This window comes from Lactuca serriola, chromosome 2, assembly GCF_051521515.1.
Source record: "Lactuca serriola cultivar US96UC23 chromosome 2, Lser_US96UC23_V15, whole genome shotgun sequence".
NCBI classification, from domain to species: Eukaryota; Viridiplantae; Streptophyta; class Magnoliopsida; order Asterales; family Asteraceae; genus Lactuca; species Lactuca serriola.
In genome coordinates this window covers 179,974,737-180,046,825 of record NC_136409.1, presented here as the reverse complement: position 1 = coordinate 180,046,825, position 72,089 = coordinate 179,974,737, and the positions used below count along the sequence as shown (strand labels likewise).

The 72,089-nt window shown below is 35.6% G+C and overlaps 4 protein-coding genes and 1 long non-coding RNA gene across 5 annotated transcripts; 2 read left to right on the top strand and 3 right to left on the bottom strand.

The window, feature by feature from the left end:
• The first annotated feature begins 26,132 nt into the window (after window positions 1-26,132).
• On the top strand, window positions 26,133-34,921 carry LOC145089828 (protein FAR1-RELATED SEQUENCE 5-like). Its single transcript, XM_079028221.1, has 3 exons — window positions 26,133-26,531; window positions 34,299-34,384; window positions 34,567-34,921. The coding sequence occupies exons 1-3, from the start codon at window positions 26,133-26,135 to the stop codon at window positions 34,919-34,921; spliced, it is 840 nt and encodes a 279-aa protein (XP_078884347.1).
• Window positions 34,922-42,390: 7,469 nt separating this feature from the next.
• On the top strand, window positions 42,391-43,129 carry LOC145087555 (uncharacterized). The gene is made up of 2 exons (XR_013700839.1): window positions 42,391-42,800; window positions 42,877-43,129. It is a non-coding gene; the product is annotated as an uncharacterized LOC145087555 (long non-coding RNA).
• A 24-nt stretch (window positions 43,130-43,153) lies between these two features.
• Window positions 43,154-52,468, bottom strand: LOC145087554 (CDPK-related kinase 5-like). Its single transcript, XM_079025518.1, has 11 exons — window positions 51,689-52,468; window positions 46,395-46,525; window positions 46,247-46,288; window positions 45,933-46,041; window positions 45,712-45,790; window positions 44,382-44,678; window positions 44,163-44,275; window positions 43,972-44,079; window positions 43,811-43,873; window positions 43,505-43,672; window positions 43,154-43,415 (listed from the first exon to the last, which is right to left on the bottom strand). Exons 1-11 carry the CDS (start codon window positions 52,163-52,165, stop codon window positions 43,275-43,277), a joined length of 1,728 nt encoding a protein of 575 aa, XP_078881644.1. The 5' UTR covers window positions 52,166-52,468; the 3' UTR covers window positions 43,154-43,274.
• Window positions 52,469-59,330: 6,862 nt separating this feature from the next.
• On the bottom strand, window positions 59,331-61,776 carry LOC145087553 (NAD(P)-binding Rossmann-fold superfamily protein). The gene is made up of 5 exons (XM_079025517.1): window positions 61,543-61,776; window positions 61,201-61,469; window positions 61,008-61,101; window positions 60,798-60,909; window positions 59,331-59,757 (listed from the first exon to the last, which is right to left on the bottom strand). Exons 1-5 carry the CDS (start codon window positions 61,679-61,681, stop codon window positions 59,586-59,588), a joined length of 786 nt encoding a protein of 261 aa, XP_078881643.1. The 5' UTR covers window positions 61,682-61,776; the 3' UTR covers window positions 59,331-59,585.
• Window positions 61,777-62,877: 1,101 nt separating this feature from the next.
• Window positions 62,878-63,468, bottom strand: LOC145089826 (uncharacterized). The gene has a single exon (XM_079028220.1). It carries the CDS (start codon window positions 63,466-63,468, stop codon window positions 62,878-62,880), a length of 591 nt encoding a protein of 196 aa, XP_078884346.1.
• Between the last annotated feature and the right edge of the window lie 8,621 nt (window positions 63,469-72,089).

The following is a 72,089-nucleotide window of genomic DNA, read 5'->3' as shown; positions in this document are numbered from 1 at the left end:
GACTGGGAACCTGGTAGTGCGTGTGTTTGGTCTCACAGCAGTGATAAGTATTCTGATAGTGTTTGCGTTATATTTTCAGCATGGTGACGTTGCGAGAGATACCAGTGGGCAGTTCAGGTGCCGGAAAGGGATCTGGCTCCGACTCTGGAGTCGGACAGATTGATGATTGGATGAGAAAGTTTATTTCAGCAGAAATTATGCGCAACATCATTGATCAGACTCCTGTGATTTTCGATTCGTTTAAGGAGGCTATTGTGGAGCTTTTGAATAGCCGCCTCGGGGCCTTCCGGGCCGAGATTGTAGCAGAGCAGGTGGGGGCTCATCCGGAGCCCGAAGCTTGTGGGTCTCTGGGATCCTTCTGTAAGGAGGATCCTACCACTAGCTATTGTAGATTGGGGTCAAAAGGGAATGGTGCATCATGTTTTCAGGAGGGTCAGTTACAAGATTGGATCGCTGCAGAGGTTTCGCGGGCTCTCCAGGAAGAGTTACCAAACACCATTGGGCGTATCACCGATAAAGTGGTCGTCGGGATTGAAAGGCGGACCTCAGCTATCCAGGCAATGGGTGAAATGGTCACTATGACCCGCGAACGGGAGATTGGGTCAGATAGTCAGCTAAAGAAGAGGAAGCAGTCTTCCGGTCTAGTTCGGCGGGATGGGCAGATGGACACTGTCATAGTTGGTGTCAGGGGCCCGCAGGGTCGAGATGCTGGCACAAGGAAGAAGGGAGCACGGGCTGGCGTGCGCAACAAGTCTAAGTGCGGCAGATGCGAATGGAAGGGTCATAGACGCCAAGAATGCACAATAGGAGTAGAGTTATGCCATCGTTGTCATCAGCCTGGTCATGTCAGGGCAAATTGCCCCGCTCAGCGAGAGGAGCAGCCTCAGTATCATCGGAGGCCTCGGAAGGAAGGAGGATTTGGGAGTTCTTCAGAGCAGGATGTGGGTATGAATCTTCCTCTTTCTGTCAGCTTATGTTATGATTATATTGTTATGGTTCTGCATCAATTTTGGTATAAGTATTGTATTATGGTGTGGCTTGCTTGTGATTATGTTATATGCCATCTGCATACCTTGGACATTTGTATGGTAATTAGGGGATGTGCTCTATAGAAGGAGGTTACAAAGGATGCAGTAACTGTAGCATGCTTGGAAGGGATTTGGTACGTCTCACTAGTTCGAAGTGGCATGGTGTTAGAGATGGAATGGTTAGATCCCTAGCCATGACAAGCTTGGGTTCCTTAGCAGATTGATTATGGAATGGCAGCAAAGGTCGGGATCTCTCTTGAGTTTTGAGCAGCAAGGGGTAAGCAGGATCGAAGTGGAGGAGAATCCTCCGAGTGTGCCCAGAATGAGTACGTGACCTCCGAGAAGGAAAAGAAGTAGTTCAACGTTTGATGGATTGAGGATTCAGGGTTGGGAGTTTGAGAAACTCCCCATCAGTTAGTGTGTGTGATGGTAATGGTTAGTGCGTGGTTGGGAATTCAGGTTGTGGATCGTCCGAAGGGCTCGGGGGAGTCGGAATGAGGATCTTGAGAGCTAATGGCACATGGGTGCCTTCGTGTTAGCAGTCAGTGGTAGGAAGTGATGTAAGACTATGGGGCAGCCGTAGCATTCACTAGCAGTCTGTGGTGGAAGTGTTGTAAGACTACGGGGCAGTCGTAGCATTCACTAGCAGTCAACAATGGATGGTGATGTAAGACTATGGGTAAGCTGTAGCATTCCTTAGTAGCTTCTTTAGCAGAGTTGGGGCGTGACCCTTATCTCCTAGTGATCAGATAGGGATCAGGAATGGGTAGTGGTTGAGAATGATAGGGAGTTGCCTGTATAGCCCTAGAGAGGTGAGACCTTGGGAGAGGCCGCTCCAGGATATGGTTGGGTGAGGCCCGTGAGTTTTAGCAGCGCAGGTGGGACCTGGTAGGGACCTTAGTGTCAAGATAGGGGATCGGGGATCCCAAGTTTGTAGTGCCTGAATAGCAGAATAGATTGAGCAGTTATAGGTGGTTGAAGTTTCTTCGGAAGTCGCTGAGAGCGACTAGTGATGGTGTTAGGACTAGCTACCGGTGGGAGCCGGTAATCCAGATATTGATAGGTTGGTAGGGGCCAGAGTGGTCTCAGTTCATCCGGAAGGTAGATGAGGAATGGCAGAAATATCCAGTCAGTAGTAGTGCGGGTAAGCGGCTTATGATGGAATTCAGTTAGCTGAGTCGAGGGGTGCTCGACACCAAGTTCTGTCAAGAGAGGAGTGTCAGTGGTTACTGGCGGTGATGACCCATACTGTAATTAGCGGGAATAATGGATTGGTGAAGATAGGATCTTCACAGTGACAGAGGAGATAGTTGTTTTTGGAGCATCGCCTTGGGAAGGCAAGGGAATCGCGTGGGGAAGGAAGGGGAGAACCCCTATAGGTTCAGTTGCAGTACTCGGAGAGTACCAGAAGGATTGTCGGTTGAGTAAGTTGTGTTTCCAGAATGTTCAGGGTTAGGGTTGACCCGAGATGATTATCCGCAAGGATTGATGTTAGTCAGAATGATCGGGCGGAAGACTAGCGAAGGTAGCCAGCTGGTGTTGGAATAATTGGTGGGGTATTAGTGGCAGATCGCAGGCGGTGGGCCATAGCAAACTTCAAGGACGAAGTTTAGTTTAAGTGGGGGAGAGTTGTAACACCCAAAGTTTTGAAGGCCAAGAAAGGAAAGAAAACCTTAATGTTAAGGGGCGACTCGGCGAGTCCAAGGAGGAACTCGGCGAGTCAGAGCGGGATCCGGGTCGAGGAGTAAGTGACCGACTCGGCGAGTTGGCCAAGGTGACTCGGCGAGTCTGGTCTGTGCGAGGAAAACCCTAATTTCGGGAGTTGTATCCTATATAAAGGGTGTTATGTCCCTCCCTCAGCCCCCATATCATCCCAGAGAACCTGTAAACCCTATATTTCGTGTGAGCTTCCATCATTTGAGAGAAATAGCTTTGGAGGAAGGAAACTTTGGAAAGGAACTTGAAGATCAAGAAGGTTGCTTCAAAGGAGAGGTGTGTGCTCGAGATCTACTTCAGTTTGTGTTCATCTTGGAGGTATTAAGCTGCCATTTTCCTTTCTTTACATCTAGATCTATTTTGTCATGAGATTTGGGGGTTTTATGGTTGATTGAGACCCAAATCGGGTTAGGGGCTTAGATATGTTGTTGCCACTTCAAATCTATTGTTGGGATTGTCCAATATGTCATAAAGCATCAGGAGATGAGTAGTTGGTGAAGCCCTTTTGTATTAAACCAAACCCTAGTATGTTTTGAGCCTAGATCTCTTTAGTTATACGTAAAGTTTGCAACTTTACGTAGGGATTGAGCTTTGGAAGTATGGATCTATGGTTTGGAGTCCCTGCATGACTCAAAAGTCCTCTGCATGTTCGGAGATCTGAATGGACTCGGCGAGTCCTTTGAGTGGACTCGGCGAGTAGCATGAAGATGAGTAGGAACTCGACGAGTGGGATGAACAGCTCGTCGAGTCGGATGAAGTTGGGCATGAACTCGGCGAGTTGGATGAAGATTGCCTGGTACTCGGCGAGTCTGTTCTTGGACTCAGCGAGTCAGGTCGCGAAACCCCAAACCCTTCGAGTTGAGACTCGAATCAGTGAGTCGGTTGGAGACTCAGCGAGTTGGATAGGTCAGGACTCGGAAATCGTTGGATTCGGCGAGTCATGTCGCGAATGGAAGGACCCTGAGTATATGAACTCGGCGAGTCAGTAAGTGGACTCGGCGAGTAGGGTTGACCTGGAAAGGTTGACTTTGACCAGGACTTTGACTTAGACCAGAATTGACTTGGTTAACTGTCGGGGGTCAGTTATACTAAGTGTTGCATTGATATTGATAGCTCGGGAAGCTAGTAAAGAAGGAGTTCAGAGAGTTGCCGTGTAGCAGCTAGTGGGTTCATCAGTCAGATTAGCCAGTGCAGGTTAGTTTCCCTTTGTATGAATGGGTCTACGACTACAATGCCGACCCATGTAGATATAAGTAGAAGACCTGGGGGTTAGCCCTAGGCATCGTATGCTAGTATGTTGTTGACGACGAGGTCCAATGTTAGCGGGCGGGTGCCCAAGGAATGGTTTATGTGATAGTTTATACTTGTTGTTTATGTGATACTTGTATGTGCCTGGTAGGGTGGTGAGTGTGGGGGAGGTCCCGTGCCTCACCAATAGCAGAGTGTGGATGGTGTTCCACATCTCATTAGCAGCAGATCAGGGGCAAGGCCCAAGTTAAGGAAAGAGTGAGTGCGGGCTGGGCCCGTATCTCACTATCTGTAGGAGTATGGACGGGGCTCCTTGGCTCATCAGTAGAGTTCGGTTGTTAGGACCGGAGGGTAGTCAGACACCCCAGAAATGCCTGACATTATGTGATGATATGTTTGCATGCTGGCCTGTTATGTTATATGCGATAGAGGTAGTAGGAGGGGACCAGTCCCCAAGTTCGGTTGTTAGGACGGAAGGGTAGGTCAGACACCCCAGATATGTCTGACAATATGTTATGTTACGATATATGTGCTAGTAGCAGTAAGGGGTGAAATAGTCCCCGAGGGTCGGTTGTTAGGACCGACGGGTAGTCAGCACCCCAGAATGGCTTGACACGGGTAGTCGGCACCCCAGAATGGCCGCACGGGTAGTCGGCACCCCAGAATGGCCGAACAGGGTAGTCAGGCACCCCAGAATAGCCTTGTAGTATGTATGTTGTATGTTTGCATGGTATTTGGTAGGGTGGGGAACTCACTAAGCTTCGTGCTTACGGCTTTCAGTTTTGGTTTCAGGTACTTCCGGTAGCGGGTGATGGAGCTCGGGATGATCGCATGGCACACACCATATTTTAGACAGCCTGGGATGTAGTACTTTGATAATGAACATGTGTTTTGAAAACTATTACTTTGATTATGCTTTGAATTGACGATTTTACTTTAAGTAATATTTTATTAAAAGAAATTTTTAGTCTTGAATTTTGGGACGTTACAAGGTAAACGGCTAGTGTGTGTGTGTGTGTGTGTATATATATATATATATATATATATATATATATATATATATATATATATTAATTAATTACTTAAAGTGTAGAGAGAGGTAGTATAACACCCATAAAATTCAAGCCAATTTCAAAATTTTTAAAACATTTAAATCCATTAAGTTATTACAATTTGTTTTCAAAATAGTTTAAGCATCAGAGTATCCCCAGAATCAATCTTGAAAATATGAGGAGGTGCACGATCAAGCTTTCGCCTTCCCGCGATCAGCAGAAATACCTGAAACAAAATCAACAACTGTAAGTCCGAAGCTTAGTGAGTTTCCCCCAAAATACCAACCTCATATAACCATACTCATATAATATCGATAAACACTGAACAACATGCATAATGAGCCTTCAGCCTGACTGGACCACCTCGCAGGCCTTTAGTCTATCTGGACCGCTCTTCGAGCCTTCGTGTAACGACCGAAAAATTCCAACCAATTTAAACTTTTCAAAAACAACCCGATTTCATTAGATTAATACAAAAAAGTTTTCAATACAATTAAATTAGAGTATTCCCATAATCACATCACAACATAAAGATGAGGAGCGGTACGATCACGCCTTTGCCTTGCCACGGTCTCCTGAAGAACCTGAAAAACATTAAACCACAACTGTAAGCCCGAAAGCTTAGTGAGATATCCCCAAAATACCAACCACATACACCATACACACATAACATGTCATATCATATCCAGACACAAAACAGCCAAGCACTTCGGGTCTACTGTGTGACTGGTCCGCCACATAGGCCAACAGTCCACCTGGTCCACCCTCTGAGTCTAGCCATATACATCGAGTCTACAGTGTGATTGTTCCGCCCGCTCTGGGCCTTCAATCCACCTGGTCCACTCTCCGAGTCTACAATATGACTGGTCCGCCCGCACCGGGCCTTCAGTCGGCCTGGTCCACTCTCCGAGCCTCGGCACGTCTGGTCCGCCCTCTTGGGGCCTACAGCATATCCGGACCGCTCACTGGGCCTTCGGGACAACCGGTCCGCCCTGGGTATCTTGGCCTACAGCACAAAGCAGGACCCGCCTCAACCCAACCCCAGTCCAACAACCATGTGCACATAAACATACAATCATATAACAATTCACAGTCAACAAGCCGATCTAGCAGATCACATAACATATCATCATCCTAACCAGGATACCGACCTAACCGGTCACTAGCATAGCATCATCCTACATAACAGGATACCGACCTCAACCAGGTCTCTAACATGTACCATCCTAGCTACCAGGATGCAACCATATCAAAGCAATAACATAACAACAAATACCTGGATCTCAATTCGATAAACGGCCGGCCTTGGTGCCTTAGACCCTATTGATATAGTGAGGATAACTCACCTTGCCACTGCCGAAACTCTGAACTGGAGAAGCAGATTCTCGAACCACCGACTCACCGAAAATCCCGAACTAGCCAACATAGCACAAATAATCATTAGGCTAAGCACAATACCCTTCCAAGGATTAATTGACCAATTTAGCCTTAACTCATTCCGGCCCAACACTGGATAAGCTCTCAAGCCCACTAACGGCCCAAGATCCAAAAGTCCGAAGCAAAGCCCACTATTGGCCCAATTTACTAAATTGGGCCCACCTCACCAAAAGGGCCTAGACCCATGGTCCACAACAACTAATGGGTTCATAATACTCTATCCATAATGTCCAGTCAAGGCCCAAAATCCAGCAGCCCAAATAACAGCCCAATCCCTAAGGCCCAAAATGAAAAACCCAACAGAGGGAGTACGTTGGGCGTACCCTCCTTGGTACGCGGGGCGTACACGCTGACTCGCAACTGGGGATCGGGGTACTGACCCGCTACGCGGGGCGTAACTTCGCTGCTCATTAAGTCCACATAACTTCTTAATGGCTTAAGCTCTTAAGCCCAAACTTCAGATCCTTAGGCCAAATATGCCTAAGATTCATAAATTCTCAAACTTTATCACTTGGGACGTCCATAAAGCTCTTAATCCAAGGTCTTAATCCATTAAGACCTACACATCTCACACATGGAACAACCACAGCCCTTAGGACCTTATTTTTCTCACTCAAGACCTCTCCCAAGGTCTGAAAGGACAGATAATCTCGACCAACTCAAAACATGCATCAAGATGAGGACTTTTGGGACAAGAAGGATGTCAAAACTTCACATCACTTAGATCTATGCAATATAAATGACAAGCAAGAAGCTTTATACCTCAGATAGGCTCCAAAGGATGATATCTTTCCAGATCTATAAGCTCCAGCCACTCAACTCCTTCTTTGACAACTTCCTCTTTCTTCTTCTAGCCTCTCCTTTGCCAAAATAAGCTTTCCAAGGCCAAACACACCCAACAATGGAGGTGGAACGGCCATCTAGGGTTTCTGAGGTTAAGAGAGAGCTTATGGAGGCTAGGGTATGAACCAACATGTTCCTTATATAGTGGCTGACCCTAATTTTAGGGTTTTTGAACTCTGAGAGTACGCTGGGCATACTCAACCTTGCACCCGCGTCACTTACTCAATTACGCTGGGTGTACTCGGCGTGTCCCCAAATTTCATATTTGGCCTTCTTTTTCCACTCTTCCCACAAGATGACCAAAATACCCTTCCTCTTAAATCCCGGGGACTCACAATTAAGTACTCTTAGGAACGGGGCGTTACACTTCGACATGTCTGGACTGCCTCGTAGGGCATTCAGCCTATCCGGACCACTCTTCGGGCCTTTGGTCTGACTATCATACCCTCCTGGGTCTGTAGTCTATCCGGACCGCCTTGGGTATGTTGGCCTTCAGCACAAAGCAGGACAGCCTCAACCCACCCCTAATCAAACAAACATGTGCACATACATGTCATACGCTAGCATATATAACAGTCAACCGATCTAACAGATCAAATAGCATAGCAACATCCTATAACCAGGATACCGACCTAACCGGTCACTAATATAGCCTCATCTTATGCCTAGGATACTGACCTAACCAGGTCACTAACATATGTACAGATAAGCATACGGATCTAACAGATCACATAGCATAGCAACATCCTATAACCAGGATGTCAACCTAACCAGGTCACTAACATATATACGGATAATCATACTTATCTAACAAATTACATAGCATAGCAACATCGTAAAACCTAGATGCAATCATAAAGGGTCGGCCTTGGTGTCGTAGACCCTGTTGATATAGTGAGGAGAACTCACCTGGCATTGTTGAAGTCCTGCAGATAAAACTCCAGCTGCTGGTTGACAGCTTCCCGAACGGTCAACATCAAACAATACCCAATTGATAATTGGGTTCCAAGCCCACGGTCTAACTCACACTCCAAAAGACCCAAAAGTCAAGTAATGGGTCAAAGCCCAACATATGGCCTAATTTTCCAAATTGGGCCCAAACCCCTTACATGGGCCTTACCCTAGGCCCATTAAATTATTCTAGTTCAAATGCTTACTCTTGGATGGCCCATTATTATCCCAATCATTTAGGCCCAATAGAAAGGTCCAACAATAAACCCAAGTGAAATTAGGGTTTCGCATAAAATGATGATTAGGGTTAAGTTTTCCTACTTAACCCATTAAGGACTAAATCCATTAAGTCCATTGTTGACTTAGGTTGATTGCAATTGATTATTATTTAATATATTAAATTCATTAAATAATTCCGATGCGGTCCCGATAAGTCCCGAATTAGGGTTTCATGGCATTAGGTTTTTCCAAACCCTAATTAGGGTTTCCAACCCATCTTTGCCCAATAGCTAAATCCTTAGATCCATTAGGGTTCATTAAGCCCGTTAGTCACATGATTGGGCTTTTAGGTCCATTAAGATTCATTGGGACCACTAGGGCTTCTTTGGGCCCATTAGCGTTTCAAGCACCCCAAAAGAATCAACACAATGAGGCAAAGCATACCGCCACCCGACACAGCGGCCGGTGGCAGCAGGAGGTGGCAGCCACCACCGTATGGTGGTGGTTTTTTTTCAGTTTTCTTTTCATTATCCAAATTGCAATTACATTTTACAAGGCTAAAACTCAAGTAAACACACACCCACTCAATAAGATAACACACACAAGGCGGCACATGGCGGCATCCACCACCTCACGGTGGTGGCATGGTGGTTCTCGATGGCAGTGGTTCCTTTGGCTTCCAACACGCAGCAACATCACACACACCCGTAAATACACCCACAACCACCTCTCATGGTGGCTAGTGGCGGCGGAATAAGGAAGAAACGGGCGGCGTAGCGGTGTTAATAACGACAGCCACTATGGCTAGCCGTCATGGTGGTTCTTCTCAGTTGTCAGCCAACAACCCAACACGTAATAGATCTAGAAACGGCCTCCCGCCAGGTGGCGCACGACGAGCGGCAACAATAACGACCTTGGCAGTCGGCGACGGGTAATACAACTGTGAAAGAAGGTGGAAGTCGGATAGAAGGCGGAGGCTGGGGTAGGCGTTAGAATCGCAGCGACAAAACACTGGGACAATAACTATTGCTCGTCGTCGCCTGCAACAGAACAGCAACAGCATTGACGCCGACTGTCGGGGATAGCGGCATTTGCATGGAGAAGCATCGGCGGCAGTCGACTGGACTCGCCGGATCGGAACAACAAGTGAAGGGCGTCGGCTGGAGGTTGATGAACGGCGGTAGGAACGTCCGGATATGGCGACGCCGGTGAGGGAGGTATAAAGGTGGGGGAGGTGGCAGCTGTAGATGGCTTCATTAGGGTTAGGGTATGGACGGGGTGACGGGTTATATACCCCCGATCCCCCACAAACTTATTTCCATAATGCCACAAATGGCCCTTCCTCTTGACATTTCTTCCAAAATAAAGCCAATATTTACCAAACGCACCCTGACTTATGCAACCTTTCTCAAATTAAATCCAAAACTTACACTTTCAACCCTCAACTTCAAAATTATGACAATTAGCTCCTCGAAATCACACCTCGCTATATAATTATTGATTTTAGGGCTACAACTCGATCATTAATTTATTTATCTAATAAATAAACAGGGTGTTACAGGTAGAAAGAGATAAAGAGAGAAAGAGAGAAAGAAAATAATTGGTTGTGATGCTTTCTGCTCCCCGCCACAAATAACCACGAAAACTTCAACTACTAGCCATCACTAAACACCCGGGGTGGTGTTCACATTTGTTTTTCATGGCTAGTTAGACCACGAGGAGCTTCATGACCAGTATATTGGATGGTCTTAGTAATTATCAACGGCCTTTTTTATATTTTCTTTGACCACTATTAGGCTGGTGAGTGTGGACAACATGATATCACACCCAAAAATTGCTACCTTATCATCCCAATCATATATGATTTTATAACACCAGGGGCGGCTCAACTAGTTTAGGAGCTCTAAGCGAACCAAAATTTTGGGGCCCTTTGGCAAGTAATAGTCACTATGATTCTATAGAAGCTTGTTGTTACATTTTCCTTTTTAAAGCCTATTATTTGTATTTTCTCTTGGACATGATTATCTATACTAATAAATAAAACCTATTTTCTGCCACATGTCATGTCCTCATTGATTTGGACACATGACATTTTAATAGATTTTTAGAATTTATTTATTTCCACATGTAATTTTCTGATTTGTTCACATATCATAACTTATTTCGGTTATAATATTGAGAGAAATAAATGCTTCATTGAAAAAGAATTGATATATTTATAATGTAATAAATGTCATAATTAATGAGAGCTCTAAAATTGATATTGATATTAAATTTAATGTTTAAATATTGATATTAAATTTTTATTTTTAATAAACCCGTGTATTACACGGGTCTTACACCTAGTGGATTAATAGAAATACATGCTTTGTCTTTGACGGCCTTGAGAAAGTGAGTTCTTGTTTTCTTGACAACCTTGAAGTTTTCAGTTTTTGACTTTTGATGTAGTAATCAATGGATGTGTCATCTATTGTAGCTATTAGAAACAAATAATCACCCACAATTCAGATAGAAAGGTTTGAAGTTATACAAAATATCATAGAAAATATTCCAACTTGTTGCTCTTTTAGATGATGGGTATATCTCACTTCTTGTACTTGAGCTGCTATCAAATCTTTCGGATAACAAGCCTAAAATGGTGTCCCGAGTGGAATTCAGACCAAGTATTTTACTTGAATTGATACATATTGGGTCAAAATTAGAGCTATCACAACTGAAAATGAAAAGATGAAAATAAACAATTGTCAAAATACTACAAAAACATCCAAAGAATATATATTTTACCTGAATTACATTATTTTATCAGTCATTTTTTCTAATGAAATAGTTAAATAAATCATACTACATACATCTGTTACTGGTCTACACTAGTAAATTCAAGAGGCAAAACATCAAATTCCCAAAATGAAGGGCAAGTGATTCCCAATCGTAATCAAGAACACTATCTTCCCAATCAGATCGACTTTTGGGAAAGACCTATTTGCAGGAACACATTCTAACTAACTTAAATGATGGAAATGAAAATCTTGTGGAATAAAATCATCTATCGTAAGTGAAAACATGAATAAGGTTATGTAGTTAATACCTGGTAGACAAATATAATGAAACGCTTTGGTTAAACCTTGAAGTTTTTGATTTTGACTTTTGATTTTTAAATAATCAACAGTGAAGAATAAGAGGAAGAAGAACAGAATCGAATATCGATTAATCATGAAGCGATCAATATTCAATGAAGATTAGTTTCTGTCAAGAATCGAGATCGAGAATCCGATAATGAAAGGGAAGAAGAGTAGTCGTTCACTTTGCTGATGATTTATGTGGCGTGCATGACTGGAGAATGAAGAAGCGACTCATCTAGTTTTTTCGAATTGGGTTAATCAGGCCCCTAAGAATTAGGGCCCTAAGAAAGGGCTTAATTCACTTAAAGGAAAGGTCGGCCCTGTATAACACCAAATATGAAAATGATCAACACCAAATAACATATTATAACACCATCTAATTTGCATCTTATCATTTATTTTTTTTGTTTTTTAATAATTATAAAAAACAAATAAATTAATAAAACATGATATTTTAATAAATCCCAAATTAAACACTTTTAAAAAATAATTAAAACAAAGGACAAAATAATAATGGATATTTGTTTATATTTTTAAATAATAGATAATGACATTAACATGATTAAAAAAAACTCTAAAAATAATTGGTATAATCTAATTAAAATAATTAAAACAAGTTGATTTAAAGAAACCTAAAATATTTTGTTAAAAATAATGGTATATAGATTTATCATAAAAAGTGAATCTTTAGTTTTCATAAATTTCTTTTATTAAGAAAATGTATGTAGAAACCATAAGTGTATAAAATTAAAACGTGTAAAATGCAACATCTTCAAAACTTGTGGGCTTTAAATATAAAGTTTTATTGTGTAAAAACTTTCTTTATCTTTAAAACCCTACCAGCCGCAAGAAAAGATTGAAAGAGTAACACTCCGACGAGGCTCAAGGCAGGGTCGGTCCTAAAAAATGAAATATTTTTAAAGGCCCAAAACGAACAAGAATAAGTTATGTCATAAAAACGGTCGAATTTTCCCGGTTACCATGTCAACGCGCAACCACGTGACACCAGAAAACGCGCATCGGGGACGGTGTTTCCTATGTTATAACGCTGGTATTTTGTGCCACCTAATAAAAACGCGGTAGAGCGTTGCCCATACTCGATAGTCTTAGATTTACAAAAAATGTATGATTAATGGATCTAATTTCCAAAAAATTAATAATCAACGATTTTGATTTTGAAATTATTTTATTGTATACGATTCATAAAAAAATGTATAGTCAAAATAAATAATTTTAATAGTAAAGTTTGTCTCTCTTATCTTTAATTTTTTTTTTACATATGTTATTTGAATTATTTAATATTATTTGAGAAAATATCATTAATTTGCAAGATCTTTTTTCTAATTTGATGTCTTAATTTCTCACGAGCTATATTTTTTTTCTAACATATAATACATAAGTTTAAAATTTTTTCAGTGGTCAATGTGGTTTCAAAACTTTTAATAAAATGTCTTTATTGCTACCTCTATCATTTAATTGTTATTTTATTAAACTAATCGAACGACATTTCCATTGTTTCACTATCATATGGACCATTTATGATGTTTTGTCTTATTATTTTTTTTTTGAAATATACTATTTAATTTTTAAATGGTTCCTCCTTCTCTCTCCCCAAAAAGAAAAAAGGAAAAACAATATTATAAGATACATAAGTTTATTACTAAATCTATGTTCTTATTCATTCTTTTTGAAGAACATCTACACAAATTAAAATAGCAAGCAAAAAACTTACCAATTTTCCGCATTTACAAATGTAACAACTAATAAGCATGTCATCATCAAAATCCAAACCAAGGTAGTTTCAGGGGAAATTTACTTGATGATTTGAAAAACAAATGTAACAACTAATAAGACGACTTATTTTTGTTACTTGATGATTTGAAAAACAAACAAAACCATAACCACAAATCAATTTCAATCTGAAATTCGTCACTATCTAACAACAATCAATAATTCCACAACATTTGAAAATTTAATGGGAAGAAACTTTGAGATTGAACGAAAATTCAACGGAGTAATCGAAGAACTACAGAACTTTCAATTGTGAGAAAGAACGAAAATTCAAGATTGTAAAAAGAGAAATAAATTTATCTGATTCCGGTTGTAAATTCAATGGAAATAAACTTTGAGACCGAGTGATTTATTGAAACACGCCTTCCAGTTGCTGGAGCTTTTTCTTGTAATTCCCATAGCCACATGTTTTCCATTGTTGTCGTCATCCTCTTCCTTCTAAGGTTTTTTTCACAACATGAAGTTCCTCACTCCAAACGATCCAATCATGTCCCATGGACTCATAACTAAAAGAATGAAAACATTAAATACATTAGATTCTTGATTATATCCAATGGATTCAAACATTGAAACAATATAATGGAAGGTACATTCGTGTTTTCCGTTTCTTTGATTCTACACCTATAATCGTAATTTCACAGACATTTTGATCTTCTTCATTGTTTTTGAGGTTTTACTATAACCCCACATCTGAAAGCAACCCACCCTCCATCTCCTCTTGTTCATCGAGAAACAAGTCATATGGGATTCTAACAACAAAAAAGGAAACAATTAACAACTGATGAGGAGCAAAAACAGGAAAAAAAGAGATGATGTATGTTTTGGCCACACGAGGAGTTGTTAGCAGACTGGGATTGGGTTGTGTTTCACTATCCCTTCTCATTGATATTTGATCCATCTGCTTATTTTCGTTTCAACATTTCTAGGTTTTCTTCTTAAAAAAAAAACAGAACAGTTTAATACCCTTTTGTATTTACCAACTAGGCTTTAGATGTTCTTACTAAAATCTTGATTTCTTTCTCTTGCTTCATCAACGGAGTTTTTGAAGGTTTAGATAGAAAGTAAATTTTGAGAGAATATTTTAATAAAATAATATTTAACGGACAAGATAACAATGTGAGCAATTAATCAGAACAAAACATTAAGTTTTGAAATCAAATGAATCATTCAAAATGTTTTTTGAATTTAAGGATTATATGTCAAATTTCTAAAAAAACACAACCACCATTTATGAAATTTACTCTTTTAGTTATTTGTTAGTTTTTTACATGATTAGAATTTTCAAACTACAACAATTTACTATTAATTTCACAAAAGAGTATACATTTATCCGATCAGACTGATCAAATGATAATTAAGGGAAAAAAGATTGATATAAGACAAACAAAATCTAATGCTTAAGAAATCCCAACAATGGCAAATCGGTAAAAACATATAAAATGCCATCTTGGCTGCAGGTATTTGTCTTATTTAAAAGCACAAACTATGACTTGAGAAAAAAAAATGGAATTAACAAGCGTTTGCATTTTCCGTACTTGTTCTTCATTTGGATAAATTTTTTGACCAAGTGTCATGAAAGATAAATATATAAATTATGTCCCCATGATGTTGCATGTGTGGTCTATGAACTTAACCATTAAACCTATAACAGGTTATAAGAAAATTGTATTTTGATTTTTATGTCTTATTATGATTTGTTCAATTCCATTAAAATGAAGTCTATAAAATTCGATCATAAACTAAAATATCATCTCCTTTGAAAAAAAAAAAAAACCAGTTAAAAATCAGACAAAAAAAATAGGTTGTTTGATAGTTGCTAATTAATTAGATTAATTGAGTTATAAGTTTGACTAGGTCTAAACTCTCAACTCTTGAGTGAAACTATGATTTTGTTTATATGTCTCCTTATGCTGAATGATAAAATTAAACATTTGTCTTTTTGTTAAAAATAAAAATATATACCAATTAATACATTGATAAAAAGCAATGAACATTATACAATTATAATTACAAACTACGAACATCAAAACTATTATTTAATGTTACATTACTAACTTATAAATCATCTATGTCATAATATTTTCTCATTATACATAAACTTTTTATAAGTTTATAACTAGTATTCCAAAATCAGTATTATAACCAGCATAAGATTATTTATAAAACTCATAGCAGTATTAAGTAATGGCACATGATTAAAATATAAATTGTTATATTTCATTATATTTTCTCATGACCCATAAACTTTCTATAACTTTATAGGTCAATATACCTTTTTTACTTATTTAACATATTTTTTATATGAAATCATAAGATATAACAAAATATTTTATATTTATATTATAAAATATATTCATTGACCTTGTTTATAAGCTATAAATTAACACATAAACATGTAATAAAAATTGTTAAAATATATTTAATTGTTATTTTTTGTATAAACATACATGTAAAAGAGTAATATATTAAATATAATATCTAATTTTCACTAATAATAACAAAGTGGTTTTTTAGCCGCACGTTACGGCGAGAATTTAAGCAATAATTTTTGTTGAAAGTACATTGTTGCATGAATCAGTAGATAGTAAAGTACATTGTTGTTATTTATCATTTGACCTTTTTACACCATCTCTTTTCCATTTGACGTGTAATTGATTCAAGAATCAACAATTTATAAAACCGTTTTATTTATTTCATAAAAGAAGCAACTTCCAATGCGTCGATGCAAGGTATATTGCAGGGCCAGTCCTAAGATTTTATATGCCCAAGGCAAAGAGAATAATTAGTGCCCCTTTGTTGGCACCATATAACAAAAACTAAATGAGTACAACATCAGTTTCTAAGGCAGAGGCAACAACTAATAGGATGAAGAATAAAGAGTGGAAGTATAGTAGGGAAAATAAATATTTTAAACCCTTAACCATTTAGTAACTCATTGTTATACATGTCACCCATCTCATGTGAGAACTTTCTGTAGAGAAGAAACATAATGGCATCTAAAAATTCCTACAATTAATTATCCAAATTTTTATTGATATAAAAAAGTCTCTACTTTCTAAGGCAAGTTAAGCCCCGTGATGTTGAAATTAGAAAGGATTTGAAGAAGAGTACACAAATATGTGTACACATATAAGAAAAGATTAATATAATAATTCCTAGCACCCTTTTCCAACTTTAACATAACTTTAGCAAAAAAAAAATACAACACATATCTAATAACATTTTCATTTAAATACATACAAAGAAACAAAACCTTATTTCAGGCCAAAATTCAAAAGATCAACTTACACTTTGATAGAAGAAACATAACCCAGATAACCCTTGATTTTTCCTGAACCATAAACAAACTATACAAAAATTAATGAGAAAATTCTAATATATTAATTTGATTTGAGGCAGAAGTCATACAACACCAACAAAACACAGCAGCACAAAAGGTAGACATGATATAACACCAACAAAATACCCAAAACAAAATATAGCAATGAACTGTGACATAGGTTTTGAAGCATGGAAAAACAGCAGCCTAATATAAACTTAAGACACCCTTTTGATTAGAAATTAGGACGAGGCACAACAACCAATCTTGAGACAAACAAAAATATAGCAAAATCGAAATAGAAGTATTAACATTAATTAACAAGAAAAACATCATTTGAAAAAGGAATTAACAAGAACAGAAGAATACCTTCTAAATGACAAATTATAATCATCCTTCTTGTGTTAGACAACAAAGTAAAAGACCTATAACTTCAAAACAAACAACAAGCAAACATGACATTGAAATAAACTGATTTGCTACAACAATATTAAGAGACCTAAAATCAATTGACAACAAATAAAACTAAAACTGAGAGTTAAACACCCTACAATAATACAAGGGTGGCAAACAAGGCTTCTGGTGATTGACGAGTATCACAAAGCTCCTCATTTTTAGATAAAATTAACAATTTTTATGCTTATTGTAATCTGCAAGCATTGTAAAAGAGGGCACTGCCCACTCTGCACAACAACAGTTCTGATTTCTACTTACCCCAGTTCATCTCTTGCTTTTTTGTCTTCAACTCTTTACTAACAGCCAAACTATAAGAAATTCAGAAAAAATGATGCCCATATAATCACAAATAATCAAATACCCCAGTATTCCTGACTCCTCGTAGTTTTCATAGTCTCTTCATCTTATTCAGTAACACGTGAGCTTTTTTAGCTAAGAAATGGCGCCGATTTCTTTCATGTTTCAGCATCCCTTCAAATTTTCGCTTACCATGTAGACCAAGATTTTAGGCCAAATGAAATGTACTGGTAATAGTTGGACGCAATTTGATGCCCCACGTTGTATTGCTGCCCTGGGCGACGGCCCAGCTCACCCTTCCCTTGGGCCGGCCCTGGTACATTGTTATTTCTTGCAATTGGCCTCTGGTTAGACTAATAGGAGAAATAGCAATGTACTTTCTAATTTTTATTAATGTTGATCCCTTTCTCATCTTCATGGACAATGTTTGAACTATAATTGTATTCAAACAGATACCACCACCATATTTGATTCACCTCCTGGCATCCATTTTTTATCTTGACTTGTAACTAAATTCTAGAAAATGAAACAATTATATTGGAAAATATATAAAAGAAATTCTGTTACAATGTGTGTAGCTATGGAAAAAATAGAAATAGCAATGTACTTTCTTTTTTGCCACACACGTGTAGAAATGAAAGTAGAACACTATATTAAACATATCAATGAAAGTACAATATTATTTCTTACACACACATACCTATAGTCACATTACACTTTTGGTCCTTATTTCAAATAAAAACTAAACTTTAAAAACCAAATTATCAAAATAGTTATTGTCTAGTCTCGCAATTTTGGTTATTGTTTCAAATAACAATAACTTTTCTATGCATTAGAGATTGGACACAATATTTTCCATACTTTGGCAAATTTGGTCCCTGAATTCCAAATTGGAATTGAAAAAGGAGCAGAAAGTAAACGAAATTTAGTGTCTTTTCTTCAAAAATTTTCTAAATTTTGCCACAAATCAGTCATGCTTCTTCTTTTTTATGGGAAGGCTCGTTCTACTAATTGAAATTGTTGTTTTAGTTCTCCGTTTCAGGTCTTCTTCCTGTATGCTATCAAGGGTGAGATGGATGGGTGGAATAGGAGAACGAAGATGGGGAAAGGTCCAGGTTTCTATCTTGACAAAGAGGTACATGTAATTTATCAATTTTTTGCATTCTTTCTCTCTCTCTCTCTCTCTCTCTCTCTATATATATATATATATATATATATATATATATATATATATATATACATATATATATATATATACACATATATATATAGGGAAAAGTGAATATGTGGTTGTTATGTACCTAAGCTTAGGTATAGAACCTCTTAAACGATGTAGTTTTAAACTAAACAAATCCAATTTCATTTTCTCTTAGTTTTGTTTTAATAGAATACCATTGAATTAAGTTAAATTATGGAATGAAAAAGATCAGATATATATATATATATATATATATATATATATATATATATATATTAGTGCAAATAATTATTGAAGTTTATAGAGAAAATAAAAAACCAATATTTTTTAACGAATATAACTCAAACATTTTGTCTTTCAATTGAAAAACTATATCCAATGATTTTATGAAAAACCTGATTGAGTTATGATATGTTTTTCTTTTATCTTTTATTATATTACTTTTCATTTAGAATTTAGTAGGATTGATTAAATGGTCACGACATTTAAAGCTTTAAGTTTTTAGACACAATGAAGAAAAAGAACATAAATTTGATTGATTTAGTAAGTCACATGATTAAGGAAGAATAGTAAAAGAGATATCATGATTAGTTTGGATATAATGGATCAAAACTACATTGTTTGGAGGGTTTTATATAGGCACGACCAAACGGACCGAACCAGCCGGAACCAGCCCGAACCGGGAACCGGCTTTGGCTAAAATCAAGAACCGAACCGGCTCGGCAGTTCCACCGGTTCTTTTTCTACCGGTTCCTGGTCCGGTTTTTGTCGGGTTTTCGATTTTGGAACCGGTCTGATTTGACACGCTTCCTTGCGTGGCTTGTAACTCATTCTTTTTTTTTTAACCAAATCAAACTTTCAATAGTCTAAACTTAACTAAAAAACCTAAACTAAGTGTAAGAAAAAGATTCAGGTAAAAAAACTTAAATTGAGTGAGTTATGCACATTTGAACAACAAAGTCATATTATGTTTAATTGCTGTAACATAAAAAAAATTCTGATTTGACATCCTTCCTTGAGGTCTTGTTACTCATTCAATTTTTAACCAAATCAAACGTTTTTATAGTCTAAACTTAACTAAAAATCCTAATCTACATGTAGGAAAAAGATTCAGGTCAAAACAAGTTAAATTGAGTGAGTTATGCATATTTGAACAACAAAGTCGGATTACGTTTAATTGTTGAAACATAAAAAAATTATGATTTGACACCCTTCCTTGAGGGGCTTGTAACGTATTCAATTTTTAACCAAATCAAACGTTTTTATAGTCTAAACTTAACTAAAAATCCTAATCTACATGTAGGAAAATGATTCGGGTCAAAACAAGTTAAATTGAGTGATTTGTGCACATTTGAGCAACAAAGGCAGATTACATTTAATTACTGAAACATAAAAAAAATTCTGATTTGACATGCTTCCTTGCGGTGCTTGTAACTCATTCAATTTTTAACAAAATCAAGCGTTTTTATAGTCTAAACATAACTACAAATCCTAATCTGCACGTATGAAAAAGATTCAGGTCAAAACAAGTTAAATTGAGTGAGTTATGCATATTTGAACAATAAAGTCAGATTATATTTAACGACTAAAACATAAAAAAATTCTGATTTGACATCCTTCCTTGCGGGGCTTGTAACTAATTCAAATTTTAACCAAATCAATCATTTTTAGTCTAAACTTAACTACAAATCATAATCTACATGTAGGAAAAAAACTGAGGTAAAAAAAAAAGTTAAATTGAGTGAGTTATGCAACTTTCAAAATTTGAGTGAGTTATCCGGTCCTGTCCGGTTCCCGGTTTTGGGTCGGTTCCAATGACCGGTTTTTACCGGGTCTCGGTTCAAAAAACCAACGAAATTATAGTATTGGTCCCGATCCGACCGGTTCCATCGGCTTCCAGTTCCGGTACTGGTTTCGGTTCCGGCCGGTTCCTCGGTCCATATACTAATCCCCAGTTCTATATATAAGTTAAGGTATATGACAGCCACATATTCCCTAAGCCATATATATATATATATATATATATATATATATATATATATATATATATATATATATATAGGTAAAGGTTCAAATGAGAACCAAAAAAGGTTAAGAACCGTAAGAACCTCTAATTTTAGATGTTTATAAAGGGTTTAGGGTTACCCTAAACCCTTTATAAACATATAAAGTTAGAGGTTCTTATGATTCTTAACCTTTTTTGGTTCTCATTTGAACCATTCCCTATAAGTATTGCATGACCGAATAATTCAAGGAAGGGCGCACCGCAGGGAGGGTCCTTTTAAGTGGATGACTCGTCGGGCTGTCGGAGGGGGACTTCTTTGAGAAAAAGAACTTGAATAACTTCGTTTTTCTAAAGGAGTCGTCATTTAGGAGGGCTATGTCATTTACAAGCCCAGCGTATTTCGGATGCTTGAAGGCCCCGCTGACCCAAAGTGATTTAGAAAGATTCTTCTTTATCGATGGTGATCGGTCATGGATATATATATATATATATATATATATATATATATATATATATATATACTTCGGTTAAAACCAGTGTTCTAAAAGGCGTGCCATGGCGGGCGCCAAGGCGCGGCGTCACCGTTACGAAAAGCTTCATAACGTTGCTGTTAGGCGTGGCGCGTGACAAGGCATGCCATGGCGTGTTGTGGCGCGTGTTTTTTCATTTGAGACACGTTTTTTTGCTCTTTTTTACACCTTTTCTAGTCGGACATACAAGTATTGTGTTTTTTATTAACTTTTTGTTATTAGTTGTTGATATAACACTTCTAAAAGCTAGGTATATTTGATATAAATTTATATTTATGCGGTAATATAATTATAAATTAACACAAAATCGCCGCCTTACATCACGCCTTGAAAAACGTCATGGCTCGCCATAACTCGTTAAGCTTGAGGCTTGGCCTTGCCACCACACCACGCCTCACGTCTTTTAGAACCTTGGTTAAAACTTGAAAAACATGTGTTCTTTTGGTTTATCCATTGTCGATTATATGAAAGGAAAAGCGAAAAGTGGGAACAATGACGACGTCCTTAAACCACTTCTTTTATGTCGTTCATATCCTCCCTTAGCCACCGTACTATGTCAGTCGCAATGTATTGGTGGCAATGCGCCATTTCTGATTCTCCCTCCTCTGCCAACAGCTGTTCTGCCGATGACACATTTATTCTCTAATTCCGATGGTAATAGTTACGCATATATACAGCGTCTCCGCCTTACCTGTTCCAGGAAGCTACGCCTCCTCACCTACAACGACATGGGTCACGCCCCCACACGATTAGTGGTCAATCCCGTGCCCCTTCCTCTCTCTGAATTGGAGGTTGTTTTCGAACACGATGCCCCCCGTGAAGCTGCCGACGATCAGTCATTCATTCTACCCACGCAAAGAGCTGCACATAAGAACGCCACCGGTGAGAAGAGAGCAACTCCAAACGTTTATCCCGGCGATCTACATGGATTTCAACGGTAACACTTAGTTTATTCCGTTTCTCTGTTTGTTTTGATTTCATTTGGACTTCATACTGTTGATCGTTAATCTTGTTTATCACCTTTTAACATTCCTCCCCAAGTTTTAGTTTCTAAGCTGAAAACACCAAATCTGTAAAATCCAAAATCGAGACTAATGATGTTAGTTTTTTCAGTTTATATTGTTTAGTGATGGCAATTACTTGTTATACTTTAATCATCATTCCTATCCGCATTACAAAACAATTCTCATTAAACTTCTGCAAGACTGCAACTGAAGTTGTAATTTTTTATTGCTTTGTTACAAGACGTTTTGATTTCCAAGAGTTGGTGAAAACCATTGCTTAATTTCCCATTTCATTTCATGGCTTCTACTAGTGCATGAGTTAGTTATCAACATTTTTTTACCACATTGAACCATTAAAGTAGATTTAAGTGTTTGTAAAGGTTGAGTTCCCATTGTTGTGAAGTGGTTCTTAATCCTATTTCTCTTGTAGTTCCAAAGATCATATCCTTTGGAAGTCCTTTTATAAATGAATCTGCTAGATTCTTACAAGATCTAATATATACATTGATACCTAAGGATTTGTCTTTAGAAGGCAAAGATTTCGTAAATGGTTGTTTCACAAGGAATCCGGTAGAAAGGCCAAGTGCTAGCATGGTACTTGAACATGAGTTCTTAAAAAAACTCAAACGAGTCGTTATAGATTGATGGTAATTTCAAGCATATTTATCATTAGTTTTTGATAATCTTTCTACATATACTTTATGTAAAAATGTAAAATCAGTAAAATATTTGGTCTTTGTGATATAGGATAAAGAACATTTACACCGTGAACTTGATCGGTTGTTGGTTACTACACATACACCTACCACATAAGGAAAAGTGAACAACATTTATCAAATGATATGCTTTTTTGGTTTCTTGTCAAAAATGATGAGCCAATGATCTTAGTTTGTGACTTAATTTCAACCTGATAACATATCGCATCAAATACATTCGATGTATCTGGAGTTGTATCATATCATGCAGTTGGAATTTGGAAAAGGGTCAACCACAGGGTTTGACAGTTGACATTGGTGGCTTGTGATCGAAGCCAAGATAAATGGTGGTTGGAGTTGGAGGGTGAAGTTAGTTTAGGGTTTCTTGAATTGAGGAAAGGTAGGTTCAGGTTATGTGTTATATATATATATATATATAGAGAGAGAGAGAGAGAATTAAGTTCAAATGAGAACTATTTTTAAAGTGAGAACATGAGGACAAATAGGGGTGCAAACGAGCCGAGCCGAGCCCGAGCCTAGTCAGGCTTGGCTCGGGCTCATTTAATTTATACAAGGATCGAGCTCGAGCTCGGCTCGATTCGAGCTTTCTTTTACTGAGCTCGACTCGGGCTCATAAAGAATTATACAAGCTCAGCTCGGGCTCAGGTTCGGCTCGTTTGTCGTTTGATGTGCCTAAAGAAGCTTAAGCTCGACTCAAACTCGTTAAGAAGCTCGTTTACTAATACCCGAAATCCATAATTTCCCAAATATGTTTTTATTTTAATATATGGAAATAATAATAATTTATATTATATAAAGGCTCGTTTAGGCTCACAAGCCTAATCGAGCTTAGTGACATAGGCTCGAGCTCGAGCTCGTTTAATAAACAAGCTTAATATTAAGCTCGAGCTCGGCTTGAGCTCGTTTAATAAACGAGCTTAATATTAAGCTTGAGCTCGGCTCGAGCTCGTTTAAAATCGGTTTTGAGTCGAGCTTTTAACGAGCCGATCCCGAGTAGCTTGTGAGTAGCTTGGCTCGTTTGCACCCCTAAGGACAAATCTCAGCCAATCAATATATATAATTAATTAAATATAAAAATTATAATATTTTACATTAATAAAGGGAAGGTTTGATTGTTTAATCAACTTTAAAGAATATATCAATCAAACTCCAATAATTAAGGAACGTTTTATATTATCTCTATCAAACATTTATGAATTCTTCAATCATCAATCATGTGTGTCAGTCCTCAATATTAGCAAACCGAGTCGGATATTCAAGCTAATTTGTTCTGAAAGGTGTCCGTAAGAATCCATTAATGGATTTGTTATTCTGCAACGAGTTTGATGATATAAACGCAATCAATGAAGAGGACGAGATCAATTACGTTCAAACTACATCAGTCGAGGACGATTTTTTGTCAAGTGATGATGAATTTTGTTTGACTGATGATGATAATATCGCATTTGGGAAAGTCGACATCATGGATGACCACAATTAACGGGATTTCACATTTCTTGAAACTATTGATCAATCTATTCAAGTTCCTGGTATGTTTTTTTTAAGTTTGTTAAAAATGTGTCGATTACATTACACAATTTTGTATATTGTTAGAATACTATCAAAAAATTGACATTTCAGTATCGTATACTATCTATTTAAGCTTATTTCATTAATTGAGATTTCAGTACCGTATAATATATATTCACGTTTAATTGATTTGTTGATTTGTTATTTGTATTATGTTATTAACTTGTCATGGTTATTAGATGTTACAGACATTGATCAACACTTGGTAATAGCTGGTAAATCATATTGGATTCCTTATGCCCCTCATGATCTCAAGCCAATAATAAACCATAAATACACATCTGATGATGCAATTGAAGACATGTACAAAAGATATGCATGTGCAACAGGTTTTGATGTTAGAAAGTCAACAAACAAAAAAAGCATGGTATGGTGTACATGAAATATCTGCTATGCAACAGGGAAGGTTTCCCAAATACATCTCCTGTTGATACTTTGGACCCAAAAACAAGTAAAATTAAGAGAAAGGTTGACACTAGTAGGACCGGATGCAAGGCGTGTATACGATTTAAAAATTTTCCTGGAATTACCAAATGGTTGTTATATGAATTTGAAGAAAAACAAAATCATCCACTTATACCAAGGGACCATATGTTGTTTTCACGTCATCATAAGCAGCTGGATGACACTCAAAAATCTTTCATTCTTACAATGTCTACTCAGAATATTGGTGCAACCATAGCTCATAGGTTGTAGACAAGTATTCTTGGTGGATACAATTTTGTAGGCGGTCTAACTGATGACTTCAAAAATTACATGAGGGATCTCAATTGCTTTATAGGTGGTAGTGATGCTCAAATGCTAGTGGACAAGCTGAATAACAGAAAAGAAAATGTTAAGAATTTTTCTTTTGAGTATCGAGTTGAGAATAAGCAGTTGAATGCTCTTTTGGGGCAGATGAAACATCCAAGATAAATTATAAAGAGTTTGGTGATGTCATTTTTTTCGATGCTACTTTTCGAACTAACAGGTTGTAAATGATTGTAGTTTATTAAATTTCTATTTATTAATAATATACATATTAATTCAAATACTTTTACAGGTACCATATGGTTTTTGTCCCTTTTACTGGAATTGATAATCACAAGAGGTGTGTCACTTTTGGTGCTGACTTGTTGAGCAGAGAAGACACTGATTCCTATATATGGTTGTTGAAATCTTTTCTTAAAGCTTTTGGAAAACAACCATTGTTGGTTTTATCCGACCAAAACCCTGCAATGAAGAAAGCCATCGAAACTGTTTTCCCACAATCGATTCATAGGTTTTGCATGTGGCATATCACATCTAAATTGACATTGAAGGTATTTATTCTTGTCTATGTAATACAATTTTACCAATAAAACAATCATATTTTCGGTGTATTCAAATCAGAATGTATTGGTTTTATAGTTGATTACATATATTACATTTACAAATTCACAGGTTTCTTTGAACATTGTCAACAATCCAGAATTTCGTAAAAAGTTCAACTTCTTGATATGGAATTCTAGGCTTGAAGTTGATGACTTTGAGGTAGGGTGGAAGTCGTTATTGAATGAATATAAGCTCACGCATAATAAATGGTTGGATGATATGCATGGATTGAGACATTTCTGGATACCTGCATTTTCAAGCATGTACCTTTATCAGGATTAATGCGAACCACATCTCGTTCTGAAAGTGAGAATTCAGCATTTCACCAGAACACGCATTATGGTTCTACTCTTGTCCATTTCATGATTTCATTTGAAGCTGCTATGGAGCAGCAAAGATTCACTCAGTCATCTTTTGACTTCAAAACTAACGACAAACATCCAACAATGAGGACACCATTTGAGATCGAGAGGAATGCCTCTATGTTTTACACTCGCACTGTTTTTCGTCAAGTTCAAAATGAAATGTACTTGTCTACGGTTTCATGTACTCAAATTTCGATCAGCACATTCGATGATGTTGATGAGTGTCTTGTCAAGGAATTTATTCATTACATTCCTTCTAATTCAAATGCTTCTCAGCTTGATCCAGAAGTTGAAAATGATGATCAACGGGATATTGTTGGATTAGTGTCTAAGTCCATAACTATTTTGGTATGTACTTGACCCGATGGTGCATGGTCCTTTTGGGTTGCCTTCACCAAAGCAACTTGATTGGAGAAATAGATAAAGAGAGAGAGGATAATATGATTTATTAATATGTTATAAGAATAATATATTAAAGGAGAAATCATATTTGTTTAATTAATATTGGTCAATAATTAATTAAGAATTAGTTTTGTGATCAAATGTAATTAATTAAACTAGAGGGGCTGAATTGTAATTATGTGATAGTTACAAAATAAGGTAAGGATTATCTTATAAGTATGGTGGACGAATTTAAGGTTGGAAAGCCTTAGAATTCAAGTATGATAAGGATTCAAGGATTATCTTATTGGTTGCTTAATGGATAATCAACTAGATAAGGATAATGACTGAAACCCTATCTCTACACCTATATAAACACCCCTAGGGTTATGAATTCGTGTATCCCTTCCCAAGAAGTCCCAAATACGAATTCTAACCTCCCTCCTCTCTCCTTATACCTTCTCCACTTGCTTATGGTGTTTGTAAGCCATTAGAGGAGTGACACTTGTGACTCTCTGCTTTCCAAGGTCAATTCAAGGAGGAATTGGATTGTTATTGCTATATAACAATCAAGGTATGTTATTAAACCTATTTACATGTGAATTCTGATTTCCATATGCTAGAATTAGGGTTTATAGTCTTGGATTCAAAGTATGTACAATAGAGAAACCTAGATCCGAGCTTTAGGGTTTGTATGAGCACATAGGATGTCTTATGACCAAAACCCATCAGTGGTATCAGAGCCATGATTGGTTTCTATTGTATTGATGTTTGATATGTTTAAAAAATTCGATTTTTGGTGTTCTGCTTGATGGACTCGGCGAGTCCCACTGTGGACTCGGCGAGTTGCCCCTACTCGGCGAGTTCCAGAGGGTGACTCGGCGAGTCGGTGCGTCAGACAGTGCTTATCTCGGGATTTCTTGCTGTTTTTGCATTGGGATAATTACCTTATCATGTTAGATTAATATTAATCCGATTATATGATATATTTGGCTATATTTTTAATCTAATTGAAGATATTTATCAATTAATAAGATAATTGTTTCCTTATAAGATAATTGATTAATTATTTTAAATAAATTGATAAATTATTTTGCAAGAAATCATCAAATATGGATAATTATGTGATTAAATGTTAATTTGAACTATTTGTTATTTGATCCTTGTTGTTGTGAAAAGTTTCATATTTGGCCCTTTAGGTTTTATAGTTTAAATTTGAACCCCAAAAGTTTTGTTGTTTTAAAATTTAAATAGTTGAAACCCTAATGTTTTGAAAAAGGTTTCAAAACTTGCCCTCAAGTTTTGGAATTTAAAAGTTGATTAAAAGTTTAATTAGGAATGTTAAATTCTAAAACTCAAGTATAGTTTTGAAAAAGTTCAAATCACACCCTTATGGTTTTATTAACTAATTAAGGTGTTTAATTAAAGAGGTTTAATAAATCCATAAAAGTTTAGGTTTACAATTTAAGTAAATTAAAAGTATAATTGTTAAATTGAACCACCTAATATTTTAAAAGTGTAAAATACACCCTATACTATATATAACATTAAAAGTCTAACATTATATATATGTATAACTAAAAGTCTGTCTTACCGTTAGTAGGCCTCATTCACGAAGTTGGTCTATAAGGGGTGTTTAAGGAAATTGCCTATAAAATGGCGATTGAATGGGTATCCACTCTTACCCACCGCACTCTTGACTAGTGGAGGGTCGTTAGTCGAACGGGTAGGATAGGACGAAACCTTCCATTATAAGTATAATGAAGTATAAAAGTAACTAAATGTTTTCATAAAATTCCCAATCTTAGTTACTTAGGCAAAAGTGAATTGATGCAATTCCATGAAATTACACTTTGTGCCCTTGCGAAGACGTTAGTGGAGCGTGTGTGGTTAACCGGCACACTAAATGGTTCTAAGCAAAGGTAGCAAAGGGTGACTCAATGTTTGTCATAGTTCGGTGGAGCGTGTGTGGTTTACCGGCACATCGAATAGGTGACCGTAACATGTGAGGGCACCATGTAGTTTGCATGGTTATTCACACCCGCTTTGTGATCCTCGGCATCCCAGTCACAAACAAGAGGGGCATATCGAGATTTAAACATGCCATTGAAAGTTCAATGAATCTCAAAGGATCTAGGAGTTTTCATAGATTTAAAACTTAAATTCTTTTTCGTTTTTCGTGGTGGAAATTAGTGAATCGTCATTCACTTACCTTCAAATGTTCTGCAATTTGGGTTACGGCATCCCTCTCCCGAGTTGTAGAATATTGTGTTGGGTCCTAGCCTTAGTATCTCATTTGGGTGATTTACTAAGGACTCAATCTATCAACTAACTTGAATTCGTTTTCTCCCGTATTATAGATGTCAAAGTTCGACAACTATGGTCTTCCCAAATCCCGTGGAACAAGCATTCCACATGAAGATGATATTCCACGATTCGATCGAGGATCAAGAAATCATGCTTCACTTCCTCCTCCTCCTCCAATTATTCTCCCTAACCCACAAGATTGTAAAATTGAAAGGTTCAATATCACTCAAGCCCTTTTGGCAAGTAAACATAAAGAAGGAAAGTCGGTGTGTGCACGCGTCCTAGGGATGAAGTCGCGCATTGATAGACTAAGAATGATGGGATCCGTTGTTAGTGAAGAGATGGCTGTTGATTAGGTTCTTCAGTCACTTCCTAACTCGTATAGTGAGTTCGTAAGAGAGCACTATATGATGAACCATGACGTGACCCTTATAGATCTCACCTATATGCTTATTGCTGCCGAATCAGCAATGGTTTGGCGCAATAGAAAAAGCAAGGTTGATTGGTGAATCTGCCTTCAAGAACTCTATGGATATAGACAATGGCAATGAAAGACATGCAATGATCGAAAAGTTTGATCATAAGAGAAAGGCGATGTCTGAAGTAGTTCCATGTGTTATTCCAAAAGAGTCAATTTGCTTTTATTGCCAAGAGAAGGGGCATTGGAAACGAAGTTGCCCTAATTACCTAAGAGATCTAAGAGATGGGAGAGTCAAAGGTATGACTGCGCTTTAGGTAAAAATCCACTATCTAACTCCATTAAGTTCCTATTCATTGATTCTTAATACATGATGTAATAAGATTACATTTGAGTGTTTTGTAGGGTCGGTGAAAAGAAAGGAAGCCTGATAAGAGAGCAAGATGAATCTAATCACAAGAGATGGATTTCGATCGCATGGACTTGAAGATTAAATTTTGAGCTTAGAAAGTTATGATAGAGTTGTTAGAAATTTTCTTTTGTACATAGTTTTCAATGGATTTTGCATTGTAAGGACAAATTTTTCCGCTGCTTTTATAAATAAAATAAATTTTGTTCGACTTATTTATTTATTTCCTTACAATGAAATCGTTGTGAAAATTGATGTTCGAATGGATATGATTCTTAGTTATGTTATTATGGAAATGTCAAGAATTTACCAAATAGGGAGAGTTTCTCATCGCCCAAGTTTCAATTGGACAGAAATTTGGAATCATGCAACTTGGTTGCACGATGAATGAGAAATTTCATATTTGGAAATTAGACCAATTCGTTGACAAAGTGTCAAGTGAAGGACTAGAAGATCGAGTACACAAAGTTGCGTGTTGATCAAGTCAACCATAAGAGTAACAATGATATTCGTCATGATTTACTAAAGGTTTAGTAAATATGATTATACTTACAAGATTAAGTGTAATTTTGAATTGATTAAAGGGTTTGATCAATAGCAGAACGAATAAGAAGAATCAAGTAGGCAGAAAGATAAAAGTTTCTCCATTCTAAGAAGAAGGGAGAGTAGCTTTTATGCTTTATGATATGTCTTAGTGATTAAGAACCATATCTCAATTGATCCTCTAAGTGAGTCTTAGTACAATTGTATGTCTAAGAAGAGGAATCAAGAATTGAAGAAATGGTTAAATCAATAAGTCAATCATACTTCGTTCCAATAACAAGTCTTAAAGTTAAGATTGTAACAATGAGTGAAAAGTATTAAAGGTTTATAACATTCATCAAATGTGGGAAGTTGTGATGTCTTGAATAAGACAAAGGCCAACTAGTACCAATTTATGAAGTGTTTTGATAAAAAGCTACACTAACTCTTGAATATTTGTTTGTCAAGAAATGGTTTTGACAAGAGAATCTTATATGTCAAGGAGTTAGTGGGAGTCTTAATGGTCTTGAAAGGTTCAAGAACAAATCAAATAAACCTTAGCGATCATCACTAGCACACGAGTTGAGGTTTACAACCTATCGTGTTGACATGATTTTAATTATGTGCCAACCCAATCGAGTTAATTATGCATGTGAGTCCTATGAGTTCTCATTTGAACGCATAAAAGGCAAGGACCTTGATCAATGGAAAGTACATTGATAGGAAAATGTGAGCTGCTTAACTACTTGGAAGACGTGGTGGGCAGCTGTACTACCATAAGGCAAGAAATCAAGATTAAGAAAGTTTGGTCCATATGAGTTTGAATTTGTCGTAAACCTTGGTTTTAACAAATTCACATGGATAGGAACAAATACACCGCTTTAAATCTAAGTGTCATAAGATTTCCTCCTTCATGAAAATGATTGTGAGGAAATGCTTTCACTAAGAAAGATTTTAAGAAGATAGTGATTGTAAAATTGCATTCTCGAATTCAATTATGGTTACGGTATCCCTTTCCATAATTTGAATTGAGAGGTTTGACAATTAGTCTTAATTGTTTAGACACACATATGAACTATCGAAGGCAAAGGTGTATAAGTTCAAGAAGCCTTGATAAAAGATTATCAAAGCACTATGTATTAGAAACATGGACTTAAGAAATTCAATAAGTATTGTCTTTCTGGAAGTTAAGATGGTTAAGAATACATGTCGAAGCTAGTGGGAGCATAAGTGTTATGTTTTATAATAATCATCATGATAGTGGGAGCATAAATGTTATGATTGTATGATTATTAAGGAAAGTATTGCAAGGTTAGCAATATTAATTATAGAAAACAAGAGTCATACTTTGCAAAGTTGTAAGAGTTGAAAGGTTGTTTTACTATAATTAAGGGAGAGAATATTATGCTTCATTTCAAATCTAAAGGATTAGGTTGAGAAATGTTAATATATTTAGTCAAAGGTACATAGTGTGTTCTTAAAATTTCGATTATGATTACGGCATCCCTTTTCACAATTCGAATTTTGAGAACATAGCAAATAAAACATTATGCGTCGTGTCCCATACGCTTCGGGTATAGGATCGATTGAAAATGCTTAATGTTTGACCATTCTAAAATTTTCCAAATGTCGAGCGCATTTAGAGGGAAAAGGGACTAGAATTGGTTTTGACTAAAATAATCAAACAACTATCAAAGGACAATCCAAGTTCGACGAGGATTGGTCGCTTGTGAGTAGTTGGAAGTATAGTATTGGAAAATATGGAAATGTTTCCATATTGGATGGACCATATCGACATCATTATGAATAGATAAGATTCTATTAAGAATGAGTTGTCATATGGAACATATGGAAATGTGTCCATATTGGGAATTGAATATTGAGAAATCTATGATTAGATTAGAAACTTCTATGCAAAAGGATGTTCAAAGAATGTACTTTGAGTGAGAGACATCACGTCTATGGAATTGTTTTGTAACAATCTCCGATAGAGGACTTCGTAATATCATTGGCAATAGTCTTTATGACTTTGGTGCAGTGACATTACGAAAGGATAAGTTGCATAGAATGTTAGAATCTAGCATATTCTATAAGTAACAAGAATTTGATATTCTTTAACTTATGAAAAACGGATTTGGAGTTGTGAAATGAGAAGGATTGGAAATGTGTTCAATGTGATCTATTTCACAAAGTAAGAACCATAGGTAAACATTGTGTGCATGCTAGGAGCATGGGACAAGTGTTGGAATTCAAGTAAGAAGTTGATTACCCGAAACGACAAATAATGAGTAATCGATATGGTGATAAATAAAAGGAGTTTTATTTATACTCAAAGGTTTGAGGCCATATGGGATTAGTATTATTCTTGTGTTTCACATTTGCATGTTTTGACTTCCAGAATAATTGAGTTTATTAAGAATAATCGAATTATTCAAACGGGCCACAGTCGTTCATATGTTGGAAGTAGATATGAATGAAGACTGTCGTGAATTGGTGTGTGGAATGTCTAGAAAAGTATTAGACATAAGCAAATGTTTGCTGCAACGTTCATGAGTGCTTATGAATGTGATTTGAGCATTGGATTAGACCCACGCTCACTTGGATCACTCCATGGATTGTATCACGAGTGATTGGTGAGACGATAACATCTTATATTCTTGAAACCGAGATGTGTGAGTTGTATCTTGCAAATCGGTTACACATTGATAATATGTAAACGCACCAGTAACTTGGTGTTATAAAACATATTGTTGTGTGTGATTCGGTGCGTGAGTACAAGCAAGCATTGTATCAAAGTTTATCCGTTCCTTTTATCCAAAGTAGGATAAAAGCGATATCTTTGGGCCCCTCGATGGTTTAGTGATGACAAACGTAAATGCTCGGCCGGGCTTGGGCTAATTTGATTTGTTCAATTAGTCTGTCGTCATAAATCGGAAATCGAGATATAGTACAAAGAGAATGATTTGAAATCATATCTCATATGATATCTAGAATGGAGGAATATATGATCCCTTATCTAAGGACACACGTATTTGATATGATCAGAGTTGACAGCGGCTTTGGAAAGCTACGATTGCAGATCGGGATCTGAAGTCATACGCATAATAGTTATTAGACTTATCCAAGTGGGAGACTGTTGGATTAGTGTCTAAGTCCATAACTATTTTGGTATGTACTTGACCCGATGGTGCATGGTCCTTTTGGGTTGCCTTCACCAAAGCAACTTGATTGGAGAAATAGATAAAGAGAGAGAGGATAATATGATTTATTAATATGTTATAAGAATAATATATTAAAGGAGAAATCATATTTGTTTAATTAATATTGGTCAATAATTAATTAAGAATTAGTTTTGTGATCAAATGTAATTAATTAAACTAGAGGGGCTGAATTGTAATTATGTGATAGTTACAAAATAAGGTAAGGATTATCTTATAAGTATGGTGGACGAATTTAAGGTTGGAAAGCCTTAGAATTCAAGTATGATAAGGATTCAAGGATTATCTTATTGGTTGCTTAATGGATAATCAACTAGATAAGGATAATGACTGAAACCCTATCTCTACACCTATATAAACACCCCTAGGGTTATGAATTCGTGTATCCCTTCCCAAGAAGTCCCAAATACGAATTCTAACCTCCCTCCTCTCTCCTTATACCTTCTCCACTTGCTTATGGTGTTTGTAAGCCATTAGAGGAGTGACACTTGTGACTCTCTGCTTTCCAAGGTCAATTCAAGGAGGAATTGGATTGTTATTGCTATATAACAATCAAGGTATGTTATTAAACCTATTTACATGTGAATTCTGATTTCCATATGCTAGAATTAGGGTTTATAGTCTTGGATTCAAAGTATGTACAATAGAGAAACCTAGATCCGAGCTTTAGGGTTTGTATGAGCACATAGGATGTCTTATGACCAAAACCCATCAGATATACCTATACGTGAATCTACTTACAAGGTAATTGCTCTTGAAACTTGTACTCTTACTCTTTTAAGTTTCATATTTTTTTTACTAACTTTTATTCACTTTATTCAATACAGGTTAAACACAATAAGTATGCACAAACATTTACATGTCCTTGTATGAAGTTTGAGCAATTTGGTTTTTTGTGTCGCCACATTTTACCGTAATGAAGACATATAACATCAAAGAGATTCCTTCCAAATATTTACTTAGACGCCGGTAGAAGGACATCATTCCCACAGAACTATTGAAAAAGTGTTTTCGTTATGCTGATTCTGACGAGAATACCCAAAGAGTTGCACTTGATATATTTTCTACTGTTGACAATTGTTTATCTTCTCTCAGCAATAATCACACCAAATTAAAAGAATACTTGGACAAAATAAAGCAGCTTGAAGCAAAGTTCCTTTCCAATTTCACAACTCATGATAAAGGAAACATGAATAAAGAGTTCGAAAAAACACTTGGTGTTACCATTCCCACTAGTGTGGATATTCACAATCCTGGAGAAATCCGCAACAAAGGAAGTGGTACTAAAAAAAGAATGAAAAGTTCGAGAGAGGTTGCAACAGAAAAATCAAAGGGTTCCAGATGCAGTTATTGTCGCAATGGTAACGATCATGACTGGCGAAATTACCCTATAAGGAAAGAAGATGAGAAGAACAACATTTTCAAAGAATGTCCTGGGAAGAAGAATTAATTATATTTAGCATTTGTTTTTATTTTTTTTAAATGTGCGTTCATGTTCTAAACTTAAATTTTTTTCTTTACACCTGCTTGTTTTAGATTTGTCATATTCATATTACAGACATGTTTGAATGCTAATAAGAACTTTGTTTGTCGTTTATATTGTTTTGAATTTCTCTATATATGTTATTTTTATCTTAGTCTATAGTAATTTTTATGTACAAATTTAATCATCATTGAACGATATTAGTATTCATACTATTACAGAACACTCAATATATGATGTGTCGTTTCCAAAACTTAAAAACATATTAAGTTTTTCAAAACAAATGTTGTGTTGCATACATAAAAATATGACGTATTTTTCAAAACCCCTCGAAAAGAGCATACTCACAATTACATTCATTTACAATACTACATACATTATCAAGTACTAAAATTTCATCACTTAATGTACATATCTTGTACTGTACCGTATACATGTTTATTGTGTTTTCAAAAAAAAACTTGTACACATTACATGTACATATAAGTGTCAACAAAAATTCTACATATATTGCTAATTGCGAATTTATAATGATTTCGTTGTTCTACTTACAGCTTTGGATTACATATACTTTCTTGAATTTCCAGTTGTGGATTATACAACATTCTAATCACATTCCACGACATGTCCATTAAAGTAAAAACTCTAAAAAAAAATTAATTGCTGAAAATCGAATTCACTTTTACCTTAGACTAAATTATTTCATACACAATGATCAAACAGTCAACACATAGTCAACATAACAGTCCATACATGACTAGTAGTAATAAGGGTTAAAACCACAACCAACATAATAACTTTAGACACATAACAAAAAAAGATCCATACTACATTAACCCTAAACAAAAACCTACCATCCCACCAAAGAAAACTGTTTGTCAAAACAATACTAATCAACAAGCCAGACCCAAAAAAACAAGCACCTTCCCCATCAGCTTTTAACCAATTGCTTCATCAAAGACTACTTTTAGATTCTCCTGAACTATTCTCTTCCTTGTCGCCTTATCCATTTTAACAAACTTTGCATACTCCTTTTCAAAATCACACTTCAAAATATTATGATCAGACAAAAGCAACCTCACCAAATACTTGTACTTTAACTTCTGTAAATACATATCTTGTGTTTTTAAATCCACAGCTAGCCCACAATCCCACTTTGATGTTTGATCCCCCATAAAACTCTCCATATGTCACATAAGGTAGATTCCACCATCATCTGAACGGTTGTATGCTTGACACTTCATTTTCAACACCACCACATTCCTTGTCATCAGGGTCTTCACCCTCTTCTTACAGACATCATTTAGAAAACGGCAGAAATTTTTTTGCTGTTAACAAAACATTACAGACAATCTTTAATTATGTAACACAAATTGTACTAACCATTTACATAATCATATAAACATATATTAAGGTTAATGATCTTATTTTCATACTTACCAACACACGGGGTATGTTCCCATAGACCGACTCAACTGTCCTCACCAATCTCCTTTGATCAATTATCAAAATTGAAAAACTTTTAAGGTTAAAACATATGAGGTCGTAATTCCCATCAACAATTGGGAAGAAAACCTACAACATTTTAGTCAACATATAACACTTAATAAAAAAACAAATAAATGTAATATTACACATTTTAATCATCATATTTTTATTACCAAATCCACGTTTTTTTTTACCTCAGAATCAGTTGTAAGATCTTCAATTGCTGAGGAGACCATAACTTCAAACTCCTTGTATCTTACATCTTCATTTACCCTCTCGTCAAACATTGATTCACGTTGGGCATTACAATTAAACAACACAATAAGTAACATTAAATTTTTTAAAAACTGTTATTACATTTTTTTAAATAAACCATACCAGTGTGCCTATTGTAAAAAAAAGTTTAGAATATGACGACTCTGCCTTACTCTCTTCCAATTTGTTTAGTACAACACTCCAACAGTCGATTACATTTGAATGAATATTCACTTTTGCTACAATAGTTCTGGCATATTGTAGATGCATTCCAAACCCTTCTTTTGTTTCCCATACGAGCTCCCTACATTTTTCATGGTTGTATACATCAGATATTTTACATAACATTAATCATAAAAAAACAAATAAACAAGTATGCAACTACACCTTTTATCCATTCCTAATCCAATAATAGCTTGTGCAACCAGTATTTCTTTTTGCTCAACTGAATCTTTCAAGTCCACAACTCTTTGTACAAAAGGTGACTTCAGTGTACGCCCATGCTTCATTTCTCTTTTTTCTCTCATTTTAATCCCTACTACAGCTTCAACATTTCTCTTTGTCCTTTTAAGACATTCATGTTCAACAATTGCATCATCTTTACCTTCATTCCCTTTCGAAGTATTCACCTCATCTGCGCATTCATTAAGTCTAGCTTCAAACGATGGACAATCATTATTAAACATACTACTCTTTTTAGAGTTGTTCCTTTCTATTTCATCAGCTTGCTTTATCCAACCAGGTGTTAATATACAAGGAGAATCAAAAGTAGAATTCCCATTGTATTACAACTTCCATTCCTATATTCTGTTGTTGTGTACCACCATGATGCTCAAACAGAACCTTATCATTGCACATACCGGTTGGCTTCACAATTGTCGGGGACATTCGTTCCATTCCATGATCTGAAGCATCCACATTCGATTCAGAATGAACTTTTCGTCCACTAAGTAAATCCTCCCCCATCTTATTTGTCAAATTAGTAATCATTTGGTTCATATCCTCATCTGTTTGTCCTCCTCCTGTTGCATTCACACTCATACCATCAACCTCTATTCTATCTCCATGCCTTTCAGCAATTAAGGCTTTTAGTGTTGTCCCATTAAAGATGTCAACAACCTTCTTAATCACTGCCTTCATTTTATCATTATTCAGATGCATTTCCATACACATCAAACTACTTGCCTTTACAACCTGCTTCTGCTTAACCAACCTTCCTACCATACTCTCAATAATCCCACAACTCTCCTACAATAAAAATAAATGAACTTTTACTTTAACAATCTAATATTTTTTAATACTATACAATTAACAAACCATAAAATAAATTAATTACTATTCCTATTATATTTATTATACAATTGTTTACCTCAACTGATCTATCTTTTGAATGATCTTGATTCATCATCGCATCATAAAACACACCATCCACATTTTCCCTTATACTTAGATTTCCAAATACACCCCTGCTTACTTCATATTCTTCTAACACTCTAAGGTGCTCTGAATCAATTTCTGTGATGAAGGGCCTATGCCTACGCAAATTTACATCTTCACATATCACTCTGTCTGCATACGCCATCTACACAATTATATTCAATAATTTTTTCATTACAATTAATTTTTAATGATAAAAAAATTAAAAGATTAAATCAATATTCAATATCATACCATTAGAAGCGCCACAGGTCCTGTGAAGTAGCAATTTTTGGCATTTGACCTCCATTTATTCTTGCTTTTTCCTAAACAGTCCACTATGTACTCACATCAGTTAATCCTTGACACATCTTTGCATTGAATTAACTTTTCAATAAAATTAATTCTACAAGACCCCATTGTCTTTATTTCAGCAAAAGTGTTAATGAATAACGTCAAGAAATTCAGCTTAAACAACTCATCCGCAACATTTTTTTTCCTTATATTTTTCAAATAGTTACCATTATAATAATTTCCCTTCCCATATTGTCCTTTCCAAGCTTCAAGCAAAGGATCATTCTTATCACATTCATCCAGTGTGTTAAAATCCAAACCCTTATTCGGAAGTCCAAACATAGCTTCCACTGTCTCATTTGTTATGGCCACTTCACCACTTTTAACCCTTATGGAACAAGAACCTGTTGTGAAGCTATCTACAACAAAATATGCTAGCTTTCCAGGTAGTGTATCAATCTTCATTCCCAGAAAAGATCCAAAACCCATATCACGTACCATTTCTCTCTAGCTCTTTGACAAACTTTTCATGGCTAGATACAAAGAATTTGGAGACATACGAGTACTCAACCTTTGAAATTCAGTTCCTACCTTCCCTTCTTTACATTTTCCTTCAGCTCCAATTACTTTTTTCCCTTTCACCTTAACCTCTTTATCATTAACACTCTTGTCAACCCTTTTCCTTTTCATTTTCTTTTCAATTTTTCTAGAACCCACCTCATTTTTCTTCTCAACAAAATCATCATCACTTGAGGCATTCTTACATGATTTTCCATTGCTTCTCTTTTTGGGTAATTCTAGTTTTTTCCCCCACCAGGTACCCCTTTCTTCCCTGCACTTCTCATAGATTTATTTCCTTTAACTACACGGATGCTTGATAACCCTGTACATTTTAATAAAAACTTATCATTCTTACATTTTACACATTATATGTACAAAATTTATCCAATAACTAATGTACCTAAGAAAAAAAAATCATTATCTCACATATTGAGAAATTAATACAAATTCATAACAGATTAATCACTACAATCCATTTTATCCCATATTCACACATGAATACATATTCATGTGCCAAAAAACTAATCCCTCCTATAATGTACTCATAAAAGAATACATACTCACTTCCTATAACAATACACATTCACTTCCAGATTACTCAATCACTTCCACATTCATTGCAGATTCCTCATTCACTTACTCAATTACAAACTGTAGGCATAAAACTTATCCCACAATACTTTATTCACATTCAATACAGAATTCCCATTCATTGCCACACACATTCACTATTGCATAGTAATTCATATTCATTATTAATTACACATTCAATTATGAACCACATAATCACACATCCACATTCTATACAGATACCAACTTCACTACCAAACATATTCACTAATGAATGTATACTAACTTACTAGCCATACATAACAACTATACCCATACACCCACTCATACACACATAGACATTACTAAATTTATTTATTTACAACATCAAACTATGGCCTTAGAAGTAACACCATTCACTCCTACACTTATTAGATGCTGAATTTTTTATGCATCATTACTCATATTCAAAACAAGAAAAAACATTCATTAAAGCATCCACATCAATACGCAAAATCAGTATTACTAGACTCAACAAAGAATATCACCTTCTACATAACATATTCAAAGATGCATCTACATTTTCTCTATTGTTATTTTTCTACACAGAAGTATGCGCCTAAAAGGAATACACATTTCAATTTTAAACATGGAACACAATTTATAAAATTGAACCAATTTACAGTTTACAAATAACATTTAAGGCGATACGAACTCTTTTTTTCAAAGATTAAACAAAATAAACTTCAAAGTTTAATCAAACAACTCTATCAGATACTCTACAATCACATTTAAATACGCATTCATTCAAAACATAATTATAGCTCATATCACATCCACAGCCAAATTGTTATTCAAGCAAACCAAACATACGATCAAATCACACTCACTACCAACTACTAGTTATACAAAAAAAACTTCGATTTTACCGACAAACAGCCAAAACATCATAAATCCTCATAAAACCCTAAAACAAAACCCTATTTCCGATTGTAGATGAAAAACCAAAAATTAAATCTTTATGTTACCTGTTTCAAGGTACAAGACTTCTTCCTGTTCAAGATCGATAGCATTGTTAGCCGTATTACTAAACTTTGACTGAAATCCTGCTTCCATCATTCTTGGACTCCTTCTCAAGTTCTATGCTCTCGTCTACCTCATTCCGCTTCAATTTTATAACATAAAACGATTCACATAATATCTTGGAAATTTTTTTGAAGATTCTGTCAAGATCGTTTCACCCAAATGGAAACGATTTGGTTTGATTTTTTCTCCGAGGGTTTATCGGGAACCGTTTGCAATTTCACACTATTACCTTATTTAACAATATCGTATGTTACATAAACCTCATTAAATACATAAATATCACTGTAGAATATTACGAATATCAACAAAACACGTTAGAATACATAAAAATTAGGAAAACTTAATCTTGACCCTTAAATACACCAAATCTAATGGCTAAAATTAGTTCTCATGTTCTCACATAAAAAGTTGTTCTCAATTTAACCTAACCCTATATATATATATATATATATATATATATATATATATATATATATATATATATATATATATATATATATATATATGCAACATAAACAACACACACTAATTATTTTAAGAAACCATATAATAACATAAACAAACAAGGAAATATTTTCATATACATATTACCAAATACATTATAATTTGAAACATAAACCCTAAACCTTAAACTAAAACAATATTCAATATATATCATAACATTCTCGAAATCTAAACCTAAACCATAACTAAATATAATACCATGCGTAGGCAGACTTGGTCTACATGTATTTGATAACGTGAGGCCAATATACCAAGTAGCATATGCCTTCACAAGAAATGTTTGGACTACATATGTAGCGTTGGTAGGGCATGTTAGTAGTTCGTTTCGATGGATCAGTTTGATCCGATCTAATCAAGTGAATCCAAATTAATTTCGGTTTTCAAAATATGTATCCGAATAGTCCAAACTAAATTCAAATTCGATCTCATTACAATTCGGTTGGATCGGTTTTTATAATTCGGTTTTCAAAAACCAAAATATTTTAAAATGACATATAATTAAAATATTACCCAATTTTACACAAGAAATAAAAACAAATTATTTAGTTGTGATTTGAAATTTATAAATAACTACTAAGAAGATATATTGTAGTTAAGTATTTTATAGACAGAAAACTTTTGAGATAAAATGCATATTAATGTTTTTTTATCGGATGAAATGTTTTTTAACCAAATTGAAAAAATAAATTAGATAATTAAAAAATAGCTATGTATATATATATATATATATATATATATATATATATATATATATATATATATAATAAATGTTTTTTCGGTTTTTTGGACTATTCGGTTCTTATTTTATAAACCAAAACCAATCCGAAATTCAAACTAATAATTCGATTTTGTTGAAAACTAATCCAAAAATCCGAATATCCAAACCAAATTATCAAATTGAACAATTCGGTTTTATCCAAACAACATACAGTCCTACATGTTAGGCACTCTAAACCAAGTCTAAATGTGTGTAAATTTTACTTTTTTTTTTTTCTATTAGGTGCACCCGCTTGAAGGACAAGGACATCCTTACTAAAACAGTCTACGTCCGCCACTAAAAATGAGCATTAAATAAATCCTTAATGACCTGGACTAGTCCGCATTAGGTGTCGGAAATAACTCAATAACTTTACGTGACCTCACAAAATTTATGTCATTTGTCATTGGAATGAATCTAATTTCATATATCATTACCTTTACGTCAAATCTCATGAACTCAATAACTCTTCCAAAATATTTCATGACAAGTCATCTTTCTAAAAATGATATAGACGGTTATTTTTGTTATTTATCTCCTTCTTAATGGCTAGTTGACATGCTCTAACAAATTAAATAGCCCCACTAGTTTCCACTTTCCACGGTGCTGTGCAGCCACCCAGAATGTCATCCGCGAAACTTCGGTTTCAAATTAGGTAGGCATTTCATTGCATTGACTCCACAATCTACATACCTATTTAACTTGCAGCCACTCAACACAGACCCAAATACCCAATTCTAAGTACCAATTTCCTGATTCTATAGTCTACATCCCACCTACCAAATTTTCACTGCAGTCGCCTTCTTCTCAAACACATAATTCTAATTCCCTGTGTGTAAAGCGAGAGATGGAAGCACCTCAAGTTGAAGCCATGGAGACCACAAGCACAAACAATCCTCCAGAGGATGATTCACAAGATAATATCATCGATACCTGGTATATATCGTATTGCTATTTTCATTTGATTTCACTAATTTCGATTATGTTAATTCTAACTATCACTTAATACCAGTTGTTCATGCGTCTACGATTGCACAGAGACTTTGTTTGACTACTTGTTCTGTGGCCTCTGTTAGATTCATCGATCGACGATCGATAATTTAACTTCTCATGGAGCTTACAACTGATTATTCTAGATCCGAATCAGGACTGATAATTTTTCTCTGGAATTTTTCCTCAATTAAGCAACTAGTTTTCTCTTCTCTTTGAATCGTTGTTATTACTATGTGTTTTGTGAATACTGAATGCAGTTCCTAATTACCAAATGTGATACAACGAATTAATCGGTCTGGTTTAATAGCACACTAATTCAAGAAATCAGGTATAGTAAACTGTTCAACTGGAGGGATTTACAATTGGATGGGAAATTTGTTAAAATACAGAAACACAGGATTCAAATTCTAAACTCTGTTATTGACCTTTGGCCACATTCCGACTCGATGCACCTTGCAACACCTTCACAAATCCCAGGTATGTCAGCTTTCCATCTGTCTGCCTAATCAAATCCTCTACAACATCTCTCACAGGAATTGATGGGCTAAGACTGAGTTCCTAACAAGAAAAAGAAAATACAACAACATTATATGTTTTTTTTTTCACTTTAAATTCACAAAATTTCTCAAAAATAAGAATCCACTTACGGAAGCAAGTTCTTCTACCACAATGGATCTGTTACCATCTTTCTCGAATATTTCATAAGCCGTTTTAGTTTGTTCATCCCATCGATCATGCCCATCAAGTTGATGGACACGAAGGGCAGCTGCACAGAACTCCTCAAAGTCCATCCTCCTATATTTAAGTTTTCCAAGCTGCAACATAACCAAGGGTAGAATAGTCAAATCACCATTTTGACAGTTTACTGGATTAAAAAAGATATAGATAGGCCTTTTGACTCATTCACCCATTTTATCCTTACAGCACTAATTAAATATCGGATCGATGCATACCGATTCTAGGAAATCATGGACAGATGACTCCTTCATTGCATCCGTAGAGTATTTGCTTAATGCCTGACCCAATGACAAGAAGTTAATTATAATCAATAACCACAACATTTGAGATAATTAAATGGTGATAAAATGATTAAAATCATGTGTTAGTTACAAACCATTTTAAAAGTCTCTACGCTTATATATCCGCTATTATTTGGTTCCAATAGCGAAAACTGCTCTTTCAAGTAGACTAGCTCATCAAAAGTTAAGGTCTTTGATAGAGCCTAGAGATTAAAAGGAACAAAATTACTCTTAGTATAATGGTTTCCGAATATAATCAGGCAACCTACTTTGATAAATTACACACCTGTAAAGTAGCTTTACGGAGACTCGATGAACATATATAACGTTTCACAAACTTCAGTATTGATATATCAAATGGCGGTTTTATTTCGTGACCATTTCGAATCCATGGATGGCCTACAACATTTTTTTTTCATATATATTCAAGATCACAATCATAAAAAGAATGGTTACTTTACTTATTTAATATAAAGAGAAAATATATATAGATATAGATGCTTACATAAGGCTTGGACGGCGGTTAATCGTTTCCTAGGATCCTTGATCAATAAACTTTTGACGAAATCTTTGGCTTCGAATGATAGTTTAGACCAACAAGTTTCGTTAAAACCTGGTTCGTTTCTTAGAACGGCTCGAAAGATACCGGACTCAGTACGACCCCAAAAGGGGCGGTTGCCACATAAAAGAACATACGCTATAATGCCAGTGCTCCATACGTCGGCTTCTCTACCATATGATCTTTGTAGAACCTCTGGAGCAACATAGTATGCACTACCAACAATGTCATCGAGTCTTTCGTCTGCAAAAGGGTTACCAGTAAAGTGTAGTTTGTAACAAAATAAGGTTGGAGGGAGTGGTGCCACAAGAACCGCACTCCCTCCTCTGATACGTAGGAGCCACATTATTTATACCACACAAATGTGGTTCTTTACCACACAAAGTGTGGCTCTTAACCACACCTAGGTTGTGGGAACTATAGTAGAGAAAGAAAGAGGTGAGAGAGATAAGAACAAAGAGAAAGACACTTGAAGGAAGAGAGAGAAGGAGAGCGGCATAAATTGGGAGAGGTGCGGCCAAACCGCATCCAAGACCGCATAGAGGTGGTGTTCCTCTGTCTATGTGGCATATAGTGCGGCCAAACCGCGGTCCACTCCCTTGAGCCTAAGTTCTACCAAATAATAATAATAATAATAATAATAATAATAATAATTAACTGATTTATATAAATATGACACTAGAATGGAGATTGGAGCAACCCAAGACAACCTTCGGTCATCATTTTTCTAAAAGTAAAGTAAATGTTTGGTCAACTGATTTTTTCAATTTCAATCCTAAAATGTTATCTTTAGCAATTTTGGTAGTCATTTGAGGTTGTGGAATATTTTTTATTTTTATTCCAAGTAAAATGATTATATTTTTTATAAAAAAATGTCAACATTAGCTATATTTAGAAAACAAAATAGTCATTCACTAAAAGCATTGATGAAGAAGAGCTAAAAAAACCTCAAAACCCAAATTGTAAGATTTTGTTTTTTTTTTTTTCTTTTTTTTTTGTTTTTTTTTTTTTGTAGAAAACATGAAAAACCTATCTATACCTTTTTTTTTGAAACGGCAATTATATAAAAGAAAATACACTGCCAAAGAGAAACAAGGCAAAGAGGAAACAAAGTCAAAATTACATAGCCTTAAAAGGGCAACATAACCAATCAGACCAATCATAGATACCAAAATTATCCCTATTTTTAACCCAATTGAAAACCGTAAAGATGATGGTATCTAGGGACCAGAAATGTAGTTTACACTTTTTTTTTTTGATTTACATGTAATTGTACCTGGACTTATGAAGTCCGACAAACCGAAATCTATGACCTTCAGTTCGGCGTCTTTGTCTTTGGATGCATATATAAAGTTCTGATTCAAGAAACAATTAAGATAAGATGTTATATATACATTTGACATTTTTTATAAATATGTTATTAAAATTTTAGATATTTTGTAAACATTATTTATCTACTTAATATAATTGATACATTATGTAAATAAAACATCGGACCTCTGGTTTTAAGTCCCGGTGAACAACACCTTGAAGATGACAAAAGGCGACAACAGTTAGTATTTGTACCAATAAGCTTTTAGCATCATCTTCTGCAAATTTCCCTCCCCTAAGAAAAAAATGACAAAACTGTAAAAATGTCTTGTCATTTGCAATTTTCTTTGGTTAATGTCCAAAAATCTTTCAATTTGCAAAGATTCCTTGTGATTTTGGTCCCTAAAATTATCTACGTTAGTTTTGGTCTGTTAAGCTTAGTCAAATGACCATTTTTGCAAGTTTGAAAGAGTACAATTTCCAATTGATAATACACACACCTTGAAAGTATTCTATCTAAAAGCACCCCTCCTTCACAAAACCTACAATGTTTTCATATAACTTTATAAGAGTACTGATTGATTTGTAATGAAACATTATATATGAAAGATTAAAAAAAAAAAAAAAAAGTATAACCACATGACTTACTCCATTACGAGGTATACATTGTCATGGTCCTCATATGCATCATAAAATTTTATCAGGTGGTCATGTCCTGACAGAGCTTTTAGTATCGTTACCTCCCGTCGAACATCATCAATGGCAATGGCTGTTGTCATCTGAGGAGATGGATTCAAATTTAGTCATTGCAAGATCAAACATTAAAAGTGTCGTGCCAAATTGTGTATGACTATATTTGTGGAATAATTTGCACAAAGAAGAATGAAAAATAATTACCAAAGAAATATGGAATTCGACATATATATAAAAAACCATAGAGATAAAATAAAACTAGAATATTCTTCTGTACGCTCCTATCTATGTGTGGTAAGAGTCGAAGAAAAAAATACATTTTGACTTAACTTTCACTTATTTACATATTAGGATCCTAGACTTGTCCCTTATTTACAAACTAGCCCTTATCCTTTAATATAAGTCATCGAAAATCCCTATAAAATCCCACTTTGACATACAATAAAGTCAACTTGTATTTTCAATGCATCCAAAAATGAAAGTATAAACTTCCTTACCGAAACCTTGGATAACTAAAGAGTATCCACTTTAAATTTTTTTGAGTCAAGTAAGTCTTTTCACGGTTGCACCAACTAAAACATCTAGAAATTTATCTTTTCTTTTAACCGGTGCACATACACCCACTATTTTAGTCACAAATCTAGATATTTCGATAACAACAGGACTTAAACCTTCAACTTTTGGCTTAAATGGCTTATATCCGTCAATTCCTAATATTGTTAGGCTAAAGACCATTTTGTTTACCCGACTTCTTATTGATCTCTACCAAACCTTTTGCCAACCCTAACATGCTTATCAAACCCCTATAAACCCTATGCATATGTGCTTAGCAGATGTTTCAAGCCCTATATGAAACATCAATGTCGACCCACACGATCCTACATCTGATAAACCAAAAACCCCTCAAGTTGAACCCTTGTGTTTCCTTTGTTATGTTTACCATAAAGAAACTTACCATGTTACACTACGGGTGAAAACATCGATTTGTAGTTGAACCATACCATTCAGTTAAAAAAATATAAGCCATAAACCATAACCATGATTTCTCTAGTCTCTGATCATCGCCTTAATCCATATACATGCACCTTTCAAAACAATTGCCTCCCAACAAATTAGCATCCTTCAATTGAACCTCGTATGCTCCTATTTCCTCAAACTCATACCCAACCGATGGTCTAATTTGGACATATCTCGAGCAATCAAAGGACAAACTTCTTCGACTCCATCTTTAGGAACATCCTCATATAAGCTCATTACTAGAGACCCAAGGTTATATTGAAAAATTCCTTAGCTAGTTTCCTTGTCCATATTCATATCAATTTGAATAATGTACTTTCCATTATTCGATATCACCTCAAAGTAGCCATCCTCCACCTATTTATAGATGTCTTCCACTATACCTGTCCTACCCAAAGAACCACCTCAGTGGGCTATCGACTTCTCATTAAACCTAACATCCTAGCTCAAAACATATGCCACTTTGATGAGGACCAAAATTGGTATCCCTTGGCATCGCTACCATAAATGTATTGCAACATTCGTATCATGTGTATATACACCATATCACCCATACTTTCGGGCCTTTCCCCAACGAGTGGAAATCATATTCTTTGTTTCTTTAGCAACATCCTTACTTTGAACCAAATCTTTACCCATCATTGACCATTTTTTTCTCGTAAATATATTAATAACCACTTGAATAACCAACCTTCTATTATGTAAAATAACTAAGATTGTTGCAATATTGTTCAACCAAATAACTCAATTAATACACTCCTTTGTTGCAATATATATATATATATATATATATATATATATATATATATATATATATATATATATATATATATATATATATATATAGACGTAGGTTCCATTGAAATTCAACATAAAATAGAGATCTTCAGATTCAACCTCAGTCATATATTTCACATATGCCGCTCTAAACCACCGATGTACCGGCGCGACAGGTCTTTTATAATCATAAATGATTATGTAGTGTCGTCCATTCCTTTCTCCTCCGCCACCATCCCCACCACCACAACTGCCACCGCCACCACCTATGTCACCATCCAACCCCACCACTGCCACCTCCACCATTTATACCACCATCTCATCTGTCGTCACCACCTCTTTTGCCACCAACTGTCATAATCATATATGATTACTCACTCTGTGAACAGACATATATGTATAATCATTTATGATTAGACATATACATATAAACTTGTATAATCATATATGATTATACCTTTCTGCCCTATACTTATTTATGATTAGGCATACCCCGCTACCGGCGGTACACTGGAGCATTAGAGCGACCCATATATATATATATATATATATATATATATATATATATATATATATATATATATATATATATATATATATATATATGGTTTAAAATAGTTGCAAATTTATATATCAATTTAAAGTAAGAGGTTTTATTTTATAGTTGATGCCTTATTATTTTGAACATGTATATGTAAAAAAAAATTAACTATATAATTTTATTCTACATATTGCATAAGGATTCACCTAGTTATACAATAATACATATCAAGCATCCCAATACTCAATCTAAAACTAATAAATCGGTTATGTTTACATTCATTTAATAGGACCTTATTTCGGTTTTAGGTGTCTACTATAAAAAATTATAAATGTACAGTAAAATTTTAGCAACAACTAGAGATGCTCACCAAAATCGGATCCTTGATTTGAAATCGATCCGATCCGAAAACCGATTTTGGTCAAAACCAGATTTGACCAAACCGGATCGGATGGCTCCGATCCACCAGATTCTAATCCTATGGAAAATCGGATTTGATACCAGATTGAAAACCGGATTTGCTAAAAACCGGATTCAAAACCGCCCCAAAATCCGATAAAACCCGCTAACAATCGGTTTGAATCGGATTGGAATCGGATTCGGATTTTGGTTGAAACCGGATTAGATTTTGACAGGATCCAGATCGGATTTTTCATGACATAATCAAAACCGGACCGGATTCGGATCGGATCCTGCATTTGTGCACCTACAGCAACAACTATAGATGTGATACATATCGGATCGAGTTAATTATGTTATTCAGTTTTTATATAAATAATATAGAAGTGAAATTGATTTCAGTCTAGATTAAAAAAGTTATTGAATTGAAAGTACGACTGATTAGTATTGCACGATCGAGATCGATCCTAGTAAATGCATCCATTTTAGGAAAAGTTTAGAACTGGTTTTAGTTTTAGACTCTTTTGCCAATCTAGTGGACAATGTTACGGTTGATTGAGTTAGGAGAAGTCGGCCGAAGAAAATGTTAAACGATAATTTGAGGTTAGACATAATGGAGCTACCAGTGCTTTCTATTTATTTATGTCGTTTATTTCTTTAAGATAAAACTGTAAATTTGGTCCTTGTGGTTTGCAAAAATCTTTGGATGAGGTCCAAAAAGTTTCCAGTTTGCACAGAAGGTCCAAAATCAAGGTTTTTCTAGGTTTTTGGTCCAAAAAAATTTAAAATTACCTAATTACCCTTTTAATCTCATTTTTGTATTTTCTTTTCTGATTTATTTTAATACTTTATAAAATAAAAATAAAAAACAAAAAGGTTAGACCTCCACTCCACCCCTACCGATACCCACTCTCTCTCTCTCTCTCTCTCTCTCTCTCTCTCTCTCTCTCTCTCTCTCTCTCTCTCTCTCTCTCTCTTTTACATTTCTTATCTGATAACAATAATAAAAAGAAAAAGAAAGAAGCAATAACAACAAACAGCCAAAGTTGTTGTTTCTACCCTAACAAGCAGACCACCATGGCATCCCCCCTCTTCCTGTGAATAACGATCGATCCAGCCCGATTGTTTTCTTCCATTCGTTCTTCCCTTATTTCAATAATGCTCCTTTCATTCCAAATCAAATGAAGACGGGAACAAAAGATGCTTTCTCCCTCTTTGCAATTGACCAACATCTTTAAATTCTCCCTTCGTTTTCCTCTTGATTTCTGTCAAGAAGCTTCTCTGGAGATGGAGCAGCATCCGGCGAGACAACGAGGCTATTAAACATCAAACCCAAAAACCCTTTTCCCATTCATCGAGCTCTTACAAAACGAAAAAGGAAGAATAAGAATAAGAAGAAAACATGTGAATGACAATCGGACCACACCCCTTTTTCCGTCGATTGAATCAGCCAAGCACCCACTGTTTTCATCGATCAACCCTCCACTCAAACCCTTCCTCTCTCGTTAAATAGTTTTTTCTTCCCCCCCCCCCCCCTTTCCTTTCCCCATCATGTGCTTCTGGACGATAGAAAGAAGAGGCAGTGGAGCTGCCATCGCAAGCCATCCACCACCACTGGCTGCCACTACATGCTGTTGCTATTGTTATTCCGACCACCACCACTTCTTTCCTCTCCATTTTCGGTGTCACCTTCGACCAGCACCACCGAGAGAACCACTGGAGGTCTTGACGAAAGATCAGCAGCCACCAGATCCAAATCGCGGTTGCCTCCACACTTCCTTCTTGATGCGGTCATTCGATCGTTTTTTGTTCCTTTGCCCGATCAAGAAATAACCAAAGGCACGAGAAGCCCTAATCCACCTAAGTTTGAGCCATTAAAGACATCTAGCCCCTCCATTTGCAGAGAGAGAGAGAGAGAGAGAGAGAGAGAGAGAGAGAGAGAGAGAGAGAAGGAGGAGGAGGAGGAGGAGGAAGAGAGAGAAGGGGGGAGGGCTCCGGTGGGGTGGGTAGAGAGAGATGGGGTAAACCAACTTAATTCCTTTTTTGCATTAATATTTATAAAATAAAAATATATAAAATACAAAAAAAAATTAAGGGCAAAACAGTCAATTCAAGTGCTCCATGGACCAAAAGTACAAAAATGTGTTAAGTTTATGACCAAAAACCCATAAAAACCTTGGTTTTGGACCTTCTATGCAAGCCGAAACTTTTTGGACCCCATCCAAAGATTTTTGAAAACCACAAGGACCAAATTTTCAGTTTTGTCTTTCTTTAAGTATTATAGTTAGTACTAGTTTTCTTTCAAATTATTCTCTTCTCAAATTCTCTCTTGTATGGTATGAATTTGTTCTTGCCAGATGTGTTATATTAAAGCAGTTTCTTCATCCTTGAGGATATATGTCTATCTACCTCTAATATCTTTATCCAACGTTTTTATAGAACTTCATGAAAACTAAACAAATAAAACCAAAATATTTTTCTATTATATAAAGCAAAAAAAAAACAACAAACAAACCTTTGACTTTGGAATAATCTTGACTGCAACCTGTTGACCTTTATGTTCCCCTTTCTTGAACTTGGCTCTATGAGTATGCCCAAAATGCCCTTTGCCAACCTCCTCCCCTATCTCACACTTATGTCTAATATGCTTCGAAAATCCAAAACTCTTATTCAACCTCACATTCCCTTCCTTCCCCTCCCCATGCCGCCGTGCCAGAACCGCCTTCATGTGCTGGGCACGAGTCAGCGGCTGAAACGCCCTCCTGAAGAACCGTCTCACCGTCGGATTTGTCTTTCCATTTGTCGCCGGAGACGACGACTTCCTTGAAAAAAAATAGTAAGCTGGACCTCGTGTGTATAACGCCAGAAATGACCATCTCTTTCTCGCCACATTTGGGTCATTCTTCTTCGTCGATTGTTCCATGTCTGTGCAATTATTTCGTTTAATTACAGGAAGATGGGTGTCTTCATGTTTCGAGCTGCAAGCACCCATTTGGGGGGTTTCTGCGAATACCCTGTTACGCGAACCTTCCCCCCAAACAGGAAACAGGAAACACGGGTCAAAATTCGACGAATCCTAGATTTTTTGGGGCATTTGGACGTCGGAGATTTTGAATATGATGGAATTGAAGTGCAAAAATTTGGTGTTTTGGTGTTGGATGGAGATTGAATAAGGGAGGAGAGCCAGAGGAGGGAGATCTGCAAATGGAGAAATGTAAAAAAACTTTGATTTTTGATTAATTAGGGTCTCCGATTGAAGTAAAACGTCGTTCAATATCAACCATCCGGTGGTCTGATCTGTACAAACGATGTCCACGTGGCTGACAGCTCCTCTCCCGCATTTTTCAAAATATATAGCAACGGTTCACGGTTTCTCATATTTTATCGTTTAATAAAAGGGCAGGGCAAACGCTATAAAAGCACTTTTTATTGATAGTAAATTACTGAAATCGTCCCTATGGTTTTGTCAAAATTGCATGTCTGGTCTCTAACTTTCTTTTTGCACTCGGATTGTCCTTGTGGTTTGATTTTGTTGCGTTTTCCGTCCCAATGGTTTGGTCAAAATTACACGTTTGGTCCCTAAGTTTATGTATCTAAGGGACGAAAAGCGCAACATAATCAAACCACAAGGACAATGCGAGTGCAAAAAGAAAGTTAAGGACCAAACATGCAATTTTGACCAAATCATAGGGACGATTTCAATAATTTTTTTTTTAAATCACAATTTAACCCAATTTCTAGGTTTTTAGGTAACCCCCAGGTTGAATTGTCATATTTGGATGACGTGGAAGTTTATTTGGAGGACTATGTAATTAACAGATAAAAGTGAATTATATTTTTGGTCTCTTAGTTTAGAAGCTTTTTCGAATTTGATCCCAAAGGATTGATTTTTTTTTATTTGGTCCTTAATTTAAAGTTTCTTAACAGTTTCAGTTCCTATTTCGCATAAATTGATTTTGTCCCTATTCCACATAAAATAACTAGATTTATATTTTTTTACGAAATTTATTTGAAAAAAAATTATAAATCATAAAGTATTAATTTTGTGTTTTTATTTTTTTAAAACCAATTATGAAAACTAAGCTTGTAAATATACTCTTATCACATCATTTTTAATATGTTAGTTTTATATATTTTTATAACACCATATCATATGAAATGTAAAATGTTTTCCGATTTTTTATTTGCTTTTGCATTGTATTATTTTAAGAGAATATATAAAAAATTTAATAATGATAATTTTGGTCCTATTTTGGATTTGGAGCTCGAACGTAGCTGCGAGGAGGATGCTAAAAACAACTGAGAGTAGCATGGAGTTGTTGATGTGAAACATCGACAGCAGCCTTTCACACCACCATATCAGCAATATTATGTAGTTACTTTGGTCTTCAATCTCACTCGCCACAATATTAGGCTCGAAAAAAAAACTATACGAATCTTGTATTAGTTTTTGAGTCTATGTTTATCCAACTACCATAGGATAATCAATATACATGGATTATGGAGCAATCACTCACATGACATTTAATCCATCTACAATTTGTTCTTTAACTCCATGTGAATCTAAATTTATCATGGTTGGCAAAAGCGTTTTACTTTCGGTTAGCTATATTAGTCAAACATCTTTTCCTTTTTTCAATCAACCGTCTTGTTTTAAAACAATGTCTTAGTTTATGATAAAATAGTTAAAAATCTTATTTATGTTTGTCGTTTTTCCATTGAGAAATGGGTTTCTATTGAGTTTGGTCGATTTGGTTTCACTTTGAAGGATCTTATAACAGGTAATCCCTATCAACGTTGTGATAACACTTGTTCAGATCTCTATCGTGTTATCCCTTCATCAATAAGGCATGAACCCATCATTGTTCTCGTTGTTGCCTCTTTTCACACATGGCACCATCGGCTAGGTCAATCTCCCCCTTCGGTTTTCCAGTTTCTCTGGTCACAAAAAATTTATTTATTATTCTAGTTGTAGTTCTATAACGTCCCAAAAATACTAAGTAAAATTCTTATTTTTCCAACAACCAAAACCATTCATTCAATCATTCAAAAGATAACCAGAGTATAATGAGTTCTCAAAACATCATAGTCTAGTCATAAAATAGATAGTGCACAAAAACTCCAAGGAATGCAGTGTGATCAAGTGGGACCTTCCCTTTGGAACCAAAAATACCTAAAATGTTAAACTTAAAACCGTAAGCACAAAGTTTAGTGAGTTCCCCAAAATACCACATGTCATACATAATCACAAGTCTATTTAGTGAATGTTATGGGTCAAATCATATTCTTACAATCATTTTCTGTTATTGGCCAAATCATGGTCTTTCCTTGCAATGCCAAAGGCCAAATCTTGGTCTTACACATAAGTACCAAGGGTCAGATCCTAGTCTTTCATACAATTGCCAGGGGTCATATCCTAGTCTTTCATACAGTTTCCAGGGTCCAAATCATGGTCTTCCATGCAAGAGTCATAAAGATAATCTAGCATCCTAAATAGTATAGTGAGAGACTTACCTTACAATCGAAGCCGAAAGTACCAAAGATCTCATAGAAGAAAAGTTGGTGCTACACACCACCTAATGAAACATTCAAGGTCAAACCTTAGTCTACTATCTAAAACTACTCAGTTGACCAAAAGTTAACCAGGTCAAAAAGTCAGCAATCACCATGTTGTAGCCAACCAATAACCATGTCGTGGTAGCAAAACGACAAAACAGATGTGAAAACTCTTCACCATGTCATGGCGAGCAACATGCCACGTCGTAGTTTCTGGTAGAAGACAACTTTAATGATTAAGCTCTAAATCCATTAAGTCCTTTGCTAAAACTTTCTAGAAGGCTTCCCCACACTTATATCCATCATAAAAATCCTTGATTTGTGGACATGCATGTCCAATGCATTCCTTTCACTCAAACTAGGTCAAAACGAGATAAATAAGGTCAAAACCCCATGCATGAACCCAAAATTACATAACAATTCAGATATGGAAAATCTAACCTTCTTGGGACTCAAGGATCAATAAAATTGCCAACTTTATTGGATCCATCTACTCAAACCAACATAAGCAAGAAGAAATGTAAATAAAAACTTTGATCTAAAAGATTGCATAAAAAAGGTAACAACTTGTGGACTTACAGAAGTCCAAAAGATGCACCAAGGGATGAAGATGAGTTTTCTTGATGAATCGTTGCACTAAAGCACCTTCTTCTTTATTCAAAGGCTACAAAAACACCACAAAAAGGGTTAAATATGGAGGAAAGGGGATTAGGGTTTTATTCAAGGCACTTGGAGGTGATGAAGGTTGAGGGTGGATGAAACCCTATCCATCACTTCCTTTACATAGGGCCCAATGCCTGAAATCTAGGGTTTTGATCCCTAAAGGTCACCACATCATGGCCATACATGACCACGTCGTGGTAACTTAAAAATGACCATGGATCACAAAGTGTTTCCATGTCGTGGTAATCTTCATTACCATGTCGTGGCTACCAAAAATTCACATAATTAAAGCATAAAACTCATACCTGAAAATTGGGTGTTACAAGTTTATCTTGTTGTCATGCTTGCCAATTTAGAAAACATTGTCATTTATCATTCAGTTTATCATGTACTAAAATGTGACATCCCCAATTTCACGACTAGAAAAGACCGATTTGTTTATGCTTTATTTGAAAATCAGAGTATTCTTTTGAAGAAATATGTCGCGAAATTTGTTCCCAAAAATATGATAAAGATATTATCAAAGCATTTCTAAAGAAATGTATTTTAATTATATTAAAATCGATGAGATGTCATTGTCAATACAGTACATAAGCATAAATAGAAATAGTACAAGTCTTACAAATATCTATTATTTTAATGGCCTATGCCACTACTTGTAATACAAGAAACTGAGTAGGTCAGACTTGGGAGCTTGGTGAGCACATAGGGTTTGCAACCCACAATAATTAAGTTCTTTAATTTCATCAAATTATTCAACCTGATTGAAATGTAATAGTTTGTTTGTATCGAGTGTGTATTGTATACCCGTAAAGATATTTCAAGTTACCTATTTATAGTAGAGGGGAAGAGGTTGCGACTCTTCCGGTACCGAGCGGTTTTTCCATCTTGTCGCATTTATGGCCGCGTACCCAAAGGTACCGCTTAATGTACTTATTGGCCGTTTGAACAACTGTTTCTCGTAAGTATAAGGATTCGTCAGCGTCATATCATCGTACGACATGTATTTGTAAGTTCCAATGTGCTTTAGTACTATAGTGATGATATGTTGTACTTTGATCATCTTTTGTCCCTAGTTCAGTCTTTATCAGAAGTTCAGTACGTGTGCCTAGTTCGGTATTTTAGGCATAGTTTGGCATCTACACTTAGCTCGGTATAAAGCATGGTCTGGTATACTCAAGGGTATAGGTGTAGGCTCGATACCTATACCCTATTAAGTATTAACCATGATCAATCCAATCATCATTCCAGTGTTGAATCTATATGCCCAAAAATCATTATGGAGTGATATTGCTAATAATATATAATCATATAGGGCCACACATTTATCAAGTTGGAACATTTTGTATATTTATTATCAATATGATTATTAATAAATAATATTGATTGTTGTATTTAATTAGGGAAGAATTATTGTTTTGTGAAAATAATAATTATAAAAGAGTATAACTAGTTATTATTTCATATGATATGAATTTATAAGTCATTAACAACCTTTTGGACTAATTGGATTCTTTTTTCTTTTCCTAAAGACAAAGTTTATATTTTATAAACTCTGAGTTTATAAAAATTAAAGAATCTTTCTTATAATTAAAGATATGACCAAAAATATTAAACAACAATGGAAGTTACTTTTCAACATCCATGTTTTGTCTCTCATGCTTCTAAAGGCTATAAAAACTTTAGAGTATTTTAATGTAAAACCCTTACCTTGCATTAGATATATAAAGAGTTCCTTATGCATGAGAAACTAGCACTTCTTCTTCTTCTCTTTTTCTCTCTTATAACCGTGGACATGAAAGAGCTTGGAGCTCTCATTCTTTTGAAGATTAGTCAAGTCTTTTGGTGGCTTAAAGTGTTTCTCTTTTAGTGCTTATTTTAGTTAAGCACTTAAAGGCTTAAGAAATACTTTATACAAGACTGAACTAACATTCTAAGTGTCTTAATCTTGATGGTGGATACTTGTAGAGAAAATCATACTCTTTGATTTTTCTATCTTCATCAACACCTCAAAACCATGTGGGTTCAAAGGCTTCAAATGTTATCTCTAAAACATCTTATGGTTGTTTTGTTTCATTCTAACCTCTATAAGTGGATCCATAATGGTTTGGTTTTGTTATGAACTAAAAATAAACTTGTTATTTTTTAAAGTCTTTCATTGCCGATTTTTGTAAAAAACAAACTTACATTTCGCATCAAAACTCATCATCCAGAAGGAGGCTTCATTTCCTAATCCTACAGTTAGCTTGAATGAGCCGATTATGTCAATGTCAATTCTAAGAAAATCAGTGTCAATTTTTGCAATTTTTTCCAAACATCAGAAATTTCAAATCTTACTAGAAGGAATTTCCAAACACGAGGTGAAATACGTATTGCATTTATGACATTTACCCAAAGAGATGATGTTTCTTTTTTATACATCTGCCACCATTTTGCTAGAAGAGCAAGATTTGAGGCCTTTAGGCTCCCAATCCCGAGCATGCCAATATACTTAGGAGCCATTGTGTTATATTGTAGATGATAACTAATTATGTTTGAAGTTTAGAGCTTTTAGTTGTGTTATATTGGGCTTGGGCTATTTCGGGTAAGTGAAATATGGTTTGATACATGTGAGTTGACATCCGACTGTGTTGAAATAATGATTATTTATTTTATAAAACCTTTTATTTTAAATTTTGAGAATTTTCATTGTTAAATAAAAAAATTATTTTAAAAATCGTGGTTAAAAAGATTTTAAAAATAACAAAACTTGAAGGGACGTGACAGTTGACCCATTCTCTTTATTAAACTTTGCTACAAATGGGAAAAGATGATAATTACCTATCCAAATTGCAGCCAAGGCTATCTCCAATTCTTTCTCATTCACCGCATTGAGAAATCGAACAAAGGCGAATCTTCATCCCTGTTTTGATATGTAGACATCTACCACTTTGTCTTGGTTTTCACAAAGATTCCATAAGCCTTTCAGATCCATCTCCTTTGGAAAATTCCTTACATAGAATGTTGCTCAAAGATTCTCACCACTTATATGATTAGGGTTCATAACACTGTCACTCTCCTTCCCATTCCTCTTTGTCTACTTATTACCCATTTTCAAATTCAAAATAGTTGCAAAAAAAAAAAAAAAAAAAAAAAAAAAAAATCCTTAAAATACTCAACTATTGGATACTCTTCGAGCATTAACAGTATGAGTTACATCAAAAGTATGGACAAATGAGTAATAGAAAAAAAGTGCGTGTGGGGCTAGGTCGGAATTGAAGTATGTGGTTTGTGATTGGGCCAACCCATCATCACCTAACAGATATCACATTTCTTTGGCAAAAACTAAACACAGAAGGTACAACCATGAAAAGCATAGAAATAGAAAGTACAAGTATGTAATGCAATCAAATACGTAGGAGGGACCCTGGGGGAAAAAGTAGACAAAAAGTTAGACGAAGGTCCACCAACAGACATGTCTCTGAGGTAATGCAAGTGGTACATTTAAGTTGTGCGTGGTCTATTAAGACACGATTCCCTCCATCTACCATATATATCCTTTCTTTCTACATCACCTCAAAGCTAGTAATTCTCATGAGTTAAAATAATCAAATCATTAATTGTAGTTGTACAAAATAGTTTACACAACTATTTGAAAGTTTTAGATTAGAGCATTCATATAGTTTACACAACTATTTGAAAGTTTTAGATTAGAGCATTCATAATAATGAGTTCAATAAGAAAGTTGAATGAGGTGACAAATCTATGTGATTTTCAGTGGATGAAACTCTATCATTGTAAGATGTCACTTTGATATTCAATGGATTTAGAGTTTAATGAGAAAAAGAAAAGTTTGTTAATTCATAAATATTTACTATAAGTTATATTTTGTAATATTCTATTGAATTTTATAGAGTTCAATGCATCGCAGAAAAAAAAAAATAATAGAGTTGTATGAATTGTAGAAAAATAATGTGACAATCCATTGACTCTATGAAATTCAATGTATTGCAAATGCCCTTACCAATAATTGAATCTAGAATAACTTCTTCCTATGTATCAATAATACCATCACCTTATGACTTCACATATAAATAAACACAAAAACACAAATTTTAAAGATACAATAAATAATATATATAAATTGTGTTTATGTTGTTGCAACGACTTTCTGAGATAGAGGTATAGTTGTTGATTTATGTTGTTGCAATCTTTTAGAAGAATCTTGGGTTCGGTGTACGGACGTCTATTTCTTGGGTCCATGCACCGCGGGGTTGAATGTGCAAATACCAGTAGGTTTGAGCCACTGAGTCAGGGTCCATGGATCCGTCCCCGCCTACACCCTGTTGTTCTCCGACTAACGATCTTTGTGGCATTGTTGATGCACTACAAAACCACACTCTCATCATTATCTTTATCATTGCGTAATTACATACCTAACTTTAATCATCAAAGGCCTTGTGGCATAACGGTATTGGTTGTTACTGAAAATAGTCATTCGACCATAGATTATGGGTTAAAGTATCATTATTGACAAATTATATTGTTTACGAGTAAAATAGAATATGTTTTTGATTTAAATTTAAAAAGAAAAAAAAAAAGAAAAAAAAACTAATTCTAATACCGACATCTATCCATGTCTAATTTTTTTTCATGCATGTGATTGATCAATTATCATGGAAACACAATAATTAATGTAGGAAACAAAACAGGTTAATATGAAATGTACATATAACCAATCAATGCTCCAATCATTTGATTAATTCTAGCTGATGGGACAATAGTAATATGATCTGACTTGTGGACCTATGTTTATGTATAAGCAATAAGTATCCTTCGTTTAATCATTTTTACCCACGAGTATTAACTTTTTATAAGATATTATTATGGAAGCTACGTAACAATCATGGTTGATTAAAGAGTGAAAGTACATGCAAAGATGAACGAATGATAAAAGAACTAACACGTAACCATTATGTACGCAAATGGGTCTTAGTTGTGTAAAGTGGAGCATAAAGAATATACTATTTTTGGTCTTATTATAATATGTAGCTCATACAAACTAACAAATGTTAACTATGACAATAGTGGTCTTTTAAACTATATCTAAAAATACAAAACTAGCTCGCGACTCGTGTCTATGGCCTTGTACTCACTACTCACTACTCAGGAATCAGGATAGAGTAATTAAAGAGAAAAAGGAAAACACGTATGTGACGATGAGTGACAACGAGTTGACTATATATGTAGCATTAGAAAGTAGAAAAAGGATCTCAACAAAGAAGAATCTACGATCAAAAGGGGGAAAAATTCCTTTTATCCCTTTATTTTAAAGACACGAAGTCCTATTCGACAGTTGGATATCTTCTAATGATATGTGAAAGAATATGTGAAGAATATAAAATAAAAAAAGGAAATAAGAATACCGAGATGCACCAATCAGTCCGTCGATGATGACATGCGCTATGTGTACGCCACGTGGATTAAATTCTTTAGCCAGACATTGAGATAATCCTCTCAAAGCAAACTTGCCACAACCTTGTAACATTGTGAAAGAAGAACACTGTTGATACAATTTGTGTTTAAAAAGTAAAGGAAAATAAAGATTTTATAGTTATGAAGAGACAAATGCGCACATAATTCAGAGAATCCGGCGATGCCGGATAAGGAAGCCGCACAACCGGTGAACAGAATGGTCCCTCTTCCTCTTTCTACCATACCAGGCAACACCTATGGAGAAGAAGGAGAACGCACACTTTGTGTGTGAAAATTCAATATAACTATTACAAAAAAAATGTCAAAAAGGAGAGTGAAAAGTAAAGTATGAACCTGTTGAGCACAGTGGAAAGCTCCGACGGAAGAAACGGCTAGGGATTTTTGAAAAGAATCGATACGAATGTCGGAGAAACTTGAAGGGCCACCGTATTGCCACGGAATTGGTTGGTAAGCGTTGTACACCAAAACCTCCACAAAACCTAATGAGAGAACGCCTTCGAATGCTTCTCTCACGCTCTGTGTATCGGAGCAATCGATTCGAATCGCAAACACCTGCGCTTTCTCCTCCCTCGCTATTTCGTCGGCAAATCTCGACAATCTCGCTGTAAATTTATCTCAATGACTACTGAAACAACATAAGAGGAGTTAGGTAGCTGATTAGAGAAAGATAATTACCTAGGTCTCTGGCGAGGATAGCGACGGTGTATCCTTCGTGAGCAAACTTCCGAGCGACGGAACGGCCGAGATTGGGACCAACGCCGACAATGGCGGCGATGCCTCTGGCAGAGGTGGAGCTTGTAACGCTACGCATCATTGATTTGAATTAGATGATGAGGAGGATGTGAGGGTGGCAAAGATTAAATAAATGGTTGAGCTGCCTCTACAGGGGATGCATATGGAGAGGGAAGAAGGTGTGTCAGTAGAATAAATAAAATAATAATAAACTACGCCCAAGGGTCGTCATCATGTTTCGGCTTATCTGCAGCCAAGCCAACCTATTGGGTCTTGACTCAATTAAAGTGACCTTATTAGACCTTTCTCTCAAATTCTTTTAAAACATGTCATTATCGATTTTTAATATTCTTTTCACTTATTTCTTCTTTTTCTTTTTTTTTTTAAACTGAGGAAAAATATTAATACCACCTTTTAAAGAAACAAGGCTGGACAGAAAAACAAATTACAAAATATCAAAAGGATTATGACTCCAAACATATCAATTACAATCACTAAACTAGAAGGTTTCACACTGTACGAAAATGTGTAAATGAGTGCGGTTATTATTATTAATATTTTATATAATTTTGTGATTTGTTAAAAGCACTGGGTGTGGACAACTAGATTTAATCATCTAATACCATTTTGGTGTCATCTCACATACCACGTCACTAATGCTATTATAACAACAAATTAGGAAATGATCATCATGTTTTATCTTGTTATAACATCAACTTTTTTCCATTTTATAATTTTTTTTTGAATTTTTTTTTTGAATTTAGACAAATATTTTTTAAATATAACATAAATAAATAAAACATAATGTTTAAAAATTATAAATAACATGTCATAAAAACAATTTTTAAAGATTAAAATTAACATAGAAATTAAATTACACATAACATCTAAATTCCAAAAAAAAAAAAATACAACGCTATTCGTTAAAAAAACATTTTTTTTAAAAAAAACTAAACGCTATTCGTTATCGTTATTGTTACCATAGAATATATAATCCGCCAAGTTCTCTCGAAGTTGTCTGTGTTTATTTACGTTCTGAATGTCAACAACTCGATGAATCTACTCTGATGTTCCTGGTTGAAACTGAACGTATCTGGGCTCCGTTGAGATATAATGTGCAATATTTCGTCATTTATCTTCTACAACCATGTTATGCATTATGATACATGCATACATTATATATCGTAGAGTTTCTAAATCTAATGGTCGTGTTGCATGTTCAACTATATGTCACTTTGCCTTCAGTACTCCAAAAGCACGTTCCACATCCTTACGTGCTCATTCTTGTCTTCTCTTAAAAGATTTGTTTTGTTCTTCAACTGGGTGGCGGAATGCCTTCACGAATGTGGAATACTGAGGATATATTTCATCTGTAAGGTAATACTCATATTTGTATTCGTTTCCATTCACCGTGAAAGGAGCATCCGGGGCCTTTCCATTCAAAAGATCGTCGAATATTGGCAACCGATCAAGAACGTTGACGTCGTTGTTGGAACCCGCAACCTCAAAAAATGCATGCCAAATCCATAAATCTTGAGAAGCAACAGCCTCTAAAACCAACGAAGGTGATCCGTGATGACCACTTACGTATTGCCCTTTCAATGCTACCAGACAATTTTTCCATTTCCAGTGTGTGCAATCAATGCTTCCGATCATTCCGGGAAACCCATGGCGTTTTTCATGCGCCGCATACAATTCTTGCAAATCATGCAATGACGGTTTCCGTAAATACACGTCTCTAAATGTTTCAACAACACCCCTTGACGATGTATACAAACTCTCCCTTGCGGTTCTTCGGACATTCTCATATAGTCTTCTATGGTGTCGGCTGACTCCCCCATAGCCATCAAACGAATGGCCGCAACACATTTCTACAACATTGTAAACCCTCGTCTACCTCTAGCATCATATTTCAATTGAAAAAATTCATACATAAACATAAATTAACTACAGTTTAAAATATATTGCGTATGTTGTAAAATTAAAGAAACATGTACTAGATTTTTATTTATTTTGTATAAAAATATAGTAAAAAACGATACCGGCTTTCCAAGGCGTTAGCGATCCGTAGGAACACATTCTTACTCAAACAAAATCTTTTTTTGAAGTCCTTCGCCCCGTATACACAATTATCCGCAAAGTAATCGTGATATAGATGTTTGTGTCCCTCCTCGCGATTTATGTTTAACATCACACGTCTTGTTAGTAGCGGGGTTGGGTCTGGTTGTAGCAGGTCGGTAATGTAATAATGATATATCATCCTAAAGAAAATACCGTCATCTGAATCACCGGACGAGTCGAAAGGGTCCATATTTTTTTTGAAGATAATTGAAAGTGTGTAGAGAGAAGAAGAGAAATTGTGTGAAATTTTTTATAAAATGGTAGGTATTTATAGGGTAAATGATTTTTTTAATAGTTAACTTTTTTATACCGTTGCCAAAGGAACGTTGAAAAAAGTTTAAATTTTATGCGTTTCATCCAGTCGTGACGCCAACGAAATCCAATCTCGACGAGCAAAAACGAGTAGGGGGCGGTGTTCCCCCGTCACGACGTCGTTAAGGCGTGCCACCTCAACACAACGAGCATGCCACAATGCCCATACCATCTCGTCTAACATCTTTATGTTATGCCACATGTTAGCTGAAATTATGAACACATAACAAAAGTGAGGCATGTATCAACTATGTAGTTATCGTGGTCAAAATTTAAATAGCGGTCACATGCTGCTATTTGAGATCGTGGTTATTATGATGATGTAGCGGTTTTTAAAATTAAGTATAAATATAATATCATTCATCTGTTATAACATGTTCTTAAAATATTTTTACATTCCGTTTTTAATTCACGTAATATGAAGGTACATTTCATATTTGAAATTTATTCACAGCTAATGTATAGAATTTCAAATTAAAGATTGATATTCTTTCCAATTTTGGTTTATAAATTATGTATAAGTATAATATCATTCATCTGTTATCACATTTTCTTAAAAGATTTTGTTTGCAACATCATGTTCGAATACTCTACATCATCACAATCCAATAAGCCACCATCTACATCAAGTTAACAAAGCTTTTTGATTTAATGATAAATTCTTTTGCAAGTCATCTGTTTATTGTTTATGTGCACAATTTATATGTTACTCTTATCTTTTTCCATTCTTTGGTTAAATTGTCATGTTATTCTAATGTTCGAAACATTGCTCATGTTGGAATGCATATATGGTGTTCGATTAAATGCCTCAAAGAAGCATATTTTTACTGTCGGTTTAAATATTTGATTTCATTACATTTGTCCTACTTGGTCATGTTAATAGAAAATTTTATGCTGGTGAGAGCCTCTTGGAAGGTTATTTTCGTCCATGGAAAGTTTCCTGGGGCGTTTGCACTTATTAAACAACTTTTGACTCATTATCAAACACGTGAGGAAAATATTGAACAACATACTTCTTAGGTATAACCAATCTATTAAGCTTACCCACATCACTTGGAGTCAACTCCTTCTGAAAGAGAACCTAACATGAAAACCAGAAACTACCCTTTTGATTAGGAGATAGAAGATTATTCTGTTCATTCTCTTTCTCTATAGTCCAAAACTCATCAAACTTAGCTTGATAGGTTCCATCTTTGTGGAACACATATCTCTTTTTGTGTCACTAAATCTCCATCTCAATTCAACGATATGCTTTCTTTTTCAGGATAATAAAGTGTAAAGCTTAGCAAAGCATTGCATCAAAGGTTAGGTGCTTTCTGTGATAGATTAGTGATTCCGATTTTGCTTATTTCCTACATAAAGGTGATAAATATAGTTCATATGAGCATATTTCATGGTTAGGAGAAGTTTAAAGTCCAACACAAATTCTAAATCATCAATGGCATATTAACGAATAGTTTGTATGCATTCTTAGCGAGAAGATACAGAAGTATACTTAATAGATAGCCAATCCCAAAAAAGACATAAACAATTGGTTATTAGTTTTCAAAACTCACATAATGTAGATCTTTATCCCCTTCATACTTCATTTTCATAATAGTTGATGGTTTGTTATATGGTTTACTCTTTTTTTGATATATGTTATGTGGTTCTTAACATTTGTAGTGCCTGTAACTACATGCTCAATAATTTCTCTTTGATGTTCTTTGTTAATTGTTATATGGTTAACAACTTGGTCTTTTTTTGTCTTAATTAAGTGGATAAATATATTTCTAAAACCTTTTTCCTTTCTTAAACAAGATTGTCGACAGAATACTGACCGGGACACCTTAAAAATTTCTATGGTGTTGGTAGCATCATTGCATTGAGGCACTATACAATATAAACAAATATCTTCTTTTGATTGTTACGTTTTTTAAATGTAAATATTTATTAATTGATTTTTTTATAAAAATATGGATACATGAATAAACAAATACTTATTTTATATGTAGATTTTAATAAAAAAAATTATTAAGTTTTTATGTTGTTACTATATATATGCTAATCTTTGAAAAAATAATTAAACAATTATATACATTTTATTAATATAGTAAATAAAACAAAATTTTCTACTCCATTACTTTTTTTATTAAATCACACTTTATTCACTCGACCTTATGATTTTGAATTGTTCATGTTTTGCCTATTTTACCTGGTCCATATTACTTGGTTGAGTCACATGTCTTTAACAATCATTAGTTTTTTCACAAACAAAAACACGGCTCATAACACATCTATTAATTGTAGCAACGCTTCGTCCCCCATCCTCTACTCTAAAAATGACGATTTCATTCATAAGTTTGATTCTCATGCTATTGTTGATCTCCAACAAGTAGATGGGTTTATATATACACTTAATTTTCATTTATTAAATATAAGTTATGTCAAATAGTTTTTGGATTATTTTTACCCTCGTATTTTATTTTACTTTTTTATCATATAATTTAAAATTACATCAATATTTCTCAGAAAAACCATTGATTGTTGTCGATACGATTAAACATGTGTGTACTGATGCGGAATGAAACTATTCGGCTTATACTTAATGTCAGTAGAAAGCCATAAAAATTGTTTTAATGCATGAGGACCAAAAGCAAGATAAAGAAGTTTTTTTATTGTTACGCTTCAACTTGCATGAACAAAGATATATTTTCAATAATTCTTTTATTCATATTATTATAATCTCCATGTAACAACCATACAATTCAAGCCAATTTAAAACTTTTCAATACATTTCAAAATCATTAATCATTACAAATCTGTTTTCAAAATAGTTCTATATCAGAGTATCCTAGAAACAAAGTTATAAAATGTGAGGAGTTGTACGATCACGCCTTTGCCTTCCCACGATCATCTGAGGTATCTGAAACCAAAACTAAAACTGTAAGCCCAAAGCTTAGTGAGTTCCCCCAAAATACTCATACACACAACAATATAAATATAATCACGAACACCATACTATGGGTCCAATCAACCATCGGGTTGGAATACCCTAGGCCCTCAACCATCCGGTTGGAATGTCAACATACTATGGGTTCAATCATCCTCGGGATGGAATACCCCATGCCCACAACCAACAGGTTGGAATGCCCACATACTACGAGTCCAATCATCCTCGGGATGGAATACTCACGGCCCACAACCATCGGGTTGGAATGCCCAGGTCTATTGGATTTCGCACGAAGCAGATAGGCCTCAACCACCAATCAAACATGTGCACATATATCAGCTAATCACATAACAGTCTATAAACAGACAGACCAATCTAACAGATCATAGCAACATATAACATCCCATCTACCAGGATACTGATCTAACGGATCATAACAGTATATAACATCCTATCTACCAGGATGCTGATCTAACAGATCAAACAGCATATAACATCTTATCCACTAGGATACTGATCTAACGGATCATAACAATACTCGAGCATATAAGATATCAGGATAGCAATCTAAAAGGGTCAGCCTTGGTGCCTTAGACCCTTGAGTATAGTAAGGAAAACTCACCTCTCAACTGTAGAATTGAAGTGATGATCTCAAACTCTCGAACCACGGCTACGAACTCCACCACCTATATTTACCATAGGACCATTTCCATAAATTTCCAATTTATCAAAATACCTAGAAGTCAACTAGTCAACCCTTTGTCAAAGTCCCAGTTAATGGTCAAGGTTAACAGTCCATGTTGACCCGACTTATCGAGTGCAGTTCACCGACTCGTCGAGTCCTTCCTAAAATCGAGAAGTCGTGAAATCCCCCGTTGACTTGTCGAGTTTCCCTGCAACTCATCGAGTTCATGCATGTCCACATGTCGGGAAAACCCTAACTGACTTGCCGAGTCATCCTACTGACTCGCCGAGTCCATGCAGAAATCATTGCACGATAATCTTCATCGGATTCGCCGAGTTGGCCATGCAACTCGTCGAGTCCCTTCAGTCCTTTCTCCATCCAGATGATTTTAAGTTACTACAAAGCTCCATATTGCAGATCAAGCTTCCCAAGGTATGTTTATCACGTAAAGTTGAAAACTTTACCTGCATGCAAGGTCTTAAGAGTCAAAACCAAGCTAAAGAAGAGATTCTAGGCAAGGGAAATGCACTACCATGCTAAAGGCTGAAACTTTAGGATTATAAGGACTAAGATGAGCCTAGATCTGAAGTTGTGTGACATCCCCATTTTCACGGCCAGAAAAGACCGATTGTGTTTATGCTTTATAAAAATCAGAGTACCTCTTTTAGTAAAAATGTTGGGGAATTTCTTCCCAGTAAAACATGATAAATACGTTATCAAAGCATTTTCGAAGAAAAGTATTTTCATTCATTTTAAAACATTTGGGATGTCATCGTCAATACAGAAACATAAGCATAAACAGAACTTACATTCATTATCACTAGTGATTTATATCTCATTAATCTCTCAATGTAATGTGACTTCATGTCAACACTTGTGATATAAATAAGCTGAGTGGGTCAGGTTGGGAAACCTGGTGAGTACATAGGGTTTTCAACCCATAATAATATAATTATTATGTTTAAACAATCAAACAATCAACCCAATTACCCATCCCCATTATCTTCTTTACTCTTAAGGATCGATCCTAAGAGTCATCTATCCTACATTCGTTTATTCCGAAGTCCCTTGCTTCCAGGGTTATAGGACTGGCACTAAATCCATAGCTGCCAATGCTCGTTCGTAAAGCACTAATTCCATAGTTGTTATAGTTTATTCAATGGGTACTAAATCCATAGCTACCAGTGTTTATCTAGTAGGTACTAAGTCCATAGCTACCAATTCCTAACATGTACTAAGTCCATAGCTACCAGTGTTTATCTAGTAGGTACTAAGACCATAGCTACCAATTCCTAACAGGTACTAAGTCCATAGCTACCAGTGTTTGTCCAAGGCACTGAGTCCATGGCTGCCGATGTTATTTATTAGGCACTAAGTCTATAGCTGCCTATGTTTACTCATATCATCTTTTATCTCTCATCATTCATCTACCCATGTCATACCCAACATATTTGCATATATAAAATACGTATACAGTTTAAATCATTTAAAACATGTATAAAAACGTTCATCCATCATAGACAGCAAGTATTCAGATAATATGCACACATAGCACGTAGTTTATATAAAATACTTCATATTTATGTGTAAGATGAAAGCAACTATGCACTCACTTGTTAAGGTGGTGACTCGGCACTCGGATAACACTTCGTTACTTCTTAAAACAATTTCCTTCGACAAAACCTAGTATCATTACCATTACCACTAGTGTTTAGTCTAATATTCACCGAGGCTAATTAATAGTCTAGCTATTATTATTATTATTATTATTATTATTATTATTATTATTATTATTATTATTATTATTATAAGCGTTAAACAACACTATGTAACTCATAATAATAGCCCAAATAATTATTATAAGTTCCTAATAACGTTACTTTAATTAAATAAAAAGATACATTAAAAATTACGTAGGCGTAGCTCACTTACAGTGGGTTTTATAGAAAATCGGGCTCCGCTGGAGCAGCGTTCCCGAGCCGAAAGGCTCTTCTTCTCGGAGCCGTTGGGCACTCCGGGGCTTCCGCCTCGTGCTAGGGAGATTCCCAAGGCTTTTCGGGGGGTTTCGGGGGCTAGAGAGAGGTTCTAGAGAGAGAGAGGAAGAAGTAGGAAGGTTTGAGAATGAATGGAGGCCTCACAACTTATTTATAGGGGCTGGAGGAAGGTTCACGTCGTGAATCTCTTGATGTTCACGTCGTGAGTGAGCTTGGGCTCCAAGTAATAGGGTGAAAATCAATCGATTTTCAAAATTTCATCACTTTCGCATACGAGCTCCATTTTCAACGTTCTTTATATCCACGCGTAGGTAAAAACAGGATATACAACTTTCATTTAGACTCCGTCGGCTAATTCTTGACTGATCTTAAATTTAATAGTAGGAGGATTTAGAGTGTTAAATGATTGCAAAGAAATTGTAACTCCTTCATACGGACTCCGTTTTCATCTGTCTTTTTACCGTTGAGTTCCTATTAATGAGATCTTAAACTCTCATTTTGGTCGCATAAGCCAAAAAATCCGCTCGAACTAAAATTCGAGTTTCGGGTCGTGCACTACTAAGCCGAATCGTAGAAAAATCATAACTTCTTCATACGAAGTCAGATTTGGGCGTTCTTTTTATGGATGTTCTCGATTTAACGTATACTACAACTTTGGTTTATATTAATAAGGCCAAAAAGTCTTCTATCGTAAATTCATTATTTTACGTCTCTCGGTGCCCTGCCCGTTTTGCCGAAAAACTTCGACGAACCATAACTTCTTCGTTATAACTCGGATTTCGGCGCTCTTTATATGTACGGAACCCTTGAGACATATTCTAAAACTTGGTTAAGATTATTTATTCTAAATAATCTTTTGTCAAAAAGTCGTTTTCGACCCCTATTATCTCTAAATTGACTAGCTTGGATCTACGGGCGTTACAAGTTGCAACTTCAGATCTTGGTTCATCACCCGAAATGAAACACCAACATACTAAAATGGCCCCAAAATTCAAATATAGAAGGGGCTAGATAGAAGGAGATCAAGGTAACGACTTGATACCTTCAAATGATGCTAAACTAGGTAGACTTCAGATCCACACACGTTCCTTGCCTCAAACTTCTTGATCTTCAAGTTCCTTGCAACAAGATCTACCTTCCAAGCTTAAAACACAAAAATATGGAGAGTAAACACGAATTAGGGTTTTTGGGCTCAAGGGGACTGTAAGGGAGGCCAAAGGAGACTAATGACCCTTTAAATAAGTTGCAATACCCCGGAAATTAAGGTTTCATCCACCAGATCCAACTCGTCGAGTCGTGTCTTCCGACTCGTTGAGTTGGCCACTTAAAACACACAGCTGATTTTGTTCCTACTCGACGAGTCAGGGAATTCGACTAGTCGAGTAGAACCTTTAAGATGTAAATAAAACTGTAAATTGTTTATACCTGAGAGTCTGGGTGTTACAATTATCCCCCACTTGAACTAGACTTCGTCCTCGAATTCCGCTTCGGTGAACAACTCCGGATCCCATGTCTACTCAGACCCTCTTCGGTGCTCCCATTGTACCTTTACCAAAGGTATCTCCTTGTTCCACCGAACCTTCACCTTCCTCTCCAGTACGACCACTGGTCTCTCTATATAATTCAGGCGCTCGTCGACCTGTATGTCCTCCATGGACACTACTACTATCTCATCTAATATGTACTTCCACAGCTGGGATACGTGGAAAGTGTTATGGATATGACTAAGCTCCTCCAGTAGCTCTAGTCTATACGCCACCTTGCCAACCCTGGCAATGACCCTGAATAGCCCAATGTATCGGGGACCCAATTTCCCCCTCTTCCTGAAGCGAATCACACCCTTCCAGGGTGAGACCTTCAAGAGTACCATGTCACCGACCTGAAACTCCAACTCATATCGGCGCCGGTCAGCGTAGCTCTTCTGCCAAATCTGTGCTGTCTGCAACCGCTGTCTAATCTGCTGAATCATCTCGATAGTCTGCAGGACTACCTCGGTGCGAACCATCACCTTGTGTCCCAACTCACCCCAACAGACTGGGGTGCGACATCTCCTTCCATACAACAGCTCATGAAGTGGGGCACCAACACTGGATTGAAAGTTGTTGTTGTAGGAGAACTCTGCAAGGGGTAGGTAAGAGTCCAAGCTCCCACCAAAGTCAATGACATAGGCCCTCAACATATCCTCGAGATTTTGTATGGTCCGCTCGCTCTGGTCGTCCCTCTGGGGATGATAGGATGTACTAAAGTGCAGCCAAGTACCTAGTTCCTCGTGGAACTTCTGCCAAAATCGATAGGTAAATCGAACATCATGATCTGAGACGATAAAGACCGGAACCCCGTGACGAGCGACAATCTCGCGTATCGGCCAGCTTCTCGGCTGATGAACTCTCCCGGATGGGTAGGAAATGAGCGCTTTTTGTCAAACGATCCACGATGACCCAAATAG

Excerpts from the sequence above, each read along its gene's own strand:
- LOC145087554 (XM_079025518.1), bottom strand. The coding sequence starts at position 52,165 with ATGGGTGCTTGCAGCTCGAAACATGAAGACACCCATCTTCCTGTAATT. Across the intron at positions 46,526-51,688 it reads AGATTATTCCAAAGTCAAAG|ATGACAACAGCCATTGCCAT; the intron begins GTTTGTTTGTTG and ends CCATCTCCTCAG. Across the intron at positions 46,042-46,246 it reads TTAGATAGAATACTTTCAAG|GGGAGGGAAATTTGCAGAAG; the intron begins GTGTGTGTATTA and ends TTTTTTTCTTAG.
- LOC145089826 (XM_079028220.1), bottom strand. The coding sequence starts at position 63,468 with ATGTGTTGCGGCCATTCGTTTGATGGCTATGGGGGAGTCAGCCGACAC.
- LOC145089828 (XM_079028221.1), top strand. The coding sequence starts at position 26,133 with ATGCGAACCACATCTCGTTCTGAAAGTGAGAATTCAGCATTTCACCAG. Across the intron at positions 26,532-34,298 it reads ATGATGATCAACGGGATATT|GTTAAACACAATAAGTATGC; the intron begins GTTGGATTAGTG and ends TATTCAATACAG. Across the intron at positions 34,385-34,566 it reads TTGTGTCGCCACATTTTACC|CAATAATCACACCAAATTAA; the intron begins GTAATGAAGACA and ends ATCTTCTCTCAG.
- LOC145087553 (XM_079025517.1), bottom strand. The coding sequence starts at position 61,681 with ATGATGCGTAGCGTTACAAGCTCCACCTCTGCCAGAGGCATCGCCGCC. Across the intron at positions 61,470-61,542 it reads TATCCTCGCCAGAGACCTAG|CGAGATTGTCGAGATTTGCC; the intron begins GTAATTATCTTT and ends ATAAATTTACAG. Across the intron at positions 61,102-61,200 it reads CTTTCCACTGTGCTCAACAG|GTGTTGCCTGGTATGGTAGA; the intron begins GTTCATACTTTA and ends TCTTCTCCATAG.